Here is a 71,547-nt window from a genome sequence, read left to right on the forward strand (position 1 = left end):
GACAATTGCACCCATTGGAGGCACAAGTACAATAAAGCACGAAGAGATGCCAAGGGCATCTTTACCTCTCGGAAAGACACAGAGAGAGAAGTTGATCTCCAGAAGAGGGAGATCGAGTTACTGAAATGCAAGCTCAAAGAGGCATGTGCACTGGCAGACCTTGCTGCCAAACCCATCATGACAGGGGCCTCCCAGGTCAGGGGGAGGGGATATGGTGCCAGGGCATTGACTATCCCACCACCCTGTGGGCAGGCGACCCTGTCCAGGTTGCATAAGGGCCCGCCCTCAGAAGGGCAAACCCAGGTCAAGGGGAAGAGGGAGAGCAGTGGGCAACTGACAGCAGACCCCAAAGTGGGGACCACTGCCAAGGCGGTGGGCCACTGAGTACCTCAGCACCCTATGGGCAAGCTACCCTGCAGGGAAGTGTCCACATGCTATATGAGACCGCCAAACTCAACGAGTTCAGCAAAGTTGAAGCTCCTGTCAACGTAACAATCAACCTCAACTTCCCCATGAGGAGAATAGCAGGGTCAGAGGTGGTGCACAATGCCACATATGCTTGGTGGACAAGTGTGAGTGGAAAAGAATTCATATACTGGTACAAACAGGCCAAAGCCACCTTTAAAAGCGGCAAGGTACATAGAGTCCTTCACCAAAAAGCAAAGGAAACCAAGAAATATTTCTTGGGACTCCTGAGTTTTGCAAAACTTGGGGAGTGTCAGGGATGCGTCCGGGGTGGAGGGGGCCCGGATGTAGTGCCCGGCAGAGGGACCCTCTCGGGGGATGAAGCGGGCGCGCGTACTGACGGGCCCGATCTGGGACTGTAGTCCCTGGCCACTTAGACTGAAGTGGAAAATGTGAATTGTTATTCAAAGGAATGTCATGGCCATGCATTCCAGCCCGTTAGCTGCCCGTCCCGATGCCGCCCGAGCCCGTTACCGCTATGCGAGCATGAGCGCGAGCCCTGACCTCAGCCCTATCCTCCATGAGGACTCCCTGCTCACTCCCCCGCTTGCCCCTAGGCTCCCCTGCACCTGGCCGACTCCCCCACAGCCCCACCAACCTTCCCACCCCGAGTCCGCCTCCGGCACCATGCCCAGCGCGACTCCCCTACCCTGCCCACTTGGCCCCTACAGGGCCACTATCATCCCCGCGCCCAACTCCGAGTCCAGCGCCGCTACGATACCATCGCCGCTATCGCAGCCCTATGCTCTTTCCTTTATTTATCTGTTATTGTTTGTTTTGACCCTCGGTCATCGCCAGCCGCTATGCGGCCAACCCCGCTCCTTATCCTTGTTTGCTTCCGGACCCTTCGGCCTTCGGCCCGGGTCCGCTTCCATTCATTTCTTCCTCCTATATATATCCTGTATACTACATTATAGTACTTTAGCTCTAATATTGATGTGACCATGACCCCTAAGTCCTGACCCCAACAAGGCAACCCCAGTGAGTCCGAAATGAGGGCCAAGAGACAGCTAGGGGGCACAGCACTCCCTTTAGAGTTGCTGAGGCCAAATGCCCTACCCCCGGGCCTTGTTCGCGGCATCACAGCCATCGCGGCCTATAGCAGCCCACCTCAGCGACCCTCGGTGCCGACCCCGGACCAGTGTCTAACAAGGAAGAACTATACTACTTACCTGAAGTGGAAAACGTGAGAAGAAGGTTACTTCTTCAGTTCCCACTTCAGGTACATTTATGTACATGCGGCTTGGGTCTCATGACAGGTGCCACATCATCTACGGAGAGAGCTGCAGCCATCCAGGTATCCCCGCGGGGGATCCCGAGGGCATCCACTGCAGGTGCACATGCTAGGCATAGCGGGAAGTCATCCGGGGTGTCCGAGCCGGACGGGTCAACAGTACAATGATACAAGGGAAGGTGGTCTGTGTAAATAGAAAGAATAAACAGAAAGGGAGAATGAAATAAAGGAGAAAGAGAAAAGAGGGAAAAGGGAGGAAAGGGAGGAAGGGGAAGAGGGAGGAAGGAGGGAGGAGGAAGGATGGGGAGCGGGGAGCGGGTGAGGTGGGCCCAGGTGGGCCTGGGTGGAACCGGGTCAGGCGGGTGTGCCCTGACAGGGAGGAGTACAATTCCCCAGAGAACAGGGGAATAATATCCTGGGAGAGCCTAGGCAAAGCTGCCTATGTAAAGTCCCAGTTCAAACCACTCAGGATTCCTGAGGAACGCACTGCAAAAGCTGTGGGGCAGGAAGTGAAAGCTTCCAAGTACCAAGAAAGAGATGCGAGTCTCCGTGCTGGACAAATGAGCCAGCAACCACCCTTCCCCACAGGAAGCACAGTAAACTTACCATATTCCACACCTGAGCCAAGTGGCTTGGGAACACAACAACCTGCTCCCACCCAGGAAGTGCCCACCTTGTCAAGTCCACAGCTCAACACCATAGCTCAGGCTACATCATCGCATCCAATGCAGCAATCGGATGTCCAGGTGAACAACCCAGAGGAAAACTCTCCTCTGGGGCAATAACTCTACCCTTGAGGAAAGGGAAAGTGATACACCATTGAGGTGCCCATGAAAACACCTTCCCCCAACCCAAGGCCCCACACACAATATTGTATGCGAGGAACTGCAAGTAACAATTGCAGAAATCTCTACTTCATCAAACCCACATCCACCACCGCTCACATGTAAACACCATTTACACATGAATCCTCATGGAACAAGTGAGGAGGAATACCAAAGACATATAATCTTTGGGTTGAAATTTATTTTCAAAAAACTCCTTCTCTTCATCATTTTTCCCCTTTGCAATACCCATGTATTGCCATTCACTTCAAAGTGATGGCCCCACACCCATTCATTCCCTTAATTTCTCTCACCAACATGTACAAATCACCCACTTTAAAGTGGCAATAATAAAACACATTGATATTTTCAAACTCAATGTAACTTCCTTTTTTTTAAATTTTATTCTCTTCATCATTAACCATGTATGCATCACAAATGCAACGCAAGGGGGGAGAATGTCAGGGCAATAGCCCCGAATCCTGAGCCATATGTAATTACGAGGTACATATAGTCATGTGGGTAAGTGGTAACTTCCGGGTTAACTGCCACTTACACACACTGTAATATACACACCATCATATCACTTATGGCTCTGTGTGCTGAGCTACCCCACTGAGACCTCACAACTGCACAACAAGCACCATTCCAGGGGCAGCAATTGCTGCTGCAGCCCCAAGCATACTCCCCAGGGAACTTCCCTGGATCGGCCAATTTGGCCCAGGTCTGACAACACCCCAGCCAAATATAGGCTGGGAATCAGCTATTGCATCAGCAGTAGCTGCCCAGACAGGTCAACTCTGTCAGGAGTTGAAAGAGATGAAGTTCTTCATAGGAGGGAGACAAGGGAGTGACAGCAGCTCCTCATCCAGGCCATCCAAACAGGCACGGTCTGACAACTCAGGGGTGTCAGATGACACCTGTGATAATTGTGCCCATTGGAGGTGTGAATACAATAGAGCATGCCGGCCTAGTCAGCCACCTAATGACGGCCTATAGAGGGGGGGCCGTTTGGCCTTCAAATGGGCCTAAAAGGGGGTATTTACTAGTGGATGTCCTGGACATCCTGGTGAAGACTGATCCATTCACCAGGACGTCCCCAGGACGTCCTAGGATGTCCTAGGATGTCCTGGGATGATTCTATAATTCAATCAAATTCAATCAAATGCTTCTGTGATTCAATCAAATTTGTATTATTCAGGGTAGACATTCAAAACATAATGCCGCAATTGAATCTGATTTCCCATGACAATCCTCAGGCTGCTCAACTGTCTGTGCACAATGCTGGCCACTGTCTGAAGGGGTGTCAACACTGTTTCCCACGTCCCCAACACACTTTATGCAGATGGATAGCCCCTTTGAACAGCTTCCAGAATATATATTTTGAGACTGAATTGACCAATAAATCATTGAGAAAAATGCAAAATACTTTTTTGGACACAAGTCTTTTGGGTTAGTGTGGCTGTCCACCTCATGTCTGTGCACAGTGCTGGTCATTGTCCGGAGGGGTGTCCAGACTGTTTCCCACAGTGTCAACACACTTTGCGTAGTTGGATAGCCCCTTCAAATAGCCTCCAGAATATATAATTTGAGACTAAATTGACAAGCAAGTTATTGAGAAAAATGCAAAATACTTTTTTGGATGCAAGTCTTTGGGATAGTGCTTGGGCCACTAAATTTCACTGACAGTCATCGAAGTCATTGAAATTCCCGGGTCACTGATATCCCAAAGACTCGTGTCCAAAAAAGTATTTTGCATTTTTCTCAATAACTTGCTTGTCAATTTAGTCTCAAATTATATATTCTGGAAGCTATTTGAAGGGGCTATCCAACTACGCAAAGTGTGTTGACACCGTGGGAAACAGTCTGGACACCCCTCCGGACAATGACCAGCACTGTGCACAGACATGAGGTGGACAGCCACACTAACCCAAAAGACTCGTGTCCAAAAAAGTATTTTGCGTTTTTCTCGATGATTTATTGGTCAATTCAGTCTCAAAATATATATTCTGGAAGCTATTCAAAGGGGCTATCTATCTGTGTAAAGTGTGTTGGGGCCGTGGGAAACAGTGCTGACACTCCTTCAGACAGTGACCAGTATTGTGCACAGACATTAAATAAGTTGGACAGCTACCATCAAAAGACTCGTGTCCAAAAAAGTATTTTGCATTTTTCTCAATAATTTATTGGTCAATTCAGTCTCAAAATATATATTCTGGAAGCTATTCAAAGGGGCTATTCAACTATGTAAAGTGTGTTCAGACCGTGGGAAACAGTGTTGACATCCCTCTAGACAGTGGTCAGCATGTGCACAGACCATGGGATGGACGAGTATGGCATTCCGGGACAATTTGCAACCATTGAATCAAACTGAATTAGGACATCTGAGGACGTTTGCAACAAATGAATGAAACTGAATGGCCAGGATGTCCTAGGATGTTTATAGTGAAAAAGGCCTTTTAGGCCCCATGCAAACGTCCTGAGGTCCCCCCTATAAAGGCCCACATAGTGGTTGTCCAAGGTGAGCATGCAGAGATGCTGAAGGCATCTTTGCCTCTCTGAGAGATACAGAGAGAGAAGTCGATCTCCAGAAGAGGGAGATCAAATTATGAAAATGCAAGCTCAAAGAGGCACATGCACTGGCAGATCTTGCTGCCAAACCCATTATGATGGGGGCCTCCAAGGTCAGGGGGAGGGGATACAGTGCTGGGCCTCATGAGGTGCGACCCCATGCAGGGACTAGTGCACCAAGGGGGGGGAATGACTATCCCACCACCCTGTGGGCAGGTGACCCTGTCCAGGTTGCATAAGGGCCCACCCTCAGGAGGGCAAACCCATGTTGTGGGGAAGAGGGAGAGCAGTGGGCAACCAATGGCAGACCCCAAAGTGGGGACCACTGCCAGAGGCAGTGGGCCACTGAGTACCTCAGCACCCTATGGGCAAGCTACCTGCAGGGAAGTGTCCACATGTTATATGAGACTGCCAAACTCAACGAGTTCAGAAAGTCGAAGCTGTCAGAACATGTCAAAGGGAAGAGGCCAGGCATGTCTGGACCTTTCCCTGGAAGGGAGGCTGGAGGTAGAGGATGAGCAGAGGGACCATGGCCTCAGTGACTTGGAGAGGAGTGCTGTGCCAACATTCAGTAATGCTAGTGTTGGGTCCTTAACTTCAGAACGAGGGGTGCAAACTCTGGGGGGATCTAGTCATTGATTTTGCACTGAAGTGCCATCAACTACAGTACATGACTTATGTATATACATAATACAAGACAAATGAGAACAAAGGGAAAACCCAAGATAGACTTACCCACTTGCCAGGTTGACGAGCTTGTGAGAGAATCGCCTTATTGAGCATTGTGGAGTGGGTAACTGAAGGGTGGGATTAGCGACAGCTATTGGATTAATGGGACAACCTTTGCAGGGTTGGTGGAGGTCCTAGGAGGTCCGTAGTAATGTTGGGTAGGTAGAAATATTAATAAACTTCTATGATGAGGATAAGGGGTACCAGAGAAGGTACTGGAGATTGGAGGCAGAGGTGGAATGGAGGTATACTGGAGGATATGGTGGAGGTGAGGGAGAGGACAAACTGGAGGTGAGCTGGAACAGTGGTGGAGTAGGTCAGAGGTTGGGTGGAGTTGGTAAGTGATACAAATGTGTGTATTTTACGGTAGTGTGTAAGCAGTTACCTGGAGGTTCCCGCTTACCCATGTGACTATATGTATCTAATTACATGTGGCTCGGGGTTCAGGGCTATTGCCCTGACATTCTCCCCCCTTGCATTGCATTTGCGACGCATACAAGGTTGATGGTGAAGAAAACAAAGTTTTTAATAATTGATTTACATTGAGTTTGAAATTATCAATGAGTGTTTTGTTGTTGCCACTTTAAAGTGGGCGATTTTTGTACATGTCGGTGAAGGAGAGAAAAAGGGTTTAGGGAATAAGTGAGTGTGGGCCGTTACTTTGAAGTGAATGGTGATACATGGGTACCGCAGGGAGAAAAGTAGTGGAGTTTGTCGGAAATGAATTTCGACCCAAAGGTTGTATGTCTTTGGTGTTCCTCACTTGTTCCACTTCCAGGTTTTGGGCGCTCCCCCCTAGAGCTTCCTCTAGGGTATTTCTCGTGCGTATCGCTGTGAGTCTCTTTCTCTCTGAGTTTTTACTCAGGGTACTGCTTAGTAGCAGTTCTTCGTATTCCTCGATTCTGTCGGGGATAGTATCTTCTGCTTTTTTGTCCAGATGGATATCCACCGACATGTAGTCATCGAAATGCAGATCCTCGTCCATTGACGAGTCATAGTACCGTGAGAGTGCATCTGCCACTTTGTTCTTGTGGCCTTCCATGTATTTTATTTCGCAATTGAAGCTTGCGAAGAAAGCTTGCCATCTCAGGTGTCTACCTGAGTTGTGGTTTTTTGCTTTGAAATATTCCAAAGCTTTGTGGTCCATGATTACTGTGAATTCACGGCCTCCCATGAGATCGTCTTGCCATCTCATGAGTGCTTCGAGGACACCCAGTGCCTCGAGCTCATAGGCGAAGTACCTACATTGTGTGTTGGTGAACTTTTTGGACATGAATGTGGCCGGGTGGCAAGTCTGCCACTTTTCACCTTGTCCAATTAATGCGCCCATGCCCGCTGGGCATGCATCTGTTATGACCCAGACATGGAGTTTGGTCCTCTCTTCTTCTGAGAGGCTTTCCAGCGGATTCCACTGGATGGGCTTCAGGATCGGAGCCCTGCATGCTAGACGTTTAATCTCATCAAAGCATTTCTGGTGGAGTGGTGTCCACCTGAATGTCTGCTTGTTTGAGCAGATTGTTTGCAGTGGTCCTGTGTAGCCACTAATGTTTGGCATGAATATCGATAGATATTCTACCATTCCCAGGAATCTTAGGACACCTGTGTGGTCTACTGGCTCTCACCAGTTGCGGATTTTTTCCATTTTATCCACTTGAGCGTGGATGCCCTGTTCATCCACGCAGCTTCCTAGAACGTCTAGGATTGGGGCAAATGGCTGGAATTTTTTCCGGCTTATGTAGAAGTTCGCCCCCTTTAGGCAAGTGAACAACCACAATAGTGCCCACCGAGCTTGTGCTGGTGAATATACCGTCGAACCAGACGTGTAGGCATCTGCCTACTTCTCCTCATAGTTCCCAGGTCAGTGTGCGCTGGAAGGTGCAGGGAGCATTGCAGTCTCCTTGCTGCATCGTGTTCGAGTTGTACGTCCCATGGGGCGTAGAGAATGTCGTTCTATGGACGTCATCTGGATCCATGCATATTTGTTGGTACGTGTCTGACATATCAATGTTGGATTGGTATGTTGCTCTGGCAACTGATTCTTGGATCAGTCGCATGTCTGGCATTGGTGTGACGTCAAGGATCATGTTTGAGTTACGATTCCTCACGTCTATTACCGTGTGCAAAGATCCATCTGCTTTGCGGATACACAGTAGTGGGCATGCTCGCTCGCTGTTCACGGGATACCACCATCCTGCTTTTACATAGCGATCTATTTTGGTCACTAGTGCTTCCTGCAGTGCTGCAGGACATCTTGGGGTGTTTTCCTGAAATTTCTTGTTCGGATCCTTCAATGGGATTCAATGGTTCACCTCCCTCAAGGGAGGCATTTCTAATGGCGCTGGTGCCATTACAGTTTCGAATTTCTCTCTCCACCACTCCCTGAGTATTTCAAACTCGGGGTTGTTCATGGAGAGACCTTCCAGATGTGGTATGTCTGGAAGTTCTAGTCCTTCCAGACTAGGATTGGGCCAACCTTCAGGGTACTTTCTTTCGATTACCCTGAGGTGTGTTTCGATCCTGCCTCCCTGTCAGGGGGGCTTCTTTTTTGGTTGTTCTTGAGCTCTTGCTTGAGTTTTCCATCCGTGTGATCTTGTCACACAATCTTCGCTTACTCCAAGGGTGTCTATGTTGCCCTTGTTCACCGTTCTCACTTTGTGGGACCGGAAGTCTAAGCTTACCTGGTTTTTGTTTAACCAGGGGGTGCTGAATATGGCGTCATATCTATCGATGTTAATTACATCGAAGTAGTGTTTTTCTATGTGGCCGTTAATCTCAACGTCCACGTTTGTTCCAAACAGGATCTGTGATCTTGTTCCTTTCGTCCCCATTTGAAGGAGGACTGGGTTCTCCAATTGGAGAATTGGGATGTGGACCGCACAGACAAAGTCCGGTGATAAAGTGTCTGTTTCGGCTCCACTATCAAATAGCGTGTAGGCTTTTATGCCTGCTATTTTTATGTGAGCTGTCAGCGTTCTCTTTGTTGAGAGCAGTCTGTTTGCAGGGTATTTTCCTGCGTCTTTTGAGATGCGGAATTTCGCATCAAACAGGGGGGACTGGGTTTCGATGGACTTTTGGTCCTTCTTCCCTTTGTCCTTGTTTTCCTTGGGTACTTTGGTGTATTTCCCCAAGGCATCTGTTCTTGGTGCTTCCACCAAGGCTTTGGCAACTCTTTCGTCTGCTGTGTTTTCTAACTGGCGTGCTACAGCCAGTTTGATTTTGTAATTTATGTCGTCGTGATCGACGACTGACATTGGGCCCATCCTTATGGTCCCAACATTGACTTCCTCACCCTCTGAGTCCGTGAGTATTGAGGTCCTTCATATGGGTCCTCTACTTCAAAGCTTGATGCTTCGGAGTTACCAGAGTTGTTCTCTGGTTTCTCATCTGATGAGTCTTTCAACTCTTCTTCCATTGTGATTGCAATCTCCATGGCAGCTATGCACCTTGGTTTTTCATCGCTCGTTATATTGTGTCTTGGGCAATCTTTCGTTTGCCCTATTTTGCCGCATTTGCCACAAATTGGAACTGACTTTTGGTCAGTTTTCCTCGAGTTTTTTGAGGATGTATCCTCTTTCCATCTGGGTTTCAGCTCTTGAGCCTTCTTTCCTGATGGGAGGGCTCTACCACGGCCCTCAGTTGCCATGGTAGTTGTTCGGGTATAGTATCCTGATTTGTAGGCTGAAGACATTTTCAGCCTGTCGATTATCTCGTCTACACGAGATATTGCTTTTACCATCTCCTCGTTTGAGGAGAAGTCTGCTCTGATTCTATCATGAGCAATCATTTCCCTCTTCCATTCGAGGGGAATGTAGTTTAGGAACCTGTTAGACACTGGTCCGGGGTCGGCACCAAAGGTCGCCATTGCAGGCCGCTATAGGCTGTGATGCCTGTGATGCCCTGAACAAGGCCCGAGGGTAGGGCATTTGGCCTCAGCGACTCTAAAGGAGCGCTGTACCCCCTAGCTGTCTCTTGGCCCTCATTTCGGACTCACTGGGGTTGCCTTGTTGGGGTCAGGACTTAGGGGTTGTGGTTACATCGATATTAGAGCTAAAGTACTATAATGTAGTATACAGGATATATATAGGAGGAAGGAATGAATGGAAGCAGACCCGGGCCGAAGGCCGAAGGGTCTGGAAGCAAACATGAATAAGGGGCAGGGTTGGCTGCACAGCAGCCAGCAATGACCGAGGGTCAAAACAAACAATAACAGATAAATAAAGGAAGGAGTGTAGGGCCACGATAGCGGCAATGGTATCGTAGCAGCGCTGGACTCGGAGTTGGGCCGGAGTCGGGCGCGGGAATCATGGTAGTGGCCCTGTAGGGGCCGAGTGGGCGGGGTAGGGCGGGAAGGTTGGTGTGGCTGTGGGGGAGTTGGCCAGGTGCAGGGGAGCCTAGGGGCAAGCAGGGGAGTGAGCAGGGAGTCCTCAGGGAAGATAGGGCTGAGGTCAGGGCTCGCGCTCATGCTCGCATAGCGGGAATGGGCTCGGGCGGCATCGGGACGGGTGGGGAGTGGGCTGGAATGCACAGCCGTGACAGAACCTGGCATTGAAGGACACCTGGTCTGGCGGCATCACCATCTGGGACGCTGCTTTGGACAGTTCTAGGTAGAACTGTTTTAGGCCTTTCTCCACTTTGTATTTGACGTTGCGGTACTTCTTTGTCGTGTTCAATGCGGCAGAGGCTTTAATGAAAGTTCTCATCAATATGTTGAGAACTTCGAGGAACATGCCCTCGTCTCCTCTGAGGAGAGTTTCGTCTCGGAGTCTTATTCCGAGGTCGAACGCAGGCCCCCCAATCCACGAATCAAGCAGTCCAAATGGACTTCGTCGAATTGGGGACCTTTGCATCCTCGTGAAGCGAGGAATCCTAGTAGTTCTGTGAACCACTGCCAGAACGATTCCATGTCGTTCTCCCCTGACCATTTCTTGTCAGGGAATGCCGGCCCATTTTTTAGGGCTTCAGGCTTCACTCCTTCTGGGTAAGGAGTGAGTATTCTCACTTCGGCCATTCTTATGGCCTTTTCATACCATTTCTCCAGGTACTCCTCTTGCTCCCCTGCCTTCACGGGGTCGCTATCCAATGGAGATCTCTCCTTTGGGGGGGTTTTTGCTGGGGGAAATCTTCCTCACAGCATTTCTTTGGTTTCAGGCGAGTTCGCCTGAAGTTGTATTTGGATTCTCTCATTGTTTTGAGAGTGTGTGTTTGAGTTACCTCTCTGTTCGAGAGGTCTGTCGTAGGTGGACGTTTGGCCGAACCTTTGGTACATGCCAATTCTCCTCCTAATCTCTGAACGATGCCTTCTTTCAGCATCGTCTTCTCCTATCCTTGGGAGAAGGATCTCCTTAGCGTCTCTGTCGAGTCAAGTCGCTGATGATATTCCAGTGTGCTTTCACTGGTGGTTCTTTTCATGAGTTTTTCATGAGTTCTATTTATGTCCTGGACCGTGGTCCCGGGGTGTTTATTTGTTTCCTCACTTTTTTGTGAGAAGTTTATTTCTTTCAGCAAGTCTGTCTGTTCGCTGATTTTTTCAGTCAACACGTCAATTGCGTTGGCCATTCTTTCTAGAGTTATCTCTAGATGAGCTGTACTATTGTGGTTCATTTCCTTGATCTTTTTTTGGATCGAGTTTATTGCATTTATTATGCACGATTCCTGGTTTTCCAGGAGGAAGTTTGGTTGGGTGAGCAGTGACTCTCCCCAGTTGACATTACCGCTTCTGGGGGTTCCAGAAGGGGTTCTTGGAGTGAACACTCCATGCTCGCTTTGTTTAGGCAAGGCCATTGCGGAGGGTGCTTCCCTTTCATAGAGGGGTCTGTTCGCTGGTTTTTCCTTACTTTTCCGTAAGGCTTCCTCAGCGAACTCCCTCATTTCAGTTCGCCTCCTTTTCATTATCTCGGAGACCTCCTCTGAGGTTGGTGACCTTGCCTTGTCTGGCATGGCGTGTGGGAGTGTAAACAGTGGAAGTTCTTTTGGAGCTTCCGCGCTCTGGGAGATCCTGCTCTCAGGGCGTATTTTCGTGCCTTCTCGGGCTTTCAGCCTGAGAAGAAGTTGGTCTTCGCTTTCCGTCCTCCATTCGGACGGAACCTGGAACAAGTCCAGTAGTTTTTCGGATAGCCGATGCGGGGGCTCTTCCCTTTGTTTCCCTTTGTCTGCCTTTGGGGCTTGACTTGGGGACATGAGGGGGGACTCTGTCAGGGCATGCCTTTGGGTCGCTAGTGTAAGTAGCGCATTGCCACATGACCCATATCTCCATCAACTTCTACTTCTTTTCTTCCTCTTCATCTCCGATCTGATCTGATCTGCGGCTGTCGGTTATAATGCCGCATGATCTTCTATCATTCTTGATCTGATACTACCAGTTATTAGCTAGTTGACTAGTTACCGCCTCTACCGTGTATATATGACCGTGTGGTGGGATGGGCATGTCCCCCAGCTTTGATATCAATTAGGTTTCTGGGGCATCCTTCGTTGCGAGCACGCACGACCCTGACAGACTCCAGGGGATAGTTGGGCCCTGGGGTTTCCTGCGACTCTATCCGATCAGCTTTTTGGGCTGATCGTTCGGCACTTACGCGTTTATCGCACAAGTCAATCACCTTGTGAGGAGGTGAGGGAGCTTCCCCAGCTTGGGTTAGATCGGTATGTCGTGGAGTTCTAGGGGTATTAGGCCCCGCACTTACTCCACATAAGTTTCTAAAGCCTTCAAGGGCCAGCCCTGAGGTGGTTGCTACTGCCCGATTGTGTTGATCTTCATTGTCGTCTGATGATGGCTTTTGGTTTGAATCTCCCATGATGGGAGATTGCAGTTTCTTAATAAACTGCTCGTTTCTTTTTAGCGTCGCTGCAGATGTGACCTTGCCCTTGCGGGCGTGTTTAGGTGCCATAGGCACTACCGAGTCAGATGTTAAGAGCGGATAGTCTTTTGTGGGTTGTGTTGTAAAACACACCTCATACACTTAAAAAAGTGTGAGGTCTCTGGGGTAGCTCAGCACACAGAGCCGTAAGTGATACAAATGTGTGTATTTTACAGTAGTGTGTAAGCAGTTACCCAGAGGTTCCTGCTTACCCACGTGACTATATGTATCTAATTACATGTGGCTCGGGGTTCAGGGCTATTGCCCTGACAGTTCTAGAGAATGCCTCCCAGCGTTGTTGATGGTCAGGGAGACAAGCACCAGAGTTCAAGGGGGCTGTTACATGTGGATTCTGACAAGAGACTATGCCACATAAATGGCCCCTACTCCTTTCATGTTCTGCACAGAGTTTCTTTGAGTGAAAATTAAGTGGAAGGTTAGGGCATTTAGGCATTGCACAAAGGCAATGTCCCATGCAAATGCCATCCACCACAATCATATCAACCTCCTGATCATCATTAATTGTCACTTGCTGGTTGGAAGGAGTTAGCAAGGGGAAGTAAAAATAGTCAGTAGATCACATACTGCAGTTCCATCTTGCAGGGATCGGTATGGGTGGAAGCACTGAGCACACTGATGAGCAAGTGCACCTTGGATTGTCTTGACAGCTCCAGGGAAAATTTTTTCTTGCATCTTTGAAGCCAAAGCTGTGATGCTTGTGTGTGATGGAAGAACAAGCTCATGATTGGTAGCTTTGCACAACTTGAGGGACTCATGTAAGACAAATAACTTCCATGTATGCTTTGGAAGGAGGGAAATCTTATCCTTCCCATATCGCTGTGAATAGAATGATGCAAAGCCCTCAGATGACATATGTGCAGTATAACATAAATTGGACTGAGTTTGAGCAACTTGCCGATTAATCCAGATATTACCTCCAATGCAGAGATAAGCTGCATCAGGATTAAAGATATTGGTAAGTTTCCCATTGATGGAAGTGCAATAGCGATCTGGAAAGTGAGATGTATTGCAGGACTGGCAGTTTCCCTGTGCAAGCTGGCCAATGTAGACACCATTATCCTCCAAAATCCATATATCCACACATTGTCTAGTTTGCTTCAACCATCCACCACACACTTGGCAGTCAAAATAACTGGGTCCTAACAGGGTTGGTTGTGGATGAATGAGGTGTGGGTCTGAAAGGAATTCATGTGAAAGCCCAAGTCCATTTGCAGCTTCAAGGATAAGATAGTTCTGGGTCTTTTGGTCCAGTTGAGGAAGGGCAAGTGAGTCCTGGGAGAATAGGTGGGCACTGAGACGACGTATCCATACAGATGGAAAGTTGGGATTAAGGGTTGCTGGGGATTGGAGATAATGGTGATGGAGATATTCCCCATTGCGCAAGATGAAAATAAGAATAACAGCCATAGCATAGCCCATGATCCTTGGAGTTGCTGAGGTGAATGTCTCTGTGAGGCCCATTGCAGTTGAAGCATACACCATAGGCAGGAAACACAGGAGTACAAAGACATTGAAAACATTCCTCAATTTGAAAGGTAGGTACACATTGGATTTCCTAATGTTACAATCATTCTGCTCAAAAATTTGATTGAGAAATGACAAACTGAGAATTACTTATTCTGGTTTGGCTCCACCCCATTTGCCTTGAGATACTTGAGATATGTGATGATTTCTTGGAGGCTCTGAACCTTTGTCTCAGAGTTTGGATCATCATATGCATACTTGAGGTCCTTGACTGGTTCATTGTCCCATACTGATTCAAGACGACGTGCCCGAGGGTTGTTCTGGAACTCCATGTAGGTACTGTAGATGATAAGATGGCGAGCAACAGTACTGTCACTACAGGAAGTCACAGCGATATAGAGCTCTCAGAGAGGGACAACCTTTCCATGTCCAGGAAAGGAAGCAGGGATAATTGTTATAAAAATGGGGCCTAATTGGCCCATTTCTATAGCGTCCGGGTGCAGGAGGGGGCCGTGACATTGAGAAGATGTTACAATTAATGTAACAGATGTTGTAACAGTGGGGTTTACAATAACATGGACATCGGGTGTTTTGGGTGATAATAGTTGGTTAGGTTGTTATTATTTACATGTCACGTAATATTGTACTGCATAGAGCCCATAAGAGGCTAAAAATGGGAAAATCCCATTTCCATAACAATAATTGGAACAGATTGAGTGAACTCCTTCACAATTGCTAGTGTCTCATAAATGCTGCAAGCTGTTGTATGGTGAGAGTCCTTCAAAGCATTGAATTGGGCCTGCTTCTCCGTAGTTTGCCGCACCTTCCAGAGGTTACTGAGTTCCCCAAGGGAAGCCTTTCCAATTGTGGCAGAAGGGGCTGGTTCAGTAGGTGGTGTATATGGGATAGTGGGATTCATTGGATTGGGGTGAGGAATAGAGGGGCCAAGCTGAGTAGTTTGGGTAAGAGTGGATGTTGAGTTATAAATGTAAATAATCCTTCGATGTTCATGAAGAATATGGATATGATATGTCCTGCAAGAGTCACTCTCAACTTTTCCAAGTTGAATAGTGTCTTTGCCATCCAGGTATGAGATACAAGATTCATCTGAGTAAATCATTGGGAAAAAAATGAAACTTTGGGTTTATGACAACTAGAGATAGAAACTCACTTGTAATCTGATCAGTACCTAGATACTCCTGGGCAGTGGAAAGAATATCCTGCATCAAGACACTCCATCCATCCACTTCAACCTGAGTGGATGGCCAAGCGGCATGGCTATAGGGGGAAATTACATTGTTCTGTGGAGATGACCCAGGACCAATGAATTGGATTGTAACTTTCAATCCTAATAATGGGAGAGTTAATTCCTGGATAATGGGAGCATTTATTAACATTTAACATACCACTCAAAAGCTGAATAGTATCTTGTTCTTTGTTATCTTCGTCCTGTTTGTTTCTGTCTTCATCAACATCCTCATCACTGCTGGGGATATCGAACTCTTCAAAGTCACCAGTTGCATCATCTCTGCTTTCAGTGTCCACTGCACTTGGAGCAGTATCCTGTAATAATAAGGGTTTACTCTCAGGTATGTATTAAGTAAGTTAAAACTTACCGAAATTTGAAGAGTTGATTTGGACTTTGCTGATTCAGACATGGAGTCAGAAATTGCAGTGACTCCCTCAGCAAAGTGTGTTTGCTGAGTAGCACCCTTCCCTTTGGAATCCTATCCGAAAGGGTTGGGAGTTGATTTTTTAAAGTTATTTTTGCAAAGAAAAATTGGCTCACATCTTGTTTTGCTCTTTCTTCCTGCTTTAGCTGCCTGGACTGTAGAGGAAGGTGCAGTAGGGACTTTTGTTTCTGGGCTTGCAGCCCGTTTGCGAGTTCGACCTGGAGGGGCAATGGAGGGGCCCAGTGCCGGGTCATTATCATTATCACCTTCAGCCACAGTCCCAGTCCCAGTCTTAGCAGCTGCAGAGGTCATCTTAGTGTTTTGTCGCTTAGAGCCACTAGCCAAGGTTGAATCCTGGGCCTTCTTCTGGCTGCCTGAGGCTGGGGTGGGTTTCCCTTTGTCACGAATCCTGGTGCTCCTACGCTGCCCAGTCTCTGATTGTTGACCAAAAGGGTGAGCCATGAGAGGTGATTGATATTCAAGCTCAAATAAAGCACAGTAGGGTGCAGTGATAGTTGTGTGAGTGTGAGGTGGTAGCAAGCGCGAAAGTTTAACACAGCCACATGATGTCACATGACAGTTCATAAGCGCTTGTGACATCTCATGCATATTCATGCATGCTCATGACCCATCATACATGTTCATGGAGGATCATGAATGTCCATGATGCATCATGGAACATTATAGGATTTTACATGATGAGGAAAGGTCAAAATAAACATATGACACTCCATGACCCATCATGATGGGTCATGAACATTCATGAACATTCATGAATATCATGACCACTCATGAACCTCCATGAGGCATCATGTCAAATTGTGTCACCAGCCATCATGAACCTTGTCAGCACATGACAGACAGTTCATGACAATTTGTCACTGTCATGAAATTCAAATTTTTGAATGTAAAAAATGTCTGATTCAATTCAACTGTCATGACATGTCATGAGGGGTCATGAAATTTTGTGATATGTCATGACTCCTCATGATTTCGTGATGCAGGATTACACTTTTGGAGAGTACCTCCAGCACCACATCTTCTCTTGTTGATGCCATCATCGTACCAATTCCTTTCCCCCTTCTTGACATCATTAGAAATACTGTTCCAACCACTTACACATCTTAAATGCTCCCTCAAATGCAATATAATGTCATGCTTGCTGAGCTTTCATATCCCCCAAGATATGTGATGAATTCCAGTTTAATATTCTATTTCATGGGAATAATCCGGACCAGGCACATGCAACCTGGGGCTGTCTGTCTCTTTCTGCACTGCTGCAGTGCTGATGGAACAAGATGGGTGACCAACTGCCTGGGTCCTAACTTGCCTCTACCATGGCTGAGGTTTAAGTTGCTGAAGTGTAAGGGCACACCTGCCTGACCCCACTCCACCTGGTCCAGCCCCACCCAATCCCACTACCCTCACCCAGTGCCCCCACCCTCCTTCCTCCCTTCTTCCCTCCTCCCACCTCTCTCCTTCTTCCTTTCTTCTTTCTTCTTTCCTTTCTATTACACAGACAACTTTCCTTGCATTGATGTACCATTAACCTGGCTGCACAACACACCTGGACCCAGACACACTGGGTGATGCTGTAGGAGTGCATAATGGGTGGGCTCAATTTCATGGAACCTTATGCAGCAAAACGTCAAAATTGGGCTCCTGCACTTGTACATTATTAGGAAAAAGGAATCGTAGGAGGGAGTAATAAGAAAGAAGAAAGATGGTTTTCATACGAACCAAAAGAGTCTTTCCGCGAAGGAATTGGTTGAGATTTGGTGGAGAAATTCAACCTGAGATGTCCTCATGTGTGAAGTCCGTGCACTTGACCACGACCATGGGAACAAGGTCAAAAGTTGATGGAAGAGGACGATCTTGGGGTTATTAAATCCATAAAAATTTCCAAGGACTCAGTGTTGAATTTCACCCTAATCGGTGCAGTGGTTGTGGAGATATTCTGATTGTCAGGCATGATGGGAGTCACAGGACAATATGAACTGTTCAGATGCTCATGTGTGAGCTAGTCTCAATGAAAAATATGGGCTAGTCAAATAATATAAATGCTGAAGAAGTCATTGGAGGAGTCTTGGAATTATGGCATTTTATTTGGACCAAGTTTCCCTGTGCACGGATAATCGAGATATGTATACCGCTTCTGAGAATTCCCGTTCTCAGTCAAATCTCCACCAAATTTCACAAAATCGGTATCGTTAGAAAGCTTGGATAAGGAGAGTCGAATGGAATAAAGGGATGGAGGTTTGACACAGTGTTTGGAGTGGTATGAGGAAGTTTGTGTTCTCCTTTTCAATTTCTTTTGTTGTTTGGAATTTTATTCTAAGTCAATGGCACTTACCACCATTGTTGGTGGAGGCTTAGCTCAGCCAAACCCATATATTTCGGACTCTTTTCACAAATTGTATGATTTCTGTATGGATATATGTACATAGCGATTGAAACAGAATAGGCGATTTTCCCCCCCTCCTGCTACTTTTGAAGTCCATGTACTTGGGTGCTGTGAGTGGCCACACGATTAGTAAAGGGCTATCGTGACCTTTAGGGAAATCCACCATGGAAAGAAGATAAGCAAGAGTTACCAGAGTTATATATTTCCCCAAAATTTCCCCCCCCTCCTGTTGATTATACAGACCTGTTCTTACCGCAACACCCTTTCAGCCCCCTTTCTCTTTCTTCCCTGGCTTTTTGGGGAGTGAGTTGGAGTGCTACCTTCCATTTTCTGGAGACAGTAGCAGATTCCCACTTGCAACACCCTGCACACTGGACGCCCCTGGGATCTCTCACAGAGATACCTGGGCAAATGCAGCTGTGTGCGTAGATGATGTGGCACCCCCCACATGACCTTCAACCACATGTACATAAACACAGCCTAAGTGGGAACTGAGAAGTAACCTTCTCCTCACACTTCCCACTTTACTGTACCCACATGACCAATTTGTCAGAAAATCGTGAGATCGATCAAAAGCACGAGACTTGACATTTAAAACGCCAAAATTTGATGTTTCAACATGAATTTTGGCATCTAAACATTGTGATAAATTGTTTATGGCATTTTTTGATATTATTGAATGCATTTTTATACCCCTCAAACGCTCTGAATATGTTTTTAATAACTTAATAAATGTGTCATAAATGCTTCCTACAGCATCAAAATTGTCAAAAATCCATCTCATATAACACATAAAGTACCAACCACCACATCTAACCAATGTATTCTCATTGGCTGTTGGGTAGTTGTTGTAAATAAATGCCATGAAACGTTTCCCAGGTGTTTAAACGATATATGGGATTTGTCATATCCGTGCATACCCGACCCCGACCCGACTTCCGGACCTCCACCCTCTTCACCTCCGGAGTCATAACCTACCGCTGCCGTTCCGATACTCACCTTCGGTCCTGGCAACACACCTCCTCCTTACCTCTCACCACCCTCCTACTACTCCGCTCCCCCTTCACAACACCTCCACCCTCCCGTTATCCTCCTACGCTTCCCCCGTCTGCTCCGATACTCACCTTCGGACCTGACTACTCTCCTTTCCACCACTCCTTCTTACCTTACCTGTCCCCTCTCTCCTCCCTCCATTACTCCTCCGCCACCCTTCCGCCAAGTTACGACCTTCCACCGCTGTTCCGTACTTCGCACTCGGACACCGCTCGTACCTTACTCCGAGCCTCCGTCATAGTCCCCACCTCGGACTTTGACTCCACCTTGGCCTTAGTCCATTGCATTGGTGACCTCATACTACGTAAACACCATTGCCAATATTCCTCGGACTTCCAACCCCGCCTCCGTAACCTCTGTAAGCTCCGCAACCCCCAAGCTTCGCGGACCGCCTTCGGCGCTCTCGCCGCCTGTAATGTATTTCTCACATTTTCCCTTCATCCCTATTTGGACTACTGCTTCTTTCTATTCTAGCCAGTTAGTCATCATCCCCACTTCCCCTCATCCTCCTGCCCCTCTGGGCCTCGCCCTCTCTACCTCCTTTCGGACGTATCACAGGTCTTGCCCTATGACCTTCGGTACCGCTCCGCTCCCTCTACCCTTTGTTCCCGTTCGGACGTCTTCGTTCCGATTCGGTCACCCTTTGTTCTCTTTGTGCTTTTGCCCCTTCCATTATATATATCGGCACTTGTACATACTCGTTTTGGTTTAGTCCGAAATCGACCTGAAATGCCCCCAAGAGACTTCCTGCTCACCTACTGTGAAATTAAGGACCAAATGGACAAACAGCAATGGCACAGCACTCCGCTTGAGTCGCTGAGGCCAAGGTCCCTCCACGCTAAGTCTCCGATTCCACTCCGGAGTCGTCCGTTTCCGCCCCATTCTAACAGGATTTTCCGACATTACTGGTCATGCATCACATGCACCTTCCAGTCTGGCTGTAAGTGGGCTGTTGTCACACATCACACTGACATTCCAGTTGAATGATCCTTGTCACACCATTTTTTTGGCACCTAAGTGGCTGTGCGAAATCGAATTAAATTCAATGAAAACAAAAGCCATCTGCAAGGTAGTTTCTTTGGTGTAAAATGTATCAACATGAAAATTTGCCAGTTGGACATTTCCAGCACCACTGTGGCTGGTGTCACACCAACCTTGCCACCTCTTCTGGTTGCTTGTCACATGTCACAAGGAGAAGCCAGTTGACTATTTTGTGTCACACTCGGAACCTCAGCTGGTAATTGGTCATGCAGGTACAGTAGTCTAAGTGGCCAGGGATGCCCCTTTGTGCCAGGCCTGCTAGTATGTGCACCTGTGTTACACCCTATTGGGCCCTCAGTGCTGGGTGACACATTGTCAGGGCACACCTGCCTGACCCGGCCCCACCTGACCCAGTGCCCCACCATCTGCTCCTCCCAACCTCCCCCCTCTTCCCCTTTACTCTTCTCTTTCTTCTCTCCTCTCTCTTCTCTTCTCTTTCCTCTTTATTCTTTTCTTATCACACAGACGACTTCCTTGTATCAATGTACCATTGACCTGGCTGCAGTGTAATGCACCTGGACCTGGACACACCAGATGACCTCCTGCATACTGGACGCTCCTGGGACCTCTTACAGAGGTACCCGGACAGATGTGGCTGTGTGTGTAGATGATGTGGCACTTCCCACATGGCCTCAACCACATGTATATAAACACAGCCTAAATGGGAACTGAGAAGCAACCTTCTTCTCACACTTCCCACTTTAGGCAAGTAGCTTACATTTCCCTTGTTAATAACAATAACACACTTCCCACTTTGGCCTGAGTGGCCAGGGACCCTTGTCTGCTTCGGGCCCATTGTTACATGCACCCGCATCACACCCTACTGGACCCTCAGCCCTGGGTGATACACCCGGGCACTCTCGACCCCGGGTCGGTCCCTGACACACATCCAGGCACTCTCAACCCTGGGTCACTCCCTGACATGAAGCAGGGGGAGTTCTGTTTACTCCCCCCACTTGCTTGTCTTTGCACTTGTGCTCAGTGTCACTGGTATGTTTCCCCCAGTGTAGCAGAGCTTCTAACTCACACTCACTTGCCAGTTACCTCTAGTTATCATGTGGTTATCACTTTATATTTCATTTGTCACTGTTTCCTGTAAGCTCACTTTGAACCCCTTGTTCACCTTTTTTGTGCATCATTCATCCTTAGCTCCTGTCCATGCTGCTTTTCATTGTCTACCCTCCACCTCCCAACTCCTCCTTTGGCTGTTAAATTTTTCCTGCTTTCTTAAACTGTACTTGGTGTATTGCTGCAGCTGATCCTTGCCCTTTGTATCCTGAAAATCAGCATTCTGCATGGCCCATGTTGGTCAGTGATTAGGCCTCAGTGTGAAGTGGAATTGGTCCCAAATATCAAGAATATTATGGTGAATTTTCACAGGAGAAACTGATTAGATCCTCCTACAAGACAGGATTTCATGATGGGATTTTGGTCAAATTTGTGAAAAAGGTGGGACTCATCACATGTACCAGGCCAGGAGAAAATTGTGTTTTATGGTAAAACCTCTGTCATGTGGCAGATGCAATATTACCACAGATATACTTTTCTCAGTGCATAAATACAGGGGAAAGCTGTTGCAGGGGTCATAGGTCCCAAGTGCAAGTGGGTCTCAGAGAGATAGAAGTATAATCAGTGTAGATGGTGGGGAGATGGCAGGGGAATAATAGTGGGGTGATGGCAACAGAAATCCCTTCGATGTTCTATATCCTGGAAGAGGTCATATTGTGCATAGTAGAGCCCAATCCACTCAAGCTCATTATGGAATGGATTCTGTGGTTGTGTCAGGTTTCATTTGCAGCTTACGAGCCATCCATGCATACCTCCATGCTAAATTCTCACCAACTCTCAACATTTTCATCCACACTTGATGGGGCCTCCCTGGTCAGAATCCATCATACTGCTGCAGCCCATTCATCATTTGAGAAAGCTGGGTGCTCCTTGGAGCAACCCTCTGGCCTCCTTGTCAATGTAACCTCCAGTCTCACTGGAATGCTTCTGTGTTCCCTGAGGTACTTGCTCACTGCTTGAGAAAAATTGTCATGGAATTTTTGGTGGTAATAAGAGTAGGTAGCTGGTGATTTGTTGGGATACAAAAATTGAATATCATTCCTAATCTCACTGTACTACAACATACCTTTTTGTGGAAGTCTCTCCAGAGGGCATATGGAGAAAGTCCAGGGTTCAGAGCAATGTGGGTTGGGTTGTCAAAGATAGTAATTGTGCTGGGCTGAAGTTGCAGGAGACCCTTGCTCCTATGGACCACACAGGACTTTCAGCTGGGGGGACTCATCAGCCCTTTTGCCTAGTATTTATACTTGCACAGTACAGGTCTGTGCACCTGGAAAGCATCCCACATCTGAAATCCTATTAATCTTGGTTGATTTTGGGTGGAAATCAGATTCATCATACTTTGTAGTTATCCTAAAAATATAAAATGAGTGGAAATAGCCCATTGCTGGGTTTTTCTATAGATGGATTTCCCCCCCTAGTCTCTTCTCTACATTGTAAGGCTTCTGTCTGAAATTGGGACAACAACGTAAGAATGAAGTGCAGTGCGCTCCACCTGAGTCGCTGAAGCTGAAGTCCTGCCCCTCTGACCTTATGAGCCCAGACAACTTTGCACACTTTGCGGATCATCCAGATATGTGTCCGACATGTTCCTGACACTCTGGCATACACTTGTACATATGTATATAAAGTAGCATGGAGGGTAGACTGGCTCTTTAGCCTTTATTACTCCCCAGTTGATAATATAGCTTCATATGTTATTTCTCCTACAACACTACTCAATATTTCCATTATTTGATTTAGTTGGATACAAAAATTCCCATCACAAGGGGGCACAGCAGCGATTCTAGTTACTTGCTAAATTTTTGATCCACTATGATAATTTCCCCCATTCATTCATATTTACCTCTCTGTGCCTAATTGGACACTTGTTATTTGGGGCTGCCTATTGAGCCATTTGCATGCCCTGAGAGTAATTTTGTACTGAGGAGAGAGCGAAGATTTGGCAGTGCAGTGGCAGTGAGGTCAGACTTAGTGTACAGAGTAGCAACAGTGTCAGCACCTTTGCTTGTAGTGAGTGGGAGTGCAGTGGTAGTACAGCCAGAGCCAGCATCAAAGTGCTGACAGTGTCAGCACTTCTGCATGAGAGGGTGCATATTGAGTGGCAGTGCAACCCTACCCAACCCTAGCAATCCTAGTGTCCAGGTGCTGACAGTGTCGGCACTTCTGCTTGAAAGGCTGCATATTGAGTGGCAGTGCAGTGGCAGTGAGGTCAGACCTAGCATCCAGAGTGCCGACAGTGTCAGCACTTCTCCATGAGAGGCTGCATAGTAAGTGGCAGTGCAGTGGCAGTACAGCTAGAGCCAGCATCCAGAGTGCTGACAGTGTCGGCACTTCTGCTTGAGAGGCTGCATGTTCAGTGGCAGTGCAGTGGCAGTGAGATCAGACCTAGCATCCAGAGTGCCAACAGTGTCAGCACTTGTGCTTGAGAGGCTTCATATTGAGTGGCAGTGCAGTGCAACCCTTCCCAACCCTAGCAATCCTAGCATCCAAAGTGCTGACAGTGTCAGCACTTCTGCTTGAGAGGCTGCATATTGAGTGGCAGTGCAGTGGCAGTGAGGTCAGACCTAGCATCCAAAGTGCCGACAGTGTCAGCACTTCTTGTTGAGAGCCTTTATAGTAGGTGGCAGTGCAGTGGTAGTACAGCTAGAGCCAACATCCAGAGTGCCGACAGTGTCAGCACTTCTGCTTGAGAGCCTCCATAGTAGGTGGCAGTGCAGTGCAACCCTACCCAACCCTAGCAATCCTAGCATCCAAAGTGCCAACACTGTCGGCACTTCTCATTGAGAGCCTCCATAGTGGGTGGCAGTGCAGTGGCAGTACAGCTAGAGCCAGCATCCAAAGTGCTGACAGTGTCAGCACTTCTGCATGGGAGGCTGCATAGTGAGTGGCAGTGCAGCAGCAGTGCAGCTAGAGCCAGCATCCAAAGTGCTGACAGTGTCAGCACTTCTCCTTGAGAGCCTCCATAGTCAGCATCCATCCAGCCTCCAGCCTCCCAGCCTCCCGGCATCCCAGCATCCCAGCACGCCAGCACGCTGTAGGCAGGATAATCACCCACACGCAGACCCGGCTCGGATATCCATTTTCACCATGCAAGAATCATCTTCATTCGTTCCATAATTCGATACAAACTTGGTACCTAAAAATACTCCTAATTCCTACGAATCCGTCGATGTCAAGATCGTCCCAATCGGTGGAGATTTGGTGGAGTTAAGTGTTGGGGAGGTTGGCCACAGTGCGGGTCACGGGATCTGGTCATGTGCGGGCGTGGGAAGTTCAATTTAGGCAAGCAGGAAGTCAGAAAAGCATGCTTCACACATTCCCAAGGCATCAAATAAATTGGGAAAAATGTTCTTTAGCCGCATAAAGGTTATTCCCAACCACATTTCCAGTTTCGGGTACTAATTTTGTGAAATCATTGATAAATTCTCGATTTTCTTCATATTTTCACATTTTTACCATCATTTTGATATATTGGATGATATTCTTTTATTCTTTTGATGCCCTTTTCAAATATTTCGCTTATGATGGGGTCCAGGAGCCATATGGTGCCAATATTTCCCATCAATCATTTCTAAAAATGTTTATTCTTTATAATCCCGTACATACCGGGATTGAAAAATTAAGTTCTCCCCTCCCTAATTTTCTCTAAGGCGCTAGGACGTGTCAGAGTTAGTGTGAGTGTGTGTGGAATTCCTACAGTAGGAGTAAGGGCAGTTGTCTAGCCCACAAAGAGTGGGTAGTGGATACTGAGCCCAGACCTTGCGGAATTTCCGGAGAATTTCCAGGAGTTTTTGGATCGAGGCCAGTAGAGAAAAGGGTTTTAGTGGAGAGTTTCCCCCACGAGCTTGGTTGGCGCTGAGAGCCGCTAGCTCTCTTGCAACGCCAGCCTCCAGAGTCCAGCATCCAGTCCCCACTCCAACTCCCAACATCCCAAAGGTCAAGCATCCAAAAAATGGAATCGAGCATCCAAGTCCAAAAAATCACCCTATAACCCAACCCAACTTCCAGCCAGAGGATGCACTCCCTCTCTACCTGCAATACTGTGGGTGAGGTGATAGCATCAATCCCTGTGTCCTACAGAGAGGTTTTATCGCCTCTTCTGTACCAGCTTTCAAGTCTCACTGTTAAACAGGGAGCTGTGCACATTACTTATACTAAGTTAGTGCATCATAAAGCTGTTGGTTCTTGGCCCCCTCAGTTGATGGGGGTCCATGAACCCTCCTTTGGTCTTACCAAGGAGTTTAAGGACACCCAGCCTAATCTGGTGGCAGAAATGTCCCAGAGATATGCTGAATTCTGAACCCAGATGCTGGATATGGCTATCCAGTTGAAGGATCAGGAAAGAGGCTGGCTGGCAAACTCGTTGCTTATCAGCAACTACCTTCCACCTATGCTGGATGTTATCCATGCAACTTATCTGGGCCTTAAGGACCAGTATAAGCAACCTCAATTTGAGGAAACTCCTACTGCTCCTGGTGAGCTTAGGATTGTTGGGTGGAAGGATCACCCTGTACACTTTGGAGAGTACCAAAGGGTGAGGGATGATATTTCCTCCATTTGCACCAGAATTGTGGAGATTGAAAAATCGAAACAAATAAAGGCACAACAAGCAATGGAGGCAAAAATCTCCCTTAAAGAGCAGGCAGATGTGGTCATGGGTGATGCTGCCACCCAAGACCAGGCCCTGAAGGATGTTATTGCTTCTGAAGTGGCCAAGGCTCTTGCATCTTCTAAGAAGGTGAGTAGGCTCTCCAAGTCACTTGGAAACCTTAAACTATCTGCTAATCCCTCCTCTCTTTCAATAGAAAGCCAATGGGCCATCCACCCAGACCAAGAGGAAGGAGGCTCAGGATGCTGGGAAGAAGCACTTTATCAAGAGTACTTCCCCCAAGGGCAAGGCCTCAAAAGCCAAGCCAGCTCCTGGGAAGCCAGGCAAGTCAAAGACGAAATAATGTCTTTGAACTGGAGGTATGAACACCCTTCTACTTACCCAGATAAAATCCTGACTATACCCACCCCCTTAGCACTCAGATGTATCATCGCCAAGGTCCCAGTCAATGTGTTGGAGGCTGCTAGATTTAGAGGGCATGTACACTGTGGGGAGGGAGTTAATATACCAGATTTTCTTGCTATTCATGTATCTGCTGGTCTCAAATACATGTTTTCATCATATTATCGTCCACAATTAGTTTATGATGCATATGAAAACTTTGCCACATCCTTAAAGTGGAAAATTTACTTCCTAAGTAAAGAAAATGAGGATGAACAACCTTATGATCCAGACTATGAGGTATATGACCCTCTGAAGGAGACTTCTAGGGCACCTTTAGCACCTCAATATATAGAGAAGGGTCTGGAGGCGGGAAAAACCTATATAGACAACCACTTGAAAGTTACACCCAGCCTTAAGCCAGGAAGAAGACACCCTGAACTCGTCCTGGTGACCCAACTTGAGGAGTATTTGACACAACAGGAATTGTTGGTCTTACCCACAGACAAGAACCTAGGTGCTTGTATAGTAACAAGGGACTGGTTCATAAGGAAATGTATAGACCTTCTAGGAGACACTCACAACTACAAACTAGTTACTGAGGAAGAAAAGGACACTATACTTAAAGAAACATACAACAAGTGTATGAGGTTAAGCACTAGGCCAGTGTTAATTAACAACATACAATTGAGCAGATTTCTTGCTTCAAAGATCCCTAAGGAAGGACTTTACATGACAGCTAAACTACCTAAGTTTTATGGAATTCCAAAAATACATAAGCAGCCTTGGAAACTTAGACCAATAGTACCCTGTCATAGCAATATGCAAAGTCCTGCTGCAAAGTATGTTTCTAAGCTCTTGAAACCATTGGTGAACTGTAGACCATATGTCCTGAAAGGTAGTAAGGACTTGGCTAGAAGGTTGTCAAGAGTAACCATTCCTCCTAAGAAGAAAGTCTTTTTGATATCTGGTGACGTAGTTGCCTTTTATCCTAACATTCCATGCAAAGATGCCATTGCTATCGCATTAAAGTGGTGGCTCCAGGATGTTGGAAAGGACTTGCAACAAGCAGAAAAAGATTTATTTATTAGAGCTATGCAAGTTGCGAATGGTAACCCCCTCTTTGAATTTCAAGGACAGACATATCTCCAGTTGAGAGGCCTAGCTATGGGTGTGGCATGTTCACCAGACATTGCCAACTTATATGGTGCTCATTTTGAGGAGAAATTCTTGGATGAAGATCAAGACAACCACCTATATTATGGTAGATTTATCGATGATTGTCTTGGCATAGTAATCACCTCAAATGCAGAGGAAGCTTTGGGCTATGCTAATCAAATTAAATTTGATAACTGTGAAATTCTGTGGTCAGTGAAGGAATGGAGTACCCCATTTCTGGATCTACTGGTATATATCGATCCTGTAACTAACACTATCGAACATATGCCATATCGCAAGGCACTGAACCACTATGAAAGAATCCCATGGGCATCCCACCATCCAGTTAATGTGAAAAGAGGCACTTTTCTGGGTGAGATGTCTAGACTAGCCACACTAAGTAGTCGTTGTCAACATTACTTAGATGCATGTGTAGACCTAGCTAAGCTATACATCGCTAGGGGCTATCCAGTCAAATTGGTACAAATGTGGATAAGAGATAACACCTCCATAAGATGGCAAAACAGGCTTAGTGAACCTGATGCTGGCTCTAGAGGGCTTATGGTGCTTAAATCCTATTTTAATCCAGCTTGGGATAATTTCAATGTCCATGAACTGTGGGACATAATCAGGAAGACCTGGGTAACACACCATGACAAGGTAACATGGTGTAACACCCCAGATTGTGCAAATGTTGGACATGGCTGGAAGTGGTTGACTCTGGGAAGACCAGAGCCTGACCTGCCAGACAAGATCCAAGGCAAGAGAGTTGTCTGGGCCCACTACCAAAAGGTAGATGGTACTGCTTCGTACTGGTCAATTGACTCAGAGGCGACCAAGAGGCTAAGGACAGATGAGTACAAGGCTAAGGTATGGGGTGACAGGCTGCCTCAGGAGGAGGATAAGTATGTTCCCAAGCCAAAGTCTGTTATCAGATGTACTGATCCTCTAAGTCCTTCTGTCAAAAGATTTCAGGACGTTAAAGGACCACTCTCCTGGGTCGTGGAGGAAGAGAAAGCTCCTGTCCTGGGTTGGAAGTGAAGGCTTCTTTTTGACTTGCACAAATCTGACTTCCTTGATTTTAATCTCCTAGTGAGCAAGAAAAGAGTCTCTAACTTAAGAGATCTTACCAACTCCTGGAGAAAAAGTGTCCTAGCAGCACATTCAGAGGCACATGGTGACTTACCTGAAGACATGGATACATGGGGATGTTAATCTGAAAGGGTATGGGGTGGTATAAAGTTGAAAGGCCTTGGGGGATCAAAACCCAAACAACCCACCCCACCCAACTACCCAAACACCCAACCACCCAATACAACCACCCAACTCAACCAAACAGTTGCTACTATATCGGGTTATAATATAAACATTTATATACATTATATAAACTATATATTACTTCTATTTTCGGATTAGCCTTGGTACATGCTTATTAAGCATTTGATATGCTTATATAAGGATGTTGGGATGTTTCTAACGAAACATCCCACTGTTTCTGTGCACAGACCTCTCCCCACAGTATATATACCTTAAGGGCAAAAGGCTGATGAGTCCTCAGATGAAAGCGCTTGTATTCCTTGTGGGATAAGGCTCTTCCTTTTGCTCTGTCACTTCTCATCATTACCATTCTAAAAACACTCGATTTCTAAAACACGCAATTACTACTTTTGCAACCCAACCCCCATGCAGCATAGAGAATGTTGGCTCCCAAGTGGACCTTGCTAGAGAGCCTTTCATACAATTTTGCAGCCCTCAAAAGCTGCAGAGCATTACCATTGGAGCTGATGATGCCAAACACCAGTGCTTCCACCTCTCCTCCCAATCCCACCACAAAACAACAGAAGGTGCATCCCTGTATGTTTGGAGATATATCATAGGTAATGTTTGAGTAGACCTTGCACAATCTTGACCTTCCATGCATCTCTGTGGTTGATCACTCATTGTACTTGTGGATGATTGAGGGGTTCCAATTTCCCCACCACAATGGATACTAAGTAGCGATACTCAGCAGGGCACTGTTTGAAATAAATCTCATACCACCTACATTCTGGTTGTTCCCATTAGCTCTGTTAAATCCTATGTGTACTACTTGGCTGTGTTCATCTGGGAACTCTGTGTGCCACATGCTAATGTAGAGCCCACACTCAGCCTTGAAGCAATCTAGGTCATTTTGGGAACTGGAGAATGGGGTGGGGGTGGCCACTTTAGGTGGTTTCAGGGTTGGGGCTGGGGGTTGCCCTTGGGCAGTCAGCTGGGCCTGGAGGTCCTGGAGCTGGCATGGAAGCTCTGTGATCTGTTCCCTCTAGTGACATCAGGGTGGGGGGGTGCAACTGGGTTTAACCCTTCTTCTGCTCTCAGGGCCTGGCCCTCATTCTGGGATGGCCCTAGGGGAATCCTTCTGGTTGCTGGGGTGTCCAGTCCCAGTCCAAGGTCCTCAAACTCACTGAGGGGGCCAGCCCCAACCTTCACAGGGAATGAGTTGAGAAGAAGGGTAATCTTCTCAACCCCCTGTGAGGCTGCTACAAAAGGAACCTGAGAACTATACAGTTTTTGGCTCTTTGCCAACTTTCCATAACTGTTATCCCCCTGTGGGAAGATTCTGGGTGAGCTGCTTGCCCAGAAAGTTCCCACAGTTGTGGCTGTGATGGTTTCTGGGCAAGTGATTTACCCAGAACTTTCCTACAGGTCTGCATGTGTGCACCATTGTGAAACAGTGAAGGGGAAAATGAGGGAAAATGGGGGAAGGGTGACTAGAAGGGGGTGGGGTACCTGAGGGTGTGTGGGATTGAGGGCTGTGCCCTGACAATACTGTACCAAATGGGCCTTGTTGTCCCTGGTATGAAATCCCTGCAGAGGGTCTGAAAAGCCTGTCTATTTGATGCAGTAGCTTAATCTGAACAGCATCTGTACTAGTTACTGAGTGGGGGAATGTTCAGAGCATCAGGAGTCTTTGCTCCCTGTTGGAAATGAGCATCAGGCCCTTGAGATTAGGCCTAAACAAACAGTTTTCTATACTCCTGAAATGTAGGCACTTACTGGTATGGAACAGGCTGGTATGGGACAGGCTGTAGGTGTAGCAGCCATTGGGAATGGGTCTCCAGATTTTGAACTAAAGCCTCATCCTCCTTTAACTTCTTTTGCCTGGGCCCTGAGATACTGCCAGCTGCTGTTTCATGGCTTGAAAATGGAGTATGGGCTAGGAAGCTCATTGCTTGTCTCCATCAGAGCCAAGGTGTCATTCTTATGATGATGAAGAGGAAGAGGAAGAGAATGAGCAGAAGAAGGATGACAAGGCCAATGAAGACTTGTCTGAAAAGGATGCCACAGAAGCAGCAGCATCAGCAGCATTGATTCTGACAATGACAATTCTGCCCCTCCTGCTTCTCCCACTCAGCCTTCCACTTCTCCCATGCAGAGGCAAACAAGGACCATGATGAGGTTGAAAGAGGTTGGTGGTGCCAAGGCAAAGCCATCAAAAACCAATATGGCTACAAAGGTATTTGATCCTGCATCTGCAATGTAAAGGACTAGAGACCTTGATTTTCTATGAATTGTTATTCCTTTGTAAGTTCATAAAACAGATTCCCCCATGTTGCCATAAATTTTTTGGATTTTATTTCATATACAGTTATTCACCCCCAAATGAGACACACTCCCAAATGAGAAACAACCACCTAACTTGTTCAATTCTTTGCCCTGTGTGGTGAGATTTGGCATGGATATAGGTGGTTGCTAGGACTACTCATGTACCAAGTTTGGTGTCAAGCGGGCATGAAATAAAGGAAAAAATCAGTGAAACATGAGAAACTTGAATGTGAAGAGTCACCATGTTTGCAACTTAACCACCCCAACCTCATGTTGCAGTCTTTATCTCACCAACAGCCAGCCAGATAGGCAGTGGGCAAAAGGCCAGTGTTACATGTGCTAGGGTTTGTTTGTTTTGATGAGACATGATGGAACCTAAGTTGGAAGTATAATTTTCATCTGCAATCAGGAAGTTAATTACCAATCCTGCCTCTCCTGGAGTCGATATTGCCTTTCTTGCTTCATTTGTCAAATGGCCCAGTGTGCAGACCCCTTAGAGCACCATCATCAGCAAACCCAACCAAGAGGTATGAGAGCTCATAGAGATATATTTGCCCACAGAGGACTATTAGCTCTATGAGCACCCTGAGCCCATGTTTAATTTGCAAAATATTCAAAAAAATTAAAAAGCTTGACTACAGTATCATGTGACTGGCCACAGTCAACTCCCTACCCTAGGGTCAACTGGACAACAGTCTACTTAACTTGCAACCCCTCATGTGGCACTGCACACCAAGGGCACACAACCCAATTGATATATACACTGAATTTAGGATTATAAATAGGGTTAATCTGAAATTACTTAGGGGAAAATGAGGGGAAAATTGAGGGGGGGGGGAATGAGGGGGAATTGGGGGGGGATGAGGGAGAAAATGAGGGGGGAAATGGGGAAATTTGGAGGGGGGAATTGGGGGGGGAATGAGGGGAAAATTGAAGGGGGGAAATGAGGGGGAAAATGAGGGGAAATGGAGGGGGGGGAATGGGGTGACATTTGGAGGGGGCAATGAGGGGGAAATGAGGGGAAAATTGAAGGGGGGGATGGGGGAGAATTGCAGAGGGAATTGGGGGGTGTCATATCCATCCATGGCCACCACCCTTGACCACCTCCACTCCTCCAGATTACCTCTGCTCCTCCGCCACTAACCTTGGAGCCTCCGGTTTTCGTGATCACCTCCGACCCCCCAGATGGTCACCACCCCTCCAATCCAATATATTACCTATGCCTCCCTAAGTATGGAGCCCTGAAGCTCTCCAGACAGCTCCGACATCTGCTAGCGCATTCCCACCTCTGCTGGGCAATTCACTTGCTTGCCCTGCAAGTCTACCTTCAGGCCTATCCCTCCTTTCTGCTTGTGGGTCTTGACCCATCATTCCGTTAAACCTGCAACCTGACTCGTCGGTAATATTCAGTCAGCTAACATCTATCCCCGTTAGCTCTGCTCCGCTCGGTCCCACTATTCACGGGCCTGCCCTCACTGTAACTATAGATACTTAACTTGTACATAGGTTACACTCCAGTGATAAAATCGACTAGAGTTGATCCCCCTTTAGTTCTCGTTGCCACTAAGTAAATTAGGGCATGGACGTGTAACTTGGCACAGCGCTCCTGGTCTGAGTCGCTGAAGCTGAAGCCCTCCACCATGGAGACAACTCCTTCGTCTCACTCAGGTCTCTAACAGGGGGGGGAAATTGAGGGGAGGAAAATGGGAGGAAAATGAGGGGGAACTGGGGGGTTTCTAAAAACTTAAAAAGTCAGGGAAAATTAAGGAAAATTCAGAAAATTCAGGGAGAAATGGGGGACTTTCAAAAAAAATTGAGAAAAGGGAAATTTCTAAAACATCAGGGAAAATTAGGGAAAATTCAGAAATCTTGGGAAATGTTAGGGAGAGAAATTTCAGGACATTTAGAAATAATTTAAAAAAATTGAAATCACCTTTCTATCTGAAAATTTCAAGGCAAACTCCAAAATCCAAAAATTTACACTATATATTTCATCTCCTTTCTCACCCAAAACTCAACCAATTTTGACAATTCAAAAGGCTTGGTATGGATGTATGGATGATATCTGAAGGATACATCAGCTTTCTGTTTGCTTTATTGGGCTGTATTTTAAATTTACTCTTTTTGGGACACTTTTCAAAACTGATTTATACCCTACATAACATGCATGGTTACATTGCCACACTTAAGTGCTTTCCAATGCACATAGATAGAATCATCAAAATTGGATGAGTTTGGAGCAAGAAATGAGATGAAAGATAAAGTGCAAAGTTTTGAATTTTGGAGTTTTCCTCAAATTAAAGAAGGTGCTGTATCTCAGCATATTCCATGGATACATCAGTAAACACAAAAGGTCTATGAGGTCTATGAGCCTGCTGAGATCATAGAGCTCATAGAGCCTTCAAGCATCTTGCAGCTGAGGCAACAGAGCTGCACATTGGCCACACTCAAACAAAAAGCATCCACAGCTTCAACAAAACAAGCCCTTCACATCACTGGAGGCATCAAGGGATGCAGGACAATCAGTGGAAGTGGGCAACATGTGTCCAGCATGAGTGCTTGAACACAATGTCACACCATGTCACATGTCTCATAGGGGGGTGAACACACCGATTTCATACTTACTTGTGTACTCACTTTGTGATGAAAAATTCTCCATATTATTGGCACTCATAGGTACAAGTTTGTTTTCTTCGTACTTTACAAATTTTTGGGATTTCTTATTGCTTTTATTTTTCTGTGTTGTCCCACATTGCCACAATTTTATTTAATCATTTAATTGCTAATTTATCTATTTACTTTGCTAATAATGAAAATACAGAATTATCACTATTGTCATATCTGTACATACTTGATCCCAATTCGACTCCCAGACCCTTTCCACCACCTCTGGGGTCTTACCCTATTCCCATCCATTCTGATCCCCACCTTTGGACCTGACCTGACCATCCATTCCCCCTGACTCTTCCCTGCCAAATCTCCACTAAGGTACAACCCCCTGCTCCATCCCATACCCTGACCTTGGACACCAATCGTACCTCCACTCCAAGATCCCATCTTGGTCCCTGACCTCAGACTTTGACACCATCCCAGCTTAAGTCCATTGCATTGGTGACATCATTTCACATAAATGCCATTGCCAATATTCCTCAGACTTTCAACCCTGCCTCTGTAAGCTCCACTACCTCCAAGCTTCACAGACCTACCTAGGCCCCCTTGCTATTTTTACTGTATACTTTGCCCTTCTCCCTCACCCTTATTTGGACTACTGCTTCTTTCCATTTAGCCAGTTACATGGTCATCCACCCCATTTCCTCACCTCCTCCTGCCCCTCTGGGCCCTCACCCCCCTACCTCCTTCGAGACACACCATAGAGTCTAACCCTTGACCCTCAGTGCGATTCCTGTTCCAAACTCCCTTTGTCTCTGTTTGGACACCTTTGTTCCATTTTGGACCCCCTTTGTTCTTTGTACTCCTGTCTCCCTTTATATATAGACTCTGTACATACTCATTGTACCTCAGTCTAAAATCAACTTGATACTCCCCCTTGAGACTTCACTCCAGCTATGTCTGAAATTAAGGACCAACAGGACAAATAGCAATGGCACAGCACTCCACCTGAGTCACTGAGGCCAAGGTCCCTCCTTGATAAGTCTCCAATTCCATTCCAGAATCATCCAAACCCACACCATTCTAACACTGGCAATCAGACTGCCCCATGCCCTCAACTAAGTCCATGTCAGTTGATTACCATCATTTTCTTATGATTTTATTACAACCTTGATACAGAATGCCACTGCCAAGGCTAGCAAGAAGTTTAATAAGGAGTTTAAATTCAACAAGTCTGATTTCAGGCCCCACTTCAAGAACAAGTCACTTTCTAAAAGCAGTCAGGCCCACTTTGCATATTGGCAAGGTGTTGGTGGCTATGTGAGTCTGAATATCTGACATTCTGCTTGTTATCTCATGGGATTTCAGCACGGTTTCCCTAGGTTTGCAAGAAGATGGACAGGGAATTCCATCAGGAATGTGAACCTGTTTACCACACCACCAATATTTACATGGAATGCCTTGCTCCTGAGCTAGCAAAGAATGGGCAGGAAGTGTGGAACTATGTGAGGCAGTTTTGTGACAAAGAGGAGCACCTGCAGGTGGTCAAGTCACACTTTTTCAGTCATGCAGTAATTTTCAACTTGGATGAGGATTACTGTCAGAGAACAGATTCGAGATGAAGGAATGTCTCCGTAGCGGAGGGCTTCGGCCTCAGCGACTTCTGCCAAGAGCGCTGTGCCTAGTGACACGTCCGTGCCCTAACTTACTGACTGGCAATTAGAACCTAGGGGGGTAACTCTAGTTGATTTTTCTACTGGGGCGTAACCTATGTACAAGTGGGATATATATATGGTTACAGCGGAGACGGTTCCGCAATTGGCGGAGCCAAACAGAGCGGAGCTAACGGGGTTTAACCATTAGCCGACTGAATATTACCGACGAGTCAGTTCGTGGGGTTAGCGGAAAGGCAGGCGATAACCCAGAAATGGAAAGGAGGGATAAGCCCGAAGGTGGACTCTGCAGGGCAGGCGAGTGTATTGCCCAGCGGAGGCAGGGGTGCGCTAGCGGACGTCAGAGCTGTCCGGAAGTCTTCGGGGCTCCGTACTTAGGGAGGTGTAGGTAATAAATTGAAATGAGGGGGTGGTGACCATCGAGGGGTACCGAGAGGATTGCGGAATAACGGGGGCTCCGAGGTTAGTGAGGGAGGAGCGGAGTTGGAACGGAGGGATCGGAGGGACCAGAAGTCGATGGCCGGGAATGGATATGACAATTACCACAAGGACACCAATTCATGCTGGTCTGGCTTTGACACTGTGGCCATTTCAGGAGAATATGAGGGGGGTCTTGTCACAGCCCCACAAAAGTGCCTGTCTGCTACCACTCTTCCATCATCCCCTTCCCCACCACCTATCTAGCCCCTGTCAGTCTTCTCCATAATTTGTCACTCAGTGGTGCTGATAGTTGACCCCATTTGCAGTCCTGCATCAGTGCCTTATGGATGATACAATGATATACATATATCCTGAAGGATTGATCCCCTGTGACATGACTGCCAACACATTTTCTTTCTTTTGTCTCAATACTGGCCATGTTCAATATAGTACTATTGCTAATGGATTTATCAATGTAAGGAGTGGTAACCCCACCCCTTATTTCCCAATTCCTATTGTATAATTGTCTTCTAATAAACATATATATACAATGTACATACAATAGTGTGGAAAAGTGGAAAGAGCAACTTAGCCTTTTACTCCCACAACTGTTGCAAATACAAGTTAGTTTTGCTGACAGCCTGAAGAACTAGGCTAACCAGGGTTGGCACCTACACCAACCCCTTACAATCAAGCTGGTGTGGGCTTTCTAAAAGTAACAAGAATGCCGTGAGGCACTTGCAATTTATACCTAATAATGTACTTTTGGATCCAACTCCCCTATGAGTTCAATTCAATGGGAGATGGATTCAGAATTGGATTTCCTTTTGGAGCAAGGATTCCAGAAATGTGATGGAATTAAATCAGAAATTCTAATGCATGGTGTTAGAATGGTGCAAGTGCAGACAATTCTGGAGTGGAACCAGAGACTTAGCAAGGAGGGACCTTGGCCTCAGTGACTCAAGATCCGTGAGGCTTGGATGTAACAGAGCTTACAGAGGTGGGGTTGAAAGTCCAAGGAATATTGGCAATGGTGTTTACGTGAACTGAGGTCACCAATGCAGTGGACTTAAGCTGAGGTGGAGACAAAGTCCAAGGTCAGGAGCATGATGGGATCTCGGAGTGGAGATATGAGCAGTGTCCAAGTACAGGGTACAGGACAGCAGTGGGAGGTTGTACCTAGGTGGAGGTTGGTGGGAGAGGGTTGGAAGGAGAGGAAGGTGGTGTTCAGTCTGAAGGTGGAGATTGGAGTGGATGGGGATAGGGTAGGACTCCAGAGGTGGTTGAGAGGAGGTTCTGGAAGTCAAATTGGGATTGGGTATGTATGGATATGACACATGGGAAGGAAGTATTCAACCTAGCCTATGGAAGCCCTGGTGATTCCTGCTTGGACCTGCCCATACTTCAAGTGATCAGCCCATGGATAGTGGAATTGGTAATGGAATTATTGAAACCAGTCCATTTCCACTCCCATTCCAAATAAACTTGAATTCCTGCTTCCCAATTTAAAACTGGCATCACCCATTCTCAATCACAAAAATGCCAAGCCTGTTTTTGAATTTACTGTTAGAGGACAGTCTCAGATGGTTCCGGAAATGGAACCAGAGACTCAATAGGAAGGACCTTGGCCTCAGTGACTCAGGTGGAGTGCTGTATCATTGCTGGTTGTCCTGGGGGTCCCTAATTTTGGATCTAGCAACAGGGGAGTCTCAAGGGGAATCTCAAGTCAATTACTGACTGAGGTTACAAGTTACTAAGTACATTGTATATATTGGAAGGGTCTGGAGTCAAAAGGAGCAAGGGTAAGCTGAAAGGAGACAAAGGGAGCCAGAAGGGGGAACAACACCAAGGGTCAAGGGTTTGACTCAATGGTGTTTCCCAAGGTATGAAGGGCCAAGGCCCAAGGAGGAAGGAGGGAGGTTGGGAGTTGGGAATGGCTAGCTGACTGAATAGAAAGATGCAGCAGCCCAAATAGAAATGAGGGAGAATAGTGGAATTGAATGGGACAATACAGTAAGAACTGCAAGGTCTGAAATAAGTCTGGAAAGTCTGAACTTGGAAGTCAAACTCCAGAATATTGGCAAAGGTAAATAAATGAAATTAGCTAACCAATACAATGGAGGTGGGGTCAAAGTCTGAGGTCAGAGCTAAGACTGGAATTCCAAAGATGGAGACATGAATGGGATTCCAGAGTGGGAGTGTAGATGTCATGTACTTGTCTGGAAGGTGTCATGGTTGAGGTCAGACCCAGAATGGTCTGGAGTCAGACCAAAGGTGGTGTTGGAGCTGGAGGTGGGATAACCTCTTGGGAGTTGGCAAGGGTGAGAGTGGTGCAAGGGAAGTGGGGCTCCAGAGTCAGTTTCAGAGTTCTGGGAGCCCAGAGTGGAAGTTGGGATTGTATGGATATGACATTTACCCTGCATACTCAGGTAGTAGGGTAGGAGTATCCCCAGCATTTTCTCTGCATTGCTCAATGAAAAGATGTGGAGCAATTACAATCAGGGATATCCAAAAGGGGTAAAATATACTGCCTCAATTTAGTCCAAGATGAAGTGGATCTCCAAGTGAATCTGTGCAGATCAGGAAGTTTTATGAAGTCATGCCTATGATCAAAGATCTTGAAGAGGTAATGGAATTGGTCTTTGGAAGAATTCTCTTGGAAGCTGCAATTTGCTCCAAGTATCATGTGGTCAAGTCAATGGAGTTCCATTTGTGGAATTCTTGGTGAGTACTCTAGGAACATCTATATCATGCAACAATGCATCTGACAATTCCATGGAAAAATAACCCACATTCTATTGGGAATTTCAAGACTGTACCTATGGAAGACTCCAGCAGCTCAATATGGATACATTGGAAGAACTACAAGTGGCTATGGAAAGTTATTGGTTGGCCAATAGAGTATATAATAGTCCATCACACCCTGATTGTTGGGGCATTCTTTGCTCTGTTTGAGTTTACATGTCCAGAAGTTCTGCCACAATTTTCCAAGTATGTTTGGGTCTTCATTTTAATTTCCAGAAAGCTAACTTTGTGAGGAGCTTCAAAATTTAGATACCTCAGCAATGACACCATGTCCCTGTTGATGTCAGGGTCCATCCATTGGGACATGGGTAATTACAACTTGCCTTCACAGGAAATGCATTGAGAAGAAGGATAACCTTCTCAACCCCCTGTGAGGCTGCTACAAAGGGGCCTGAGAACTTTGTCACCTCTTTGCTGGGTTTCCATATTGGGTACTGTGGGAAGATTCTGGGCAAGCTGCTTGCCCAGAACTTTCCCACAGGTTCACATACATGTACTATTGTAGAACAGTGAAGGGGAAAATGGGGGGAAATGGGGGAAGGGTGGCTAGGAGGGGGGAGGGGGTGTCTGAGGGTGTGTGGGGTTGAGGGCTGAGCCCTGACAGTTGATCCCTCATGACCACATCAGACTGCTCATCTTCTCCCAACCCACCCTTCTTCATGATGGCATAAACATCACAGAGATATTGCCCACCTTCCTCAAATGCATCCTGACAAGTCTTCCATCAGACATAGACATCTGGAGCCATGATGGTCCTGCTCAACTAGGCAGTGAGGCTGTCACTTCATTCACATCAGAACATGAAGTAAGTGTCATTGCATCCATCAATGTAGCATCAAACTAAATGTAGGACAGGCCATAGTGGAGGGGGATGCTGCACTTGACCAATTTTACCATACCTACCCCTCTGTCTAGTGATGTGATGGTTGTATCCAGAGGGGGGGGAATGAAGGGGAAATGAGGAGAAAATGAAGGGGAACTAGGGGGTTTCTAAAAATTTGAAAAACAGGTCAGGGAAAATTAAGGAAAATTCAGAAAATGGGGGACTTTCTAAAAAAGGAGAATGTTCAAAAAATCAGAGAATTTGGGATAAGTTAGGGAGAGATATTTCAGGACATTAAGAATAATTGGAAAAATTTAAATTTAAATCACTTTTTTTGATAATTCAATGTGCATTGGAAAGTGCCAAAGTGGGGCAATGTAAGCAATGTATGTTTCAGTGTTAAAAAAGTCTCCCACCATGCTTGGTGAGCTGAATAACCATGGCTTTTTGACCATTGGAAATTTGGTGTCAAAGGCTTGGTATGGATGTATGGATAATATCTGAAGGATACATACATCAGCTTTTTGTTTGCTTTATTGGGCTGTATTTTTAATTCACTTCATTTGGAACACAAACTGATTTATACCCTACATAACATGCATGGTTACATTGCCACACTTCAGTGCTTTCCAATTCACATAGAATCATCAAAATTGGTTGAATTTTGAGCAAGAAATGAGATGAAAGAGAAAGTGAAAATTTTTGAATTTTTGTCATATCTGTACAATCCCAACCTCTGCTCAGGGCTCCTGGAACTCTGAAACCAACTCCAGAACCCCACTTCCCTTTCATCACCCTCTCCCTTGCCAACTCCCAAGTGGCTGGCTATCTCACCTCCAGCTCCAACACCACCTTCAGTCCAACTCCAGACCATTCCATGTCCAACCCCAACCTCAACACCTTCCAGACAAGTATGTGACAGCTATGCTCCTGACTCTGGACCTCTGCTCCAGAATCCCATTCACATCTCCATCTTCAGAATTCTGGTCGCTCTAACGGACTTTGACCCCACCTCTGCTTATGTCCATTGTATTGGTTAGCTAATTTCATTTATTTACCATTCCCCACTCCCATCCTCCCTCCTTCCTTGGGCCTTGGCTCTTCATACCTCCTTTGAGAAACACCATTGAATCAAACCCTTGACCCTTGGTGGCTTCTGCCTCTGACACCATCCCCCCAATCATGTCCCAGGCTGTTAGAGACCAGAGCAAGACGAAGGAGTTGTCTCTGTGGCAGAGGGCTTTGGCTTCAGTGACTCAGACCAGGAGCACTGTGCCAAGTTACACATCCATGCCCTAATTTACTTACTGGCAACAAGAACTAAAAAGGGGGATCAACTCTAGTTGATTTTATCACTAGGGTATAACCTATCTACAAGTTATGTATATATAGTTACAGCGAGGGTGGGCCTGTGAATAGCGGGACCAAGCAGAGCAGAGCTAACGGGGATAGATGTTAGCCAACTGAATATTACCGACGAGTTGGGTTGCGGGTTTAGCAGAATGATGGGTTATAACCCACAAGTGGAAAGGAGGGATAGGCCTGAAGGTAGACTTGCAGGGCAAGCAAGTGAATTGCCCAGCAGAGGCGGGAATGCACTAGCAGACATCAGAGCTGTCCAGAGAGCTTTGGGGCTCCATACTTAGGGAGGCATAGGTAATATATTGAATTGGAGAGGTGGTGACCATCGGGGGGGTTGGAGGTGATTGTGGAAACTGAGGCTCCAAGGTTAGTGGCGGTGGAGCAGAGGTAATCTGGAAAGATTGGAGGTAGTGGAAGACGATGGCCATGGATGGATATGACGCAGGCCAACTATGATGCATTGAAGCATGCCTCCTTCAAAGGGTGTGAGGTCAGTTGGGGTCACTCAGCACACCTGGCCATAAGTGTTACAATGGTATATTATTCATGGTGGTGTAGAACAGTACGGAAGATGCTTCTGGGTCACATGACTATAACTACATCATGGTACATGTGACTCGGGGGTGTGGCAGCTCTCTGCCATCAAGCCTTGCCTCAAGTCTGATCCCCTCAGGCAGATCTTCAGGATCCTCCACAGGATACCTTGGTTCCATGCAGAACACAGGGGGATAGCCTTCAAGCATTGGCACAACCAAGGAATGCACAATGCAAGTGATTCTAATATATCTTCTGCTCACCCCTTTGCTGATAGTTCTTTGCAGCTGCTGCAGAAATCTGTCTCTGGCAGTTGATTCCAATGGTCACCCATGGTGACAGAACCTCCCAGTGGACCCCCTCAAATGTCCCTCAGGAGTGGTGGGCAGATGTGACAAAGGAGAGGCTCCTTGCAAAAAGTTTCAGCATGGTCCCATGGCTCAACCTTCGCCAGCAAACACACCTTGCAACCCTGACCTGTCCATGGGAGAGGGTGGAGGAAGCAAGGTACATCCCAGCAGGGTTCACTCTGAACCTCCTGTAGCCATGTCTGATTGTTGGAGAAGCATGGAGCTTCTTCAAGTCCATGGTGAGTCCTTGGCATTCCACCCATATATCACACATGATAGGGGACTTCCCAATAGCCCCTTTTGGGCTATCGTGCCACAACCTAAGGATGACATCAACCACTGTGGCTCCTGGCATTTCTGGTGGGTTTGAGTGAAGAGAATGGAGAAACTTGGTGGTTGAAGAGTTGTGGTGAGTTTTGGCCCTGAACAGAAAACAAAATTATTTTAAACATGTGACTGCCAAGCCACATGTATTTGCCAATTCTGGCATAAACTTGTACATAAGTATATAAAGTAGCATGGAGGGTACTAGTAGGCTCTTTAGCCTTTGGCACCACAACAGTCTGGGAACTAGGCTCTACACACGCTACACGTTCTGGGCAGACACTACCATTGAATACTCCTTACACAGTTGCATGTGCCCCTTCTGGATCAGTCCTGTGAAATTAAACTGCAATTTAATTGTTGTTTAATGTCTCCATTTCACGAGACCTCCCTGAACTTGCTACTGCCAACACCTTTCTGCAGTGTGACTTCACTCTCGTTTGCCTCAGCATTCGGCCTTTCCTTGTCTCCCACCTCCTCCCTGACACTCCTCCTTTTGGTACACTATCCCCTCTTTTTCTTGTACATCGTTTTACATTGTGTTTGTACATTAGCTCTGTGTTGTATTTTGTTTTTTATGTTTCACTACTTCCGACTTGGCTCTTATCGTCACTCCCATTAAGCTTCGTCTGTTTTCGTTTTCGTCTTTGTATGTACGAGCATGGGTTGCGGGTCGCGCGCATGCAGGTAATTTCACCTGGGCCCTTTGTGGCCATTGCCAACTGTCAGGGCACGCTGCCGCCACCGCCGCCGCCGCCGCCACCTCCTTTTCCTTTTGTCTCATTCCCTCATTCTCTCTTCTTTCCTTCTTCTCTTTCTCTATCTTTATACAGACGACCTCTCTTTCTTTCCTACCCTTGTAGCATGGATGCATCCGACGCTGAGCACCCCGTAGGGGCACCGCAACGCCAGATGCGCTGCGCACTTCTACTTGTACTTCCCCTCCAACACTCAGGATCGACCGCGGAACCACCCGCGGTAACCTGGCTTCGTCCGAGGGTGACGTGGCAACCCCACGTGACCCATTCACACATGTATATAAACTAAGCCGAATGTTACAGGAATGGGTTCCGGGGAACCCAACCTGAGCCGTTCGGCTCACTAATGGAGGTGGCTGCGTAGCCATCGGAGGGAGAGCGGAATGGGATGAGTGTCTGGCAGTGTAACCTGTGGGTTGGCCAACGGTAACTTGGCGCTCCTGGGAGCGTACCGGTAGCGAGTATGACATGGGCTCCTTGAGGGAGCCACCTGGCTGTCTGCTAACGGGGACTTGGCGCTCCTGGGAGCGTGCCGGTAGCGGGTGTGCTGGGAGCAGTTGGCTAGCGGTGACTTGGCGCTCAATGGAGCGTACCGGTAGCATGGGATACTGGGACTCCCAAAGGGAGTCACCCAGTTGGTGGCTATCGGTGACTTGGCACTCATGGGAGCGTACCGGTAGCGGGGGTTGTTGGGGAAAGTGGGCTGGTGGACCAGTGCACGGTAGTGAGTGACCGTGGGAAGTGGGACCCGTGGGTGCGGGGCCAGACATTCTGGAGCTGCCTGGACTATATCCCTCTCCTAAGGAGGTGGGATAGGCTACAGTTCCTGATAGGGAACTTCTGGTTGGATGGGAGTGACCACTCAACCACCCGGTGGACTGGTGGGAGCGGGCAGCAGGAGGTTGGGCGTGGGAATGCCCTCCTCGCTGCGGTTTTGTCATGGAGAGGAGGAATAGGGAGGTGGACATGGTTCCAGGGTTACAGGTTGAGTTTACAGTGGTGGCACAATGGTGAGGATGTTACAATCGCGGTACAAGGTTTTTGGGTTATGTATTTGATAATTGGAAAGCATTTTTCGGCATCTGCCTTACACATCATATGACTTCTAACTATCTAATATAAAAGTCACAATGGTCAAGGGAAGTCCCTTGAAACTCAACAAATTCCCCAGCCAGCACCAAAACCCAGTGGGAAAGCTTGGCATGGGGTTTGACAGTGAAATAAAGGTGCAGGGACCAAAGGTTTGATTGTTCATAGTCACGGACCATAAGATTCTAGGTCCATTCCTATAACACCGAAGCAGGACCGAAGAAGTAACCTTCTTCTCATTTCCCACTTCAGGCAAGTACCCTAGTTTAGTCTGGCTTCCCACCCTAATAACAATACATTTCCTGCTTCAGCCTAAGAAGCCACACAGGGACGTAAGCCCGAGTAAGGGCTATCCACTATACGGTCTCACTGCCCTGCCGCCACCTGGGCCGCTAGCGCCGAGCATTACGCCACTACCTCTGCCTTCCTCGAGCCGTCCCTGACACCAACACTTGTTAGCCCTGATTAGACATCGAATTTTGGTGCCTAATCAGGGCACGGTCCAAGCGGGAAGCCCAAATGAAATTGGTGGCAGTGAGTGATGCCAGCCTGTCAACATAAAGTACAGGGCACAGGAAACATGACCAAAGAGGCAGGCAGGAGTTGAATTTATATCTCTTCACTCCCACTAGTAATATATCCCAGGTCCTCATCAATCCCTTCTGCTTCACCTGTTGAACTCAACCCTCAGTTTGGTCTTGGAAACTGTGGAAGGCTTACCTTTGGAATCAGAAGGAAGCACTCTCAGTGGATGAACCCTGTGAAAGATGAGCATGGAGATGTGAATAAATAGCCAAATAAATTTACCATGGGCAACTTATCGTGGCCATCAACCTCTGGTTAAGATCCCTGCCACATCATAAAGTCAGTCATTTCTATAGGTATTTATTACCCGGAACTCACATAGGATGGTTTCGTTGCGGACTGCCTTGTTCAGGCTCATCCTCAGGACTGTGGTTTCAGATGAGCAAGGCTAATGCATGGTACTTTGGCTACTGCCCAACTTACATTGACGATCCATCGGAATCATCACCACTATAGTCATTATTTGATCCTTTAAAAAGCCCAGCAATAGATACGAAAACTTACCTTGGTGAGAAATACTCATCGCTGTTATCCCCACCATCACTCTCGTTGTTATCATCTTCGCCTAAAGGACCATAAAGACTTGGGCCAGAGCGACCCTCTCCCCCATATAATGCGTGCTTTCCTTTAGAAGAGCCTGCCTGACCATGGTTTAGCTTTCTCTGCTTATTGGGGGGAGAAAGCCGATGAGACTGTGGTTGCTTTTCTTTTTGGTATTTCCTCTTTAATACCATTTCCTCTGCAGCGATGATTGGGGCTGTCTCCTCTCCCATTAGCATCACCAGCTTGTCAACCCTAGGATTTAGTTGGTCAAAATGCTTCTTGAAATGATTGTGCCATGACGAAGGAGGATGTTCTGCTGTCCAATCAAGCTCTTTTGGCTATGGGGGGGTTCAGGGTATTGGTCACAGAATAGAATGCAGCACGCACATCAGAACACATGCGTCGAAAAAGAGATGGTGCAGTCCTGCTAGTCCAGGCATTCCCTTTGGCATGGCAGGGTACATGCACAGCAATCCATGCCAGCATGTGCTTGATCTGCTGGGGAACAAAGGGTCTGCTCCTACACACAAGACCTGTCAGAACCTCAGGAGGAGATCATGTTTATGCCGAACTTGCACTCCTGTAGTCATTTGCATTGTATTTGGTTATTTGGTTATTTGGTTAGGTTGCAGTGAGGCTAATTGGGTTGTGGTGAGGCTATTTGGGTTGCAGCAGCAAGGGTGGGAAAAAACTGTGAAAAGAATGTAATGTGACACACAATCACAATTGTGTCACATTCTGTGATCACTTGCCTCTCAGGATAATAGATCTTCGTTTAATATTTTTTCACATGTCTAATCGTGTCCCACTATGGAGATGGCCCTGTTTCCTGTGCTGTTGCGGCACCAAGGGGGCAAGAGGGACGAAAACCTATCCGGGTCCTAACTTAATCCTGGGTTCCAGATTCTGGGCAGGATTTAAGTCACTCCAATGGATGGGACCTCGCGCTACCCCATCCTCCGGACCTGTCCTTGCACTCGTTCTTTGGTTTGGCCAACTGGTAAGTTGCCCTGTAACTTACGCATGCTGAGTAGGCAGCACTGTACTAGTCTCTGCAGCTGCGAAATTACATTGCATCCTCAACCGATCCATCACGCACTATCTTGTGGGTCTTTCGCTGTTGCGAACCATTCACTTCTTCACTAAGGTGCTTGGCCTTGTTTGTTCCTTAGCTCTCATTCTTAGTTCTGCCTTAGTCTTTTCACGCATCCCACCCCCGTCCCCATCGCCTCCTGCTGTACCATTGATTGCCCTTGTATCTGTTTTTCTTTTGTTTGCATTTAGCACTTGGCAATAAGTGTTTGCACTGGATTGGTTCAACATCGTTTGTAGCTTGTAACTATGGGCCGCCGTGTCTGTCCTGTGTAATCGCATTCACTGCTGGCCCACTGCGGGCCAGGTCCACTACACTGCTGATCCAGACCGATTAGATAAGTTCCATCTCGTCCTCTGTCCGAATGAAGCCCAAACCATATTCAGGTGAGTCGCTACTTTTCATCATATAGAGGGCACTCCATAAGGATGTGCTCTCGTGTCTCGATTGGTGTTCCCCATCAGCAGCTAGCATCTTTGGTAGTTGAGAGTATTGTCCTGTCTGGTTCGTAATTGGGTTCGTAATTGAACCAGGTGCAGAAGATTGGGGAAGGAGGAGGGTTACGCAAAAACGAGGACAACGAGGGGAAAAAAAGAGGTTACAGAGAACAAGGAAACAACTGAAAAAAGGAAACCTAGAAAAACCTGAGTAAGCAATCGGGATCCCACCCACTGAGAGTAACCAAAGGTCACAACACCTCCCCCTCGGCGAGACCGAAAGGCTTACTGGAAGCAAGGAAGTCCAAGGAAAGACTTCGTCAAAAACAGCATACAGGCCAAAAGAACAAGACTAAGAAAGATAACGCCTTCAGCAGAGGATAAGGAATAAGAGGGTGGTGCCAGAGCCCTGAAGCATAAGCGGACGAAACACACATACGAGATCTTCCAGAGAAATCGACCCCGGAATGCAGTGGCAATTAACCTGAATCAGCATGACTGTAACCTCGGAAGGCACAGTATGCGTAAGGCCGACAGCAGGTATGGCGCATAAGATAAAGCACCACCGGGAAATATGCCACGCGCGAAAAGAGAAACAAAGAGTGCATTTAGTCCGATTGCACACAAGCCTAATTTAATCTCGTACCTCCATTAAATAACAAACATTTGCAGTGTGCTCAAAAAAAGATCTTGTTCTGGGGGAGTGAGCTGGAGTGCTACCCTCTGTTTTCTGGTCCCATAGCCGATTCCTGCTTGCAACGCCACTTGGTTGATGGGTGGATCTGTCCAGTTATATGCATATTCTGCGATACTACTTTCGGGATACTGTAATTCCGCATCCTGTAAATCTTCTGAATCCGTATCTACGGTGGCTATCTGGGTTATCTTAACTTCCTCTGTCTTTGTCTTCACGTGCTTACTATCAGATTGTTGGCGGGACTCTTCCAGAATTCCCCCCATCCTTTCCAATAATTCCCTGTCCGCTGTTTGTCGCTGGTTGAGGTTGTTCCTCACCCTTTCAATCAGGTATTCAAGCTCAGAGTCCGACCCATGGCTATCAGCACTAGTAGACATTTCATCTGTTTCTGGGATTGCCACCTTTCCCAAAGTCGTGATTGCTTCTGCTGCTACAACGTGATTCGGAATCCAACCTTCCATCTGACCTCACTTGACTAGAGACACTGGCAATTTGGCGGTCTGGACAGTAGACATATTCAGATATAAGCTAGTTCAGATTATTCTGAGGGGGCAGGACTCTAGCTAAGCTGTCTTTGTCCTCCTCTGATTTATATATATATTTGCTTCTGTATACTCCATCCTCCATCAGTACTCTGGGGTTCTGAGCTTTCCCTTCGTGGATCGTGTCTTATCCCTCAATCTTTCCAATGACTGTGAGGCAATCCATCTGCAGCCTCATTTCTCCGTTCCACTTCCCTGTTCCTCTCTGCTTGACCTTTCTGATATCTGCTCTGCTTTGGTCTTCAATATCATTGCTCAACGTTGTGGGAGGGATGAGCCGGTAGTACCAAAACACCACCATATAATGGTCTACAGATGCTACCTGGGACCCAACACACAATCCCCCAGCCCCCCAAAGCCCGTTGCACTTCCCCCCATCATCTCTGTATTTTTTGATATTTTTCTGGACCAGGTTATGGCCATATCAGGCCGCTTCTATAGTATTTTCACCATATCTCCCCCAGTTCTTCTCCGATCCAAACGCATTTTATACCGTTAGAAAGCTACCGTCAAGACGAGTCTAACAAGTCTAGCATCGAGAGATTTGGTGCAGCCGTTGTGGAGATCGTCGAATTCTATCGATTGTGTGGCCGCGCCCATATATTTATCATGTTTTCTGTTGTTTTCTTCGTTCTATGTTGTTCTTTCCATTTCTGTCCGTCTCTAACACCGTCAGATTGCTTGGACATTAGCTTTGGTTATATACAAGCATGTATCTAGTATGAAAAGAGATCTTCTCCTCCATCCCGCTTTAGTGCCAGTCCGACAGTACCGCATCTGGGAGCGTGTGAACGAGTTCAGTTAGGTTTAGGGCGACGTTGAGAAGGCAGGACACCTTGTTCGGCCCTAGGGAAGGTCCACCAGGGAGTCTAGTTGGTTTTTGATGGAAGTTTAGTTTTTCGGACCTAGTAGGAAGGTCTGCCAGTGAGTCTGTCAACGCTGCGGTTTCGCTCCTCCCCCTTCGTTACCTGTGTGTGTGTGTGAGGGTGGTCTGGTTAGGTTCAGAGGTCTGTGCCCCTGCAGCCTTCAGCCATTCTCCCCACTTGCAACGTCTCAATTCTCCTGGCTGTTCCCTTGAACCAAATCCTCCTTTGGCATTTCCCTTTGGGCACGCACTCCAATCTTAGATGGCTGCCATCTCTGGGGTTCTCCGATTTTCCCATGACTCCTCTCCCTGCCGACTTCCTGGCTTGTCTCACTGGCAAGTCATCTTCAGGTTTTCAATTTATTTGGGATCTTGCGCCCTCATTGATCGATTCTTTGTGTCTTACTCATGCTACGATCTACCCCCCACACATTGTGGACCAAATCCCTCGATTGCTACTCAATTGTTTCTGGGCCGATGAGACACTCCTTGTCTCTACCCTATCCTTGGTTTTGTTTACTTTAACGCTAGAGTACATTGGGATCTGCACACAGAGTCCAGGGATTTATTGATCGGCTGTGTACATAGTCTCGGCTATCAGCGATTGCCATTCTGGGACAGCCAATTTCGGATCTGTACCTTTTCTTGCCCCCGGAAAGGCAATAAAGGGGATGTTACTCCTCTTCCTCCTTCCATTGAGTTAGTAGGGGTGAGAAAGGTTGCAGGATGCATAGAATTGCCTGCCCGTTGGCTTCCTCCCTTGGTTCTTGGGTAGATACCAGTCCCCCAGCGATTCCTGAGGGCTTAATCTCTCTCGATCTTCCATATTCCTATGAACCACCTCTGGTTCTTCTCTGTCAGATGTTAATGGGCTCTCTGGTTGCCTTTCTTTGTCCTCATTGGGTGTAAATCCATAGCGCCAGCCTGCTAAAGCTAGGATCAGGCCCAGGATTACTGCAATCGCCGTGCATAGAGTAGTCTTCATGCTTGTAGTTTAGTCTCGTTCAGTGTGAGGGGTCTTTCTGGTGTTGTGGAATTATTCTAGGTTATTTTATACCTTTCTTCCGAGTCAATATACAATATTTATTATTACACCCATATATTTCTTGTGTGTATCTGGCATGCTTCCCTCCAGTCCTGTCCATTGGCTTATGTAGTCGTCTATGTGGATCATAGCAAGTCCTTCGGATAGACCATGCACTGCCATAACCTCGCACACTACATACCAATACGTAAAAGCCGGGCATTCGACTACTGGCAGTCTGCCGGTCACTTGTTGTACCTGTTGAGGTGTGGGTGGGTCATTGATGATCGATTCAGCAGCTTCCTCAAGGGTGAACTCTTCTCCCTGTCTGTTCTCCTGCTGATTAGATCGCCAGTTCTTCCAGCCTCTCCTTGCCTGTGTGCAACAGCTGACCACATGCTTCCAGACTCTCAAAGCCCATCCCTCCTTCATTTTATTTTTCCTTTTATAACTTGTTAGCTTTATAGTTATACTATGCTTTTCCCCTGATTATTTACGGCGCGTGCTTTGACTTTTTGTTCCACCGCCACAGGTGCTCTGTATTGTATGTGCCTTGGTTGATCCCTGAATCCATTAATTAACTGACGAAACCCACTTGTCTTGCTAATTCTAAACTTAATGGCCTTATTAAGGCTCCTGCACCCAATGCTGCTTCCTTCAATATGTCCATTGAGTCTTGTGCTTTGTCCATCCATTGGAAGTCCTCATCGGCTCCCTTCCTTGTGTACATAGTCAATGGCTTAGCTATTTTAGCAAAATCTTGGATCCATCAGCGCACAACTCCAATGGTTCCTAGAAATCCACATACTTCCAAGATGCTCTGGCAACTTCCCCATTTAAGGATCTTGGATAGGGTACCGTGACTTATGGTTTGTCTGATTATGGACACGTTTCTTCCTACTAATTGTAATTTGGGGGTTGCCAATACAAATTTCTTACCTGAAATAGTAACTCCGCTGGTCTCGATTCTCGTTAGTAACTTGTGTAGCGATTGTGCATATTCCCAAACAAATCGGTGGATTTCAGGGTTCTCGGGGATGGTCTCTCCCTGGTACAGGGTTGGAGGTCCCTTGAGTGCGATGTCATCAACAAACACCCCTGCTCTGTCTGCCATTCCCTTTATTACATGATAAGATCTTCTACAAAATTCAATTACTGAGTTCGTGAATCCCTGCGGGAGACATGTGAGCTGCTGCAGACCTAGGCTAAAACCATGAAAAGCTGTCAAGTGACAGCTTTCAGGAGCTAACGTGCATGCATCATACCCACAGTAAAGATCGGCAATCCCATAAATTGAATGACCTGCAAATTTGTTCTGTGAAGTCATCAACACGTGGCGGCAGGCTGGCATCTTTGATGGTTTTGCTATTAAGCTTCTGTAGATCATGTACTAGTCTATAAGTGTTATCTTTCTTTTCTACTACGAATATTCTTGATCGGTATGCTGACTGCGATGGCTCATATACATTTCCTTGACGTTCTTTTATTAAATCCACTATTTTTCCCTCCATTGCCAATGGGAATCTGATTGGTTTCTCCTGCCATGGATCATGCTTAACTGTACGTATCACATAATCAGGAAAATATTCTCTACTAAACACTCCTCGTTCTTTACTAGAATAGGCAAAGGCATTCGGGTGCCTGCCTACTATATAAACCAAAAGATCAACCTCCGCGGTTCAGAGAAACTCTTTAGGTATAGTGTCTATCATAGCCTGGACTCGTTCGGGCATAAACTTTTCGGTGTAATTAAAGTTCTCCGCTGATATTGGCGAAAATGGTATTGGCTTGATGTAGTCGATCACAATTTCTTTATATTGGGGAATTGGAGCGGTTGGATCCCCAACAGAGACAGGCTTCTTTTTCTGATCTACCCATTTGTACTTAGCTGCTTGTACCTCCCTCGCTATATCATTGGCAGCTTCTCCAGCCTCAGTTGCTGTAAACCTCGTGTTTCTAATAGCCAATGAATAAAATATTCAAATCCCCATACTGGTTCTAATCCCGTTAAATCCCATACTTGTTGTAACACTCCAAGATATTCTGTATTCCCTCCACTCTTTATTATTTCTGGATTTATCAAGTCATTGACTGGTGTGATTAGTTTGGATTCTGTTCCCGCCAAACCAAGTGACTCATATAACAGGTTGCCTGTTCTAGGCACAGCTGGGATTTTATCTTCTTCCCCTCGTTTTGAGCAAGTAATTTCCGATCCTTGTCCGTCTATTATTCCCTTGTATGGTACTTGGATGTTTAGATACGCCCTGCTAGATGAATAACATTGCATAGGCGCAGATTGTAAATTCCTATTGTCCGATACTCTTGTGACTACTACCTTAATTGAAGGCCCATCCTTTCTTCCTGCTGCCCAGGCTTGAGCTACCATTCCCTTGCCTGGTGTATATTCTATTTTCATTGTATGGTAGTTCATGAATGGTTGTCCTATGCAGGTATGAATGTATCCTGCGTGAGTTGGGTATGAAGCACACAAACATGATATGATCACATGATTATCTTCCTTTTTTTTTTTTTCCCCATCAACACATGACTCAGAATGAGTAACACTAAAGCTGATTTTCAAATGCCAGCGGACTTGTAAGACTTATTGTTTATTTCCTATTCCCCACATTGAAATGTCTTTTGAGTATGACAGTGGATGAACGCCTGGAGGGTGTAACTGACCCACATACTCGATCTGCTGTCCATCATGCCCGGCAGAGGATGGACGGTATCATACAGGAGGCATTGAAGAACACAGGTAGGAAATAACCAATTGTTCAGGCTGGAGGAGGTTGCTGATTCTTCTTCAGTGAAATTAGATTTTGATTACCAGTCTGTGGCGATCCACAACGACAAGGCAAAGATGAAAAATGGGACGCAAGGTAATTTGAAGCCACTCAAACTTCCCCCAATCAACCCTGGCCAAAAGATCATCTTGGACCACCCTGGGGGAGCAGCCATTGAAGACAAAAATGGTGTTCTCGTGGCGATAAGGTTACCAGCGGTGTTTCAAGAAATTCATGTGTGTTACATTACTTCCTTCCACTCCAGCTGGTCAAGTTTAACCCATTGCCTCAGAATGACATTGTCGAAGCAGGTCATGACCTAAGCCACGAGTTCAAGTTCCCCCAGCCCAAGTTCCACATAAATACCAAGGACCACATCCCCCATAACCTGTTCAAGTCAGGCCAAATACACTATGCCTACTGGCATCCAATAGGACAAATGGTAAGTCCATAGATATTATATTATTATCTCATGATAGCTGACCACCTCCAGCACTTGCGTCCTGTTGTGAGTTCAGATGCCAAGGATCAGGTGGAGAAGCACAAGAGGTTCCAAAATCGCTGTGAATCATTCTACCACATTCTGAACATGTACACCAAGCAGCTTGCTCCCAACTTTGCAAGATGCAGCCATGAAGTTTGGATCAAGATCAGGAAGAAGCGTGATTGAAGAAAAGGTTACCTTAGTCAGATTAAGTCCCATTTCTTTGGTCAAGCCATTCGGTTCAATGCGGACACTGAATTCCACCGTGACTCGGCTTCATGCTGGTGTGGATTCGATGCTGTGGCACCATTTGGAAGATATGAGGGTGGCCTGTGTGAGTTCCCTGACTTGGGATATGCCCTACCTTCCAACCCTGGTGATCTCCTTTTCCTTTGAGGTGCTGGGATTGTGCATGATGCAACATCATGGGAAGGGGAAGGGAGAATGGTCTTTGCTTTGTTTTCTGATCAGTGCGTATTCACCTGTGAATGCATCCCTAGACCTATGGACATAGGAAGGCCCTATGGGAAATATAAGTATAGGAGGTTGAGGCAGATGTATCCCTGCTCGCAGCCTGAACCCTTATGGACAACATCCAAAAGGAAGCTTGCATCAACTTCATCCCCAGACTCATCACCAATGCCCTGGAGCTGTTGAACAAAAAGAGTGGGGTTCTGGATGCACTCATTTTTGTTTTGCATCAAATTCTTGGCATGGCCAATGACAAAGTCGAAGTCATTGGGATCTTCGTCAGTCCAAGGTTTAAAGGCATTAAGAAGTGAGAGGTAGAGAAATGGAGTAATGCCATTGCCTTGCATCAGGGGGTGACAGCATTTGGTATCATGACAGGAAAGGAGCACCATGGTGATGCGGAATTTGGATGAGAGGTGATGGGTATTTGAACCCTTTCCCTCAGCAATCTTGATTGGCTGGTATACAGCCATCGCCCAGTGAAGATGGTCTTTTGAATTACAGTATGCAACATGGTCTTGCTGTGTTTGCAATTGCATGTTCCACATGTGAAAGACTTCCTGAGTTGTCTGCCAATACTGACACTCCTGGTGCCAGCTGAGTTCCAATACCCCAGATCTGAAGATACCATTGTTGTGTGGATCTGGTTTATTGGGGAAGGAGTCATCCACTGAGGCCTTTCCCTTTCCCTTTGCTTTCTCTTTGTAGACGCTCACTTTGGTGAAGAAATCTGAAGGGAATTTGGTATCTTTAGGGACTGGAATTGGAACATAGTCAGGACCATGTGTCATCTCAACGACCCAGTTGGAATCTTGCTTTCTGGCCCAGGTAATAGCCTATTGCCCATTTCCATCCCCTTTTGGGAGGACTGATTTGGACAAATTTGGTATCAGCAGAAAGCTACAATTTAGGAGGATTTATTGGAGCAGTGGGAGAAGGATGAGGAGTAGCGGTTTGGGTTTGGTTATATTCATTTCATTCATTTTATATTACCTATATTGCTTTTGATGTGGGTTTATTTCCATCACTTTCTTTTCTATTCTGTGGCCCCATGGACCATTCATTCCTGGGCACATGGATTTTCCAGTATTTTCCTGTATGATACAAAAGACTTCCCCCCTCAGATTTGCAGTACCCTTTTGTCTAGAAGATCAGCCATGCCAGAGCACATCTAGAAAACAGCCTAGGACTCCTGATGATTGTCAAGAGTGACCAGGAGTGAGTGTTGATTTTTAGAGATTTTTGTTGATTGTCAGTAGCACCCAGACCATGGCATCTTGCCACCCCACAAACTTCTTGAGTGACTGAGCCATTCCGACAACACCAACGACACCCCCTGCATCCCCATAAACATCCCTTTCAGGATGGCCATACACATGAAGGGTGAGGTTTTTGGGCAGGGGCTGCTTCCAGTGATCCTGCCCTTCAGTCCTGCTCAACCCACATAGAGAGATGGTAGACAGATTTGGGAGATGAATCAAAGGCATGATGTCATCCATCCTGAACCCATCCCAGAACAGGGAGATTTCCCTCAGAGAACAATGCCCTGCAGGGATCCTTTAGCCAATCCATTTGGTTAGATCTCCAGGCCCATGCCCGAAATAAGGTGATTCTGGTATGTGAATGCATAGGTCCCTCAAGTTGGGGACCAAATGGAGCATCAATGCAAAGTATGTGTGGCATGACCCAGAGATGGCAAGAGGGCCTACACGCATCTCTTCCCCAGCTCATTGCATGGAGTCAACTTCCTCTGGATCAACTGAGGGCTGACCCCGATGGTCCCACTCTATCTCTGCCTGGTGGACCAACACCCCCAGATCTGGTCAAGCCATGATTGAAACAAATTTGTAGATGTGTGACTGAATGGTGGCATGAAGACATTGGGAAACCAGGGAAAGTGTGATTTGGGTCTGGAGCATGCCAGTGCAATGCTCTGCAATTTCACAAAGAGTTTCATTTGGAAGCGCATTCATCCTATGGGCAGCCTGTGTCAGTGATGGACTCCCTCAAAGCTGTCCCAAACTCACATCTGAAGGTGGGTAAAGAGGGAGTGAAGAGGAAGTTGAGGTGGTAAAGAGGAAACAGAGGCAGTGGATCCCACCTTTATACCTTCTGGATCTGCAAATCAGGTGATCAAGTAAATATTTTCTTGATCATGTGGCACCAAGACAGGTGAGATTTTTTCACCAGGGGGAAACTGCTATGTATGCAGGAACCCCACTTGTTAACTATGTCTAACCACCTGTAAAATCCCCTGTAAACTCCTATCCCTTGTAAGAAATGATGAGGCACCATTTTTGTAATGATATTTTCCATTTTTCTCCATAATTTATTCATTGATGCCATGTGTGTTGATGTGCCACATGATCAAGAAAAATTTACCTTGATCATGTGGTCATCAAAAATTTCTCTTGATGTGTCAAGCATTGCACATGATCAGGAAAGATGCATAAGGTGGGAGCACTGCCACATTTCCTTCATGGGGTTATGATATGAGTTGGCCCCTTTCATAGGGAATCACAGCCACAGAATCATCATCACAGTCACATCTAGGTATATAAGATCCACTTGCCCATTATTTTCCTCCAGTTATGGCTTCCACCTCTAACACCATCCCCATGTCCCAGGCTGACTATGATGCATTGAAGCATGCATTGTTCAAAGGGTTTGCAAAGGCATGTTGAGTTTTCCCTTTTTGTTTCTGCCAACCCTTCCAACTCATAGGTCCCATTGTCCAGAATGGACCTCCTGCCACACAACCGTGAGGTCAGCTGGCATTGGGTGGCAGAGCACCACCGCTCCTGGGGCCACATGGTGACAAAGGACATTGAGCAGTATGCCATGGCTGGGCTCCTGCCCACAGATGACTTGATCGAGGTGGATTCGAATGGGTTCTTGGATGGAGATGAACTGATCCAGATCATCCATGGGCAGCACTGCAAGGCTGTGCTGCAAGTGGTGATTGCCATGGAGCTTGGGTATATCCAGGACCTTCCAGTCAAGGAACATGAATGCCTGGGTCTGTCAGCCACACAGATCTGAATGATCCATGCATCCTCCAATGCATGGTGGTTGGTAGCATTATATGGAAAGAGTAAGGATATCTATGATATGTATGCATTCCATTCACTAACCACACACAACACATGATTGCAGAGGTCTCTCAGGAGGGATCATGTTTCAATCCTGGTTGTTGGAGGATAACCTTCAACAGGCCAAAGTGCCTCTGACATGGGCAGACTTCATGCCTGTGGTGCTGGACATATTGGAACAGGACCCACCCCCAACCCCGGATGTGATGAGGAACTTCACAGCTGTCTGCAATCAAACCTTGCCTGAAGTCTGGTGCCCTGAGGCAGATGTTCAGGATCCTGCACTGGATACCTTGGTTCCATCCAGAACACAGGGAGATAGCATTCAAGCCTTGGCACAACCAAGGAATGCACAATGTGAGTGATGATTTCTTTATATCTTCTGCTCACCACTTTGCTGATAGTTCTTTGCAGCTGCCACAGAAATCTGTCTGTGGCAGTTGATTCCAATGGTGACCCAATATGTTTTCTTCCATCCTAGTAGTCCTACTAAGTTTCTATAAAAGGAAATTTCCCTTTATGGAATTTCCTTATATGGAAATAAGGGTTTGTAGTTGTTTGGGATTGTAGTGTGAAGTCTCTGGGATAATGTGTACCTCCAAAACCTTGCCTTGCACTCAAGTTTTATCCACAAACAAAATGTCTTGATCCACTCAGTACATCTCCATAGCCACTTGGAGTTCTTCCATGGTCTCAACATCAGCAAACTTGGTAGGAAGCTTTGGAAATGCATGTTAAATGGCCAGCATCATTACTTGAAAAGCTCTATCTGCTTAGTTATTTTGGCACCAGTAGTGCAAAGATAATATGGATATATGTGTGTGTAAATGGCCATTGTCATTGCTCTGAAAGCTCTATGAGCTCTATGAGCTCAGTGGGCTCATAGAGTTATGAAGTAAATTAAAATACCACCAATAAAGCAAACAAAAAGCTGATGTATCCTTCTGACATCATCCAAGCCTCTGACACCCAATTTCCCATGGTCAAAAGAGCCATAGTTATTTGGCTCACCAAAGCATGGTGGGAGACTTTTTAACACTGAAACATACATTGCTACATTGCCCCACTTTGGCACTTTCCAATGCACATTGAATTATCAAAAAAGTGATTTTAATCTTTTTCCAATTATTCCTAATTTCCTGAAATATCACTCCCTGACTTATTGTCACGGCTGTGCATTCCGGCCCGTTCCCCGCCTGTCCCAATGCTGCCTGAGCCCATTACCGCTATGCAAGCGTGAGCGTGAGCCCTGACCTCAGCCCTATCCTCCATGAGGACTCCCTGCTCACTCCCCCGCTTGCCCCTAGGCTCCCCTGCACCTGGCCAACTCCCCCACAGCCCCACCAACCTTCCCACCCCAAGTCCGCCTCTGGCACCGTGCCCAGCGCGACTCCTCTACCCTGCCCACTTGGCCCCTACAGGGCCGCTATCATCCCCACACCCGACTCCAGCCCAACTCTGAGTCCAGCGCTGCTATGATACCATCGCTGCTATCACAGCCCTACGCTCTTTCCTTTATTTATCTGTTATTGTTTGTTTTGACCCTCAGTCATTGCCAGCTGCTATGCAGCCAACCCACTCCTTATTCTTGTTTGCTTCCGGACCCTTCGGCCTCCAGCCCGGGTCTGCTTCCATTCATTTCTTCCTCCTATATATATCCTGTATGATACTTTATTGTACCTTAGCTTTAATATCGATGTGACCACAACCCCTAAGTCCTGACCCCAACAAGGCAACCCCAGTGAGTCCGAAATGAGGGCCAAGAGACAGCTAGGGGGCACAGCACTCCCTTTAGAATTGCTGAGGCCAAATGCCCTACCCCCGGGCCTTGTTCACGGCATCATGGCCATCGCGGCCTATAGCGGCCCACAACGGTGACCCTCAGTGCCGACCCCGGACCAGTGTCTAACACTTATCCCAAATTTTCTGATTTTTCCCCTAATTTCCCCTGATTTTTCAGACATTTCCTTTTTTAGAAAGTCCTCCACTTTCTGAATTTTCCTTAATTTTCCCTGACTGTTTTTCAAATTTTTAGAAACCCCCCAGTTCCCCCTCATTTTCCCCCTCATTTTCCCCCTCATTTCCCCCCATTCCCCCCTCCAAATTTCCCCTCATTCCCCCCTTCAAATTTCCCCTCATTCCCTCCCTCATTCCCCCCCAATCCCCTCCTCATTTTCCCCCCCATTTCCCCCCCATTTCCCCCCCATTTCCCCACTCATTTTCCCACATTTTCCCTAAGTAATTTCAGATTAACTGACGTCAGAGCGTGAATTTTCGGGTGAGTTAAAAATCAAAAGGCTTCTGGCTTTCATGCTAATTGCATCAACACTCCAAGGCCATGTGTGGTGGAAAGGAGAAAAAGAGTACAAATACCACCTCCACGATGTGTAAGCTGTTCCTTCACAATGTGTGAGAGGATGCAGTTGAGACTTTGTCATTGTGTACTGGATGGATGATGCTCAATTACCAAGACGGTGAAAGAGGGCTCGTGGCTCTCTATGCCGACTAGGCTTGTGGGGCAAAACTCTCCAAAACTGCTACTTCTTGACTAGACTTCGCTATACTCTCAATCCTAAAACTCCATGGTGGGTTCTCCGGGATTTCTGCAAGGTCTGGGCTCAGCATCCACTACTCACTCATTGTGAGCTAGACAGCTGCCCTTATTCCTACTGTTGGAATTCCACACACTCACACCCTCTCTAGCGCGTCCTAGCACCTTAGAGAAAATGGGGGAGGGGAGAACTTCTTTTCAAAATCCAGTATGTACAGGATCATATCTAATAATTATTTTTAGAAAGAATAGATGGAAAATATTGGTGCCATATGGCACCTGGGTACCTTATTAGGCGAAATAATAAAAAAGGGTAACAATATCAATAAAAGAATATTGATCAATAACTGAAATGATGCAAAAATATGAAAATATAAGAAAATAAGCGATATCTCAATGGATTTATGGAATTAAAGGCCAAAATTGGAAATCAAGCCGGAGATAACTCTCACGCAGCCAATAAGCATTTTTATTAATTTATTAGACGCCGTGGGAACGAGTGAGGCTGGAATTCTGGGTTGCCGCTTGAGATTCCCACGCCCGCACATGCCCATGCCTACCATGCCTAACATCTCCAACATGGAGCTCCGTCAAATCTCCACCGATTGGGACGTTCTTGGTATCGTCAGAATCGTACGAATTAGGACTATTTTTAGATACCAATTCCGTACCGAGTCGTCGCATGAATGAAAGTGGTTTTCTGAATGTGCAAACGGGTATCCAAGCCGGTTCTGCGCATGGGCAATTATCCTGCCTACAACGGGATGCATATTTTGAGAGGACTTTGATGACACATGGAGGCAAGGGAAAGATAGTTGAGATAAGGCCTCCATCAGAATCTGTGAGTGCTCCATGTTGAATGGGTTGCCTGAGGCTGATGCTGATGCCACTCCTTTAGGATGACCAAGTAAGGGCTATCATACATTTTACTCTAGCTAGCTCACACTGTCATCAGATAGTGAGATTGCAAGTATACTGGGATGCCAGTATCCCAGCAGCTGCCAATGGGATTCTGGAGGAACTCCATGAGGAGTGTATGTCTTAAGGTACAGAGCCCAGAACCAAAAGTGACATGAATTAATTTGTCTCAATGATGCCTTTATTTCTTGTCTATGGAGAGATACTGTCAGAGACCAGGTTGAGATGAGGGAATGTCTCCGTGGTGGAGGGCTTCGGCCTCAGCAACTTATGCCAGGAGCGCTGTGCCAAGTAACACATCCATGCCCTAACTTACTAAATTGGCAACCAGAACTGAAGGGGGGTAAACTCTAGTCAATTTTATTACTAAGGACTAAAAGGAGTATGTACAAGTGCCGATATATATAATGGAGGGGGCAAAAGCACAAGGAAACAAAGGGGATCCAAATCGGAACGAAGGCATCCGAATGGGAACAAAGGGATGACAGAAGTGGAGCGGTACCGAAGGTCACAGGGCTGAACCAGTGGTACATCCGAAAGGAGGTAAGGAGGGTGAAACCCAGAGGGGCAGGAGGATGAGGGGAAGTGGGGATGATGACTAACTGGCTAGAATGGGAAGAAGCAGCAGTCCAAATAGGGATGAGGGGAAAATGCGAGAGATACATTACAAGCAGCAAAAGAGCCAAAGATGATCCGTGGAGCTCAGAGGTCACGGAGCTTACAGAGGTTATGGAGGTGGGGTTGAAAGTCCAAGGAATATTGGCAATGGTGTTTACGTAGTATGAGGTCACCAATGCAATGGACTAAGGCTGAGGTGGTGTCAAAGTCCGAGGTAGGAGCTATGATGGAGTCTCGGAGCGAAGGTATGAGCAGTGTCTGAGTACAAGGTATGGGACAGTGGCAGAAGGTCGTAACTTGGCGGGAGGTCAGCGGAAGAGGACCAGAGGGAAGAGGGAAGGAGTGGCAGAAAGGAGAGTTGTCAGGTCCGAAGGTGAGTATCAGAGCGGATGGGAGAAGAGTAGGAGGATGATGGAAGGGTGGAGGTGTTGTGAGGAGGGAGCGGAGGAGTGGGAGGAGGAGTAGGAGGAGGGTGGCAAGAGGAGTAGTGTTCGGTCCGAGGTGAGTATCAGAGCGGATGGAGATAGGACAGGAGAGGGACGGAGGTGTGGTGGTGGCATGGGAGGTGAGAGGAGGTGTGGTGCCAGGACCGAAGGTGAATATCGGAATGGACAGCAGTAGGGTAGGACTCCGGAGGTGGTGAAGAAGGAGGTCCGGGAGTCGGGTCGGGATCGGATATGCATGGATATGACAGTATCCCCTTCTTAGGCTTGAACCCATGAAGGCCTTAGAATAGGTCTCTGGATATACCTGCTACAATACCAAGGAGGTGATGGAACATGAGGAGCGTGATGAAGTGTTGGTGTAACAGCGAAGACTTACATCAACCAGCTCGGGATCTTGGGATGGTGTTCGATCAACGAGGAGAGGAAGGGAGGTGTGAAGTCCGACAGGACTTCGAAGAACTAGGCAGAATGAGGAGACTCGGAAGAGCGGAGTCAGGTCCAGGAATGGCAAGGACTCAATCAGGAATAGGAACGGGGTACGATAGGAAGGGTTGGGTCGCACAGATATAGGTAGTCATCTGGCGGTAAGAGCTGAAAGGTGAGTGAAGAGGTCGTGTAGATGCAGTCTTCAAGGGGAGTTGTCACGACCATGCATCCTGGCCCTTTAGCCGCCCGTCCCGATGCTGCCCGAGCCTATTCCCGCTGTGCGAGCGCGAGCGCGAGCCCTGAGCTCAGCCCTATCCTCCCTGAGGGCCCCCTGCTCACTCCCCCACTTGCCCCTAGGCTCCCCTACACTTGGCCGACTCCCCCACAGCCACACCGACCTCCCTGCCCTGAGTCCGCCTCTGGCACTGACCTAGTGTGACTCCGTGACATCGCCTACTCCGCTACGATACCATCGCCGCTATTGCAGCCCTACACCCCTTCGTTTATTTATCTGTTATTGTTTGTTTTGACCCTCAGTCATTGCCGGCCGCTCTTTGTTCCTATCTGCTTCCGGACCCTTCGGCCTTCGGCCCGGGTCCGCTGCTATTCATTCTACCTTCATATATATATATCCTGTACATTATAGTACCTTAGCTCTAATATCGATGTGACCACGACCCCTAAGTCCTGATCCCAACAAGGCAACCCCAGTGAGTCCGAAATGAGGGCCAAGAGACAGCTAGGGGGCACAGCACTCCCTTTAGAGTTGCTGAGGCCAAATGCCCTACCCCCGGGCCTTGTTCACGGCATCACGGCCATCGTGGCCTATAGCGGCCTGCAACGGCAACCCTCAGTGCCGACCCCGGACCAGTGTCTAACAGGAGTTTCAGTCTTAACTTCCATGAAATTCCTAAGAGTCGAGGTCCGGGGGTCGTGGTGGAAAGTCCAGGGCAAGGTCCATTCCAAGACCAGGCTTTGGTGGGTTAGGAGATCCTAAAGGAATGGAGGACTCCAAGGGGTAACATGAAGAGGCTGGATGGGCGGCTCGCTAGGTGTGTGGGAGGGACCGAAGGTCCATGTGAAGATACGACAGAGGGCCAAGGCTGGCTCCATAGTATCCGAAGGAATGGAGTGAGGGAGTTCCTGTTTGCGACAACAATCTCAAAGGTGAGGTCATGCTGCACATGGTACAACTCAGTCACAGGAGGGATGATGAGATGAGACGAGTCCATGGAGTTCCGAAGAACTTGTTGGTCTGGAGCTCGCTCAGAAGGAGCAGAGGTCCATGTGGTGAGGCTTATGGCAAAGAGTGAAGGTGCTAACGTAGCAACTCATATGAACACTCAGCGTGTTTGTCTTCCCAGGATGGGTACCGGAGTAGACAGAAGACAGATACCTAAGGAGGCCATAACCAGAGGACGGGGGAAGGTCGGAGAACAAACTTGGCATCCCTTTCGGGGTTGACAAGGGGAGGAACTCAGGGTTTGACAACACAGGAGTGGAGTTCCATGGTCATAAGGGAGTCGGAGTTGTTTGGAGTACAAGCCAAAGGCTTGAGAAGGAGTACCGTGGACTGGTAAGAGAGGTCCAAAGGTCCGGAGTAGACACTCGGGGTACCATCCAGGTAAGGTTTGTCGAAGGAAGGGAGTGTATCATAGATACAGGGTTGAGGGGTAGTTGATGTCAGGGAGGAGGGTTCGGTTGCCCACCTGAATGGGTCTTATGCATCGATGGAATCTCGATTGTTGGAAATGATGGAGGTCTGAGGGTGTGCGAGGCACAGGGTGACGAAGGTGGAGGTTGGGTATGATGTTGAGTGTGTTTTCGGCATCGAAGATGGAGCTGACTCGAGGGTCTTTGAGCAGCTAGGGTTGTCTGTGGGGAAGATGCGAAAATACTTTTGGTGGAGACCGGTGTATAGTACTGAGGTAGATAGAAGCAGGGTCTATATCCCCTTCTTAGGATTAGACATCCCAGCATCTGATTGATACAACAGGCTAGAGTCGGATCATCCAGAAGCGGAAGCTGAACATCATAGGAAGTGGAAGAGAGGTGTATGGAGTAACTGGAGGGTTCCGGAATACTTCCAAGGAGAAGTGGAAGGATGAGGATCGTGATAATGATTGTCCAGAGAGCTCTCGGAGGTGAGCCCGAAGGCAAGAGAGTAAGTGGAGTAGAGATGTGTGTGTGCCATGTGCAAAGGCTAAATGTTAACCGGTAGCAAGCTTTGGCAAAGCATACAAGGTTACCAATGGTGTAGGAGTCTTCCTCATGGGTAGGGGTAGACAGAGAAAGAGTGCCAGCCATCAGAACAAGTCCGGAGGCGACAGGGAAGGGCAATGGTGAATGGGAAAGAAAGCGTTCTCATACCTAGACAACGTTTACTCAGGTCCATTACTCAATGGAGTCTCAGGGTGAGCAGACATCAGCCAGATACTTGAGCACAAACTTATCCAATGGGGAGATGTAAAGACGTCAACAGATGAGATCCTAACTCAAAGAGAGAGGATGGAGGGAACGAGTCAACCAGCGGAACTAGGTCCAGAGGTGACAGAAAGAGGATGGGGGAGTTGTGGTGGGTGAAATGCTGATAGAAGTTAGCGAAGCCAAGGAAGGACTGGACATCCTTGACTTTATGGGGCTCGGGCCAATCTTGGACGGCTTTAACCTTCTCAATGGACATGGTGAGTCCAGAGGGAGAAAGGCAGTATCCGAGATATTCCATAGTGTCCGTATGAAATTTGCATTTCTTCGGATTGGCGTATAGGCCGTGTTTGCGGAGTCTCCTAAGAACTTCTCGGACATGCTCCTGATGTGAAGCCATGTCTTCCGAGTAGGTAAGGATGTTGTCTAAGTAGACTACCACAGAAACATCCAAGAGGTCAGCAAAGATCGTGTTGACGAATCGCTGGAAGGCCGCAGGTGCATTTGTGAGACTGAATGGCATGACAAGCCACTCATAGGAACCATAGCACGTGTGGAAGGAAGTCTTCCATTCATCGCCTGCTGCAATGCGAACCAGGTGGTAAGCATGCTGGAGGTCGAGTCTGGTGTAGACTGTGGCATGGCTAGGTGCGTCAAGGAGGTCAGAGATGTGGGGGAGTGGGTAGCGATCCTTTTTGGTGATCTTGTTCAGCCCTTGGAAGTCAACGCAAAGACGGAGGGATCCGTCCTTCTTGCGGACAAAGAGGACCAGTGCCACATGAGTGGAAGTAGTGGGACGAATGAACCTGGAGGCTAGGTGTTCATCTGAGAACACCCGGAGGGCCTCGAGTTCCAAAGTAGAGAGAGAGTACATAGTACCCAAGGGTGGTGAAGTGCCTTCCTCAAGGTCCATCTTCAGGTTGTGCTCACGGTGCGGTGCCAGCATTGAGGCTTTGCTCTTACTGAACACATCTGCGAACTCGTGATACTCCTTCAGAATGGCCGAGAGGTCAACGGAATCGGTGTGGGATGAGGCAGCCCTCAAGCAGCTGTCCTAAGAGGGGATGGTTAGGCTGAAGGATACCGATCCTTCAAGTCAACAAGCCTTCGCAAATGCAGAACGGCTGACGAACTCGATAGATGGTAACGGAGGAGTGGGAGCCTGTGACTGAGGTGCTGGCGGAACATCAGATGGTTGGGTGTCGGATGACAGCAGTGGTACCGGAGACGATGGGGGAGAGCTCGGAGTAACTGTCTTGGTAGGTTCAGAAGTTTGGAACGTAATACTGCTTGAGACCCAGTCAATCAACGGATTGTAGCGGGTAAGCCAGTTGTGTCCTAGGACTAGGGAACATGATCCATCCAGCGATGTGACAAAGAAAGTCGTGGGGGTGATGTTTCCGGAAGTGAAGCGGAGGGGAATATCAATGGCACAGGTTATGATTGAGTTGGTGCTACCATCAAATAGGTGTAGTTGTAGGGGTTTAATCTGATATGTCTTCAAGGCCAACTTCTTTACGAATGTGTCGTCGATGAAGCAGTCCGAAGACCCAGAGTCTATGAGTGTGGGTACGTTCTCATAGGAGCGGAAAAGTTCATTTTGTGTCCTATCATTGGACGGAGGAGAAGGGACAGGAGAAGAGAAAGAAGAGAAGCGGAGCGAGGTGGATCAATCTACGGAAGTAGTCGGAGGGGGTGGAGGAGAGAGTGGTACATCAGCAACACTATCTACAACAGGTAGAACGTCAACATTGAGAGGAGAAAATAGACCATTTGAAAGAGAAAAAGAAATGGGAATATGGAGGGAGGATAAGTCAGAGATGGAAGACGCATTTAAATGCACTTCTTTGAGCGCACAGAGGGAAGAATCACAACCCCTGGTCTGTGTGGAGTCCACGGGGGTGCAGACTAATTTTTTTGCTTCTGCGGTGAAGGAGAGAACGAAGGAAGGTCAGTTGGGAGGTTCAAACGAGACCACCACCAAGCTGTTCCCTGGTTCTTTAGTTAGGATGGGGAAGTGTACTAGTGTTGTTTATTGTAAATATAGTACCAATCCGAGTGTTTTGGCTAATTCTATTTTTATGGGTTAGTTTTAAAGTTCCTGGGAATTGACTTACAGATAAACCGAGCCCTGCGGAGCTGTTTCTTTATTGAAATTTATTAATTTGTCTAGGTGTAATTTTGTGTAGCGTTGTTTAATTTGGATTTAAACTTGAATTTAATCTTCTACTTGGTGAAGTTTCAAAGATTCTATTCAGTTAATGAATTTGGATGGTGTCTGGAGTGTCCCTTGAGTTCGTTTTATTTTTGTCTTTATTTTATTGCTTGTTTTAACAGTAGCAAAATAACTGTTTTGTGTTTACACTTTGAAATCTGGAGTGTTAACCAGCTCTCCTGTTGAAATATCTACTTAATATTTCTCTCCTTAATTGCTGCCTTTTACTACAGTGGCAATCTTAACTGTATATCACTTTTTCGCACTGGAGTGACAACCAGAAATGCTTGAGAAAAATAATACTCTATTTTCTTACTTCTCTGAGGGGGGCGAAAGGTCGCAGAAAGGGTCTCCCTTTTATACTCCTTGGGTCGCCTTCCTTTTTCACGCTCTACCTTCTATTTACAGGATTTATTTACAGTGTATTTTTCTCAAACTGAATAAAAAGTGAAATTTTCACGCTATAGTTCCGCTGCGCTTTGCTGCGCTGAACTGCGGTCTACTGCGGTCAGACTGCGCCTGGAATCCTTATTGTCCTTCCTCGCCTAAGCTATTTTAATGGTTAATTAGAATTTGTCTGCACCGCATTTGCCGCAGTTCCCTATTTCAAATTCCCCATATTTCCCATTAAGTTCGCTATGACTCGGTCATACTGAATTCAAACCTCGCATTACTATGCGTGCGACTGTGCTGAGACCTTCAGCTGATTTATTCCAATTTTATTTAGTGACATTTTAGTTAAAATGAGACTGAAATGATAAATGAGTGAATTATTCAGGTTTAAAACTGAAAGAAAAAGTTGCTAGTAATCAAGAATTACTCAAACGAATGTGTTATAGCTCTCTACTTCATTAGAACATCGTTCCCTAAAATTCCCGCCATGGTCCGTCGTAGTTTAGTAGTTTTCGTGAATTTCGTTCATATTCCCTGATTCCCTTTTGTATTATCACATCCTAATCCTCCATATGTATTGTTCGTTGTTATAGTAGGTCGTCCTCGAAGATATCATATTTTTATGTATTTTATTTAGGGCTCTAGACCTCTTGAAGCTGTCTTCCCGCGTGTTTTCAGGTTTCTAACTTCATGTCCTTGTATCTCATTCATTTCTGGATGTTTTCTCACGTTCTTGGTATCATAAATTTCCATTTATTCCCACCTTTCCAATGGTACTAAGGTTGTGTCCTATTTCCCTGTATTCGTTGAGTTAGCAAAGTTTCGCGCGCACATTCGGTAATCACGTGCGTCGTTCCCATAGTTGTTCGTATGCGGGAGCCGTTTTCGTTTAGTTGTTCGGGATTTATGATATGCGCGGGTGTTTATTTCTTTCATATGGGCTTCTGTGATTTATTTCAGATTTTTCCCTCATGATCTAAGGTTGTTTTGCACCTTTCGTGCTTTGTTTTGACCGGGCTCTTCCTTATTTGGACGGAAATTGGTCTTCGCGATCTGCCGAAGTGCGGATCTCGGTTCCGACGGCCGGTTCCCTGCGCATCGCCACCCTCACGTGTCATTACACATGATGCGGATTCCTATATTCCCGTCATGGGTATAACTTCACAACGGCTGGACCGTTTGGGCTGAGAATTTGCATAACTATAGTTTCCTATTTTTCATAATTTCCGTGCAAATTTCGTTGTATGTTTTAATTATGGATCCTACGCAATCATCGTCTTGTCCCTGAGCTCGGACTTTTGATGTCGCTATTCCCGTTATTGGATTTCTCATTAACGCATGATCCTTTTATTATGGAAATTTGGGAGGATTAAGAGTAGATCCTTTCCTTTCTAATGGGCTATCAAGCTTGTCTCGGTCGTTACTAGTTAATCTTCGCGCTTGCTTTTTAGACATTGTCCTCGTTTTGCAGGAGTTTCAGTCATATCTCCGTCGTTTATGGGTAGTTTCCCCTATAATTACTCTCATTGGTTCCGTTTGGGTGACATCTACATTTCCTATTATAAACACGACTTTGACTTTTGCATTAGTTCCTGAGGAATCTTTGTTCCGTGGTACTTCCATCCTTGCTATGTGTGCGGACGTGGGAAAGTAGTTTCCGTGGAGGTTCTCTGATTATTTTTATAGTCAAATCTTGGTCGATTGTCCTAATTCTTGGTTTAATATTTGCTATAAATTCCCCCGAGAATTCCGTCTCGTTGATGGTAAGCTTGAAGTATTTTTGTTATTTTTCTTTCTTTCGATTTATCGTGTATAGTCGTAATAATTCGTAAAAATTCGTAAAATTCGTTAAAATTCAGGTCCTTCTATGTTCTCATATCTACTTGTCGTATGAGGTTTTGTGATTTATCTGGCATATTTTCATAATGGGTTTCCATAGTGTGGCCGTTATTTCTCCTACAGCGGAAGCGGATCCTTGCTCCTTGGTCTGGGCCGAACAGGCCTTAGACGCGTGAGAAGAAGACTTGGGACAGTCTTTGACCATGTGGCCAGACTGACTGCAGAACATACAAAGTTTCTTGTCAAGACAACACTTACACTCTTGTGGTGTGAGCTTGCCATTGTCTCCGAGTTTAGATGAAAGGTCCGGTTTAGCAGAGCTGGCCTCGGACTTTTTATTGTCCTTCGGAGGCTTGCTACCAGAAGCGGAGTTGAAAGAGGAGGAGGAAGGGATGGGGTCGGAACGAGAAGCAGCGGTGGACTTGTCGAAAACGTTAGAGGAGGAGGGTTTCGCATGACGTGTAACTTCAGATTTACGCTCCCAATAGCATGCATCAAAAGTTTGCGACAAGGTATGAAGTTCTGAAAGAGTAGAAGGTTTACCTACTCTGGCAATATCGTCCTTGATACGCTCCGGCAATCCGTTATAGAAAAAATGACGGAGCATGGCTTCTCTGTAACCATGAAGTTGAGAGGTGTGTCGGTTGAACTCGACGACGTATTTATTGATGTGGTGCCCATCCTTCATGTCCAGGGTCATTAGTTGAACTTCGGCGTTGCCCACAGGATCGTGAGGACCGAAGTTCGTTTGAAGTTCGTTGACGAACTCTTGATAGTTATTCATCCATCGTGGACAAAGCGTAGAATTTTGATCGAATAATAGATCTGGCTTGAACCAATTGAGGGCCATTCCCTTGAGGTAGGACTGTGTGAAGATGACCTTAGCGCGGTCACTAGCAAAAGCGAGGGGACGGTCCTGGAAATTGAGTTCACATTGGACCAGAAATACTTGGAGTTCTCGGGGATCTTTCCCATCGAACTGTTCGGGCTCATGGACCTTGGTCTGGAGAGCGGAGGATGGTGGACATGGTGGACGTCCGGTGTGACGAGCCAAGCTGGCAATGGCTTGGGCTAATTGTGCAATAGCCACGTTGGGGATGGGTTCGGCATCGTTGGCAGTTGGGACAGTGGGGATGGGAGGATCAGCAGGAGGAGGGTCGACGAAGTTGGGGACCTTGGAACCGAGTCCAAAGAAGTGAACAGGGTCTATGGGTTGTTCCGTGGTGTCTCCGAAGTCGGAATCTGCAACTGGTGATCGATTCCTAACGGGACGCATGATCGGAGTTGATGGGAGAGGGGTGTCAGGGCACACCCGCCTGACCCTGCGCCGCACCCCGCGCCGTACTGCCCTACTCCGCCTTCCCCGCTATCACCCCCCGTCCCTCCTTTCTCACTTTCCCCTTTTCTCTCTATTTCTATTCTACGGTCGATTTCCCTTTTCTCCATGTACCACTATGTACCTAACCCTGCTCCCCTGATCGCTGCACGCGCCGTGCACACACTCCTGCCTACTGAGCGGCCACCTCCAGGACCTCCTGCAGAGACACCCGGGGAGGCGTGGCTGTGTGCGGAGATGACGTGGCTTCTCCCACGTGACCCTGACCGCATGTATATAATAGCGCCTGGGGTGGGAACAGAAGAAGCAGCCTTCTTCTCAACTTCCCACTTCAGGTAAGCACCATAGCTTTCCCCTTTTAATGATAACTCAACTTCCCACTTCAGCCTAAGTGGTTGGGGACGCTCACCCCGCGATGGGACCGCCACTATGCATAGCCGACACCTGTCCCATCGAGTCCCTTGCGCTGGGACCTCACCACTTTCGGAGCCGTCCCTGACAAGGGGTTTCTAGATTAGAAAAGCTACGAAACTCAACTGGGTTTCTCGCCAATCGGCTAGGACCAGGCTGTGAGGGTTCTGGGGAAGGTGAGGCAGAGTTGGGAACTAATGTGCATATTTGCGAACGAGTGTGAGGGGCTTTTGGTGCCATACAAGACATGTACTAGTCAGGGAGTAATAAAATACTGTCAACCAGGTTGAGATGAAGGAGTGTCTCCATGGCGGAGGGCTTCGGCCTCGGCAACTTATGCCAGGAGCGCTGTGCCAAGTAACATGTCTGTGCCCTAACTTACTAAACTGGCAACCAGAACTGAAGGGGGGTAAACTCTAGTCGATTTTATTACTGAGGTGTAACCTATGTACAAGTTGAGTATATATATAGTTACAACGAGGGCAGGCCCGCAAATGGCGGAGCCGAGCTAACGGGGTTAGACATTAGCTGATTGAATATTACCGACAAGTCAGGTTATGGGGTTAGTGGAATGGTAGGCGATAACCCAGAAATGGAAAGGAGGGATAGGCCCGAAGGTGGGCTTGCAGGGCAAGCGAGTGTATTGCCCAGCAGAGGTGGGAGTGCGCTAGCGGACATTGGAGCTGTCCGGAAGCCTTTGGGGCTCCATACTTAGGGAGGCATAGGTAATAAATTGAAAGGAGGGGGTGGTGACCATTGAGGGGTACCGAGGAGATTGCGGAATACGGGAGCTCCGAGGTTAGTGAAGAAGGAGCGGAGGTAGACCGGAGGGATTGGAGGGAGTGGAAGTCGATGGCCAGGGATGGATATGACAATCACCCAGATCCATACTTCTCTGATCACATCATCCTTGCTCCACGTAATGCTGATGTCCATTCCATCAATGAACACATCTTAGGCAAATTTCCTGGGGAGGAGATGATTTATGACTCTGCTGATTCTGCTGTGGATGAAGAGGGTGCTGACCATCCTGATCCCATTCCAGTGGAGTGCCTCAACTCCATCAATGCATCAGGTGTTCCTATTTCAAAATTGGCCCTGAAAGTTGGATCCCCAATTCTTCTCCTCTGAAACCTGTCAGTGCAGGATGGACTTTACAATGGGACTTGCCTTTGTGTTGAGCATCTGGGAAGGAGAGTGATTCAAGCCCATGTCCTTGGAGGTTTTCATCATGGGAAAGTTGCTTTTATCCCAATGACCCTCACACCATCAGACTTAGGGGAGTTGAACTTTATCCTCAAACGGCAGCAGTTTCCAGTTGCATTGGCCTTTGCTATGACTGTGAACAAGGCACAGGGACAATCTGTGAAGCATGTGGGTGTCATATCCCAGAATCCCGACCCTGCGCTCTCCCACCACATCACACCTTCCTAACAACTTCATCATCCCCTACACCTTAACTCCCC

The 71,547-nt window shown here is 47.0% G+C and overlaps 6 protein-coding genes across 6 annotated transcripts; 2 read left to right on the forward strand and 4 right to left on the reverse strand.

Annotated features, from left to right (window-relative positions):
• Positions 1–13,223: 13,223 nt before the first annotated feature.
• EI90DRAFT_3133025 (uncharacterized protein) lies at positions 13,224–14,494 on the reverse strand (the record flags this gene model as incomplete). Its single annotated transcript, XM_039064538.1, has 2 exons — positions 13,224–14,253; positions 14,313–14,494. The coding sequence occupies 2 exons, from the start codon at positions 14,492–14,494 to the stop codon at positions 13,224–13,226; spliced, it is 1,212 nt and encodes a 403-aa protein (XP_038909838.1).
• A 335-nt stretch (positions 14,495–14,829) lies between these two features.
• EI90DRAFT_3133026 (uncharacterized protein) lies at positions 14,830–16,297 on the reverse strand (the record flags this gene model as incomplete). Its single annotated transcript, XM_039064539.1, has 6 exons — positions 14,830–15,269; positions 15,334–15,510; positions 15,569–15,725; positions 15,779–15,889; positions 15,952–16,053; positions 16,112–16,297. 6 exons carry the CDS (start codon positions 16,295–16,297, stop codon positions 14,830–14,832), a joined length of 1,173 nt encoding a protein of 390 aa, XP_038909839.1.
• A 22,142-nt stretch (positions 16,298–38,439) lies between these two features.
• Positions 38,440–39,560, forward strand: EI90DRAFT_3133028 (uncharacterized protein; the record flags this gene model as incomplete). Its single annotated transcript, XM_039064540.1, has 3 exons — positions 38,440–38,564; positions 39,363–39,450; positions 39,501–39,560. The coding sequence occupies 3 exons, from the start codon at positions 38,440–38,442 to the stop codon at positions 39,558–39,560; spliced, it is 273 nt and encodes a 90-aa protein (XP_038909840.1).
• A 4,730-nt stretch (positions 39,561–44,290) lies between these two features.
• Positions 44,291–45,499, reverse strand: EI90DRAFT_3020941 (uncharacterized protein; the record flags this gene model as incomplete). The annotated part of the gene is made up of 7 exons (XM_039057582.1): positions 44,291–44,346; positions 44,606–44,643; positions 44,693–44,734; positions 44,789–44,836; positions 44,894–44,920; positions 44,975–45,351; positions 45,401–45,499. 7 exons carry the CDS (start codon positions 45,497–45,499, stop codon positions 44,291–44,293), a joined length of 687 nt encoding a protein of 228 aa, XP_038909841.1.
• A 6,818-nt stretch (positions 45,500–52,317) lies between these two features.
• On the forward strand, positions 52,318–53,127 carry EI90DRAFT_3020942 (uncharacterized protein; the record flags this gene model as incomplete). The annotated part of the gene is made up of 4 exons (XM_039057583.1): positions 52,318–52,429; positions 52,491–52,693; positions 52,723–52,899; positions 52,951–53,127. The coding sequence occupies 4 exons, from the start codon at positions 52,318–52,320 to the stop codon at positions 53,125–53,127; spliced, it is 669 nt and encodes a 222-aa protein (XP_038909842.1).
• Positions 53,128–53,462: 335 nt separating this feature from the next.
• EI90DRAFT_3020943 (uncharacterized protein) lies at positions 53,463–54,203 on the reverse strand (the record flags this gene model as incomplete). Its single annotated transcript, XM_039057584.1, has 1 exon — positions 53,463–54,203. One exon carries the CDS (start codon positions 54,201–54,203, stop codon positions 53,463–53,465), a length of 741 nt encoding a protein of 246 aa, XP_038909843.1.
• Positions 54,204–71,547: the final 17,344 nt, after the last annotated feature.

Source organism: Cantharellus anzutake (genome assembly GCF_015039405.1).
Source record: "Cantharellus anzutake strain C23 chromosome Unknown EI90scaffold_96, whole genome shotgun sequence".
NCBI lineage: Eukaryota > Fungi > Basidiomycota > Agaricomycetes > Cantharellales > Hydnaceae > Cantharellus > Cantharellus anzutake.